This window comes from Hesperophylax consimilis, chromosome 1, assembly GCF_061612785.1.
Source record: "Hesperophylax consimilis isolate HC1 chromosome 1, BYU_Hcon_1.0, whole genome shotgun sequence".
NCBI lineage: Eukaryota > Metazoa > Arthropoda > Insecta > Trichoptera > Limnephilidae > Hesperophylax > Hesperophylax consimilis.
In genome coordinates, this window is record NC_142836.1 from 40,003,336 (window position 1) to 40,075,424 (window position 72,089).

Below are 72,089 nucleotides of genomic sequence, written 5' to 3' on the forward strand. Positions count from 1 at the left end.
GAACTCTTACTACAGGGTGTTAAGAATCAAATACATATTTATAAATTTATTTTAAAAACTACCAAATCTGTGAATATTTAAATAAGTGTTTTTGTCTATTTAAATGTGAGCACGTGTACCTACTGACAGAAACAGCGGCGTTCATGTAGAAAACTAACTGACATGAAATATTGTTCATTTACTAAAAATTAACTATTAACAATCTGGTCAAATCATTAGTTTTCCTGTTCAAAATGGAACTAGAGTCCTAAAACGATCGATTTCACAAATTTCATAACTATCAGTAAAGTACGAATATTTTATGAAAAAGTCGGAACACGTGTTGTTCAAAATACTAATATTTTCAAATCTAGTCCATTATATTTATTCTGACAAGGCCACCTGCCTTGAACACGTGTTATAAATGACTAATATTTTATTAGGAAATGGTCATGTAGTCCCATTTTTAACAGTATCTTAATAAAAAAACCTTACTCGTTTTTCTCCGTGTGCTTCAATGAGGAAAACTGACCCTACCAACCCTTAGAAAAATGAAACATTGAAAGAAAAAAAAATTGAATGTGGTAAATTTCAGATCATTTTTCATAAAAACGTTCAGGAATTTTTCGCTCATTTATTCAGTTGGCCACAGCAATTCAACGCACAATAGGTTACTTTAGTTGGGCAGGGATCTAACTTCACCTGACCTTGTTCTGAGATATGAGGTAAGGCCGATTCTCATAATCTATTTACCGATTTCGGATTGGTATTTTAGTTTGACATATTTTAAAGGAAAATATTTAAGACGATGCACTACGTCGTGTAGTATTTTAAATTAAGCCGCTATCAATAACAACCCTTACGTAGATGGCGATAAGGTTTAAATTCCCGATTAACACCATCCGCCTGTTTTGTTTTATGCAAGAAAAAAACATGGCCAAAAAGTGCCTTTTATTTTATTTTGTAGATGTTCAGACATAAATTTTTTTTTTCCAATCATTTTATAAATAACTTAATTTTCCACATTATGCAATAAAATTATAACCGAAAATGGGTTCGTTAGTAGGACATTTTGAACTTTAAAGCAGTTTTTATAGGCCTTATACATTATTTTTTTCTGGGCTTATAAAAATACTTATCTTAAAAATACTCGATAATTTTAAAGGCCAAGATGTATTCTACTCGCAGTATTTAATTAAAGCATCTGAAACATTTCTAGATGACCAAATTTTCAAACCAAAAACACATGATTTTGCATTACTACGTATGGCATTGCCTTAAATGGGACGTATGTTTACCATTTTAGAACATACCTAAACTTGCAGATAGAACTATATACAACCAGTTAGGTGACCGATAACAATTTATTGCATAAGGTTCCAACTATATTTCCCTTATACCATTCCAAGATAGAGACACGATGTAATTAAATATTTTACACCTCAAAATCTGAAATTGTTAAATAGATGATGAGAATTCGTCTTTGCAAACTTTGACATCTCAGAGGCGAAGTTAGAATCCTATTCAACTAAAGTGACTAACTAAACTGTGCCTCGTATAAACAATCAGACACAAATGTCAATTGCAAAAGATTCAAAGAGATGAGAACCTAACTAACCTCTTCCGTTCTCACTGCCTTCCCCGCAGGGGTAGGCAGAGAGAAAGGACCGCCAAACAACTCGGTCTTGGCACACACTCCTTGCCTCATTCACATTCATACATCGTCTCATACATACTCTTCTATTGTTCTTACTCTTGACATGGCCCGACTCAAGTATCTGATTCACTTGGTCGTGCCATGTCTTCCTCTGGCGTCCCCGACTTCTGCTACCATTCACATTTGCATCGTATATTCTCCTTACACTCCTTTCTTCGCTCATTCGCTCCACATGCCCAAACCATCTAAGCGTCCCTTTCTTGATCTTACTCATTACGCTTACATCAGCCTTGCACTCTTTGCGGATCTCCACATTCCTCACACGATCATACATGTTAGAACCTTGTAAAATAAATTGAAGCTTTTAAAATACAACACAGATTGTCATACAAGTATCTACAGAAATACAACACAGATGGCTCTGAAAATGTTTTGTTTGTCTGATTTTGATTTTAGAAATTAGCAAAAGAAATGATTTTGCATTCAGTGGTCCAGATTCTTGTCCAACCAAGGTAACGAATAAGTTATACCCGAATTTAAAAAAAAAACCACACACAGCTTTCCTTTTGTCATAGAGCATTGCACACCAATGTACAGAACTCTGTTTGTGCTTGCTAAAAGTAAATGGTTGACAAGTAGGAGTATTTAGGCGGAGTGCGTATTGATTTTGCTTTAGATATTCTAGTCCCGTTAGTGTGGCAAGCGTAGTAGTTGTTTTGTTGGGTACTTTAAACGGCCCGATTAAATATTCAGCGAGCGGCACTCATCAATTTGGATTTATTTTATGCCTCATTTGTGAGCTTTGTGAATAGTTAAATCAACGAATTTTATGTATTTTATATTTATACCAAATGAAAATATAAATACGCCTAAATGTTATAACTAACTAACTCACTAACATTCATACAGATTTAATATATTTTATATTTGTACAAAATGAAAACATATAAATACACCTAAATGTTATAACTAACTAACTCATTAAAATTCATATTGATTTTATGTATTTTATATTTGTACCAAATGAAAATATAAATACGCCTAAATGTTATAACTAACTAACATTCATACAGATTTAATGTATTTTATAAGTGTACCAAATGAAAACATATAAATATATCTAAATGTTATAACTAACTAACTCACTAACATTCATACAGATATTTGGAAAATGTTCATGTTTTTTCAATTTCTGCATTAGATATTAATTTGCGTTATTTTTCAATTTATTTGTTTAAAAAAAATGTATTTTTGCGCCACGTTCCAGAGTGGTAGATACTTTCAGTATCGCCTTGGTGAAAGGCCACCAAAATGTTGCTTGAAATTGCATTAGCCGTTTTTGGTGACCAGATCTGAATAGCCAGGTACTTTCCCGCCTTCGTCTCCCTCGCATCCTTTCCCTCTCTATATACCACGTTCAACCTCACAACATATTTCGGGGATGCCATAGTCTCACTTACTCCATACGGTTGGGAGCAGTTGTTTGATACTCACATACAAAAGATATGTTGTGAACAACAAGAAACTCAAATAATAAATGTAAATATGGTCATGCCGCTTACATCTCCTGTGTAATATATCTTTCTGTTAAATCGGGTTTTTTCACAGAATTTTAACAATCCGTCATGGGCCGGTTGTTTCACAGTATTTGGATAATAGAATTTCACAGAATTTGATATCAACTTTGAAATTTGATGAATTGTTCAAATTCAGTGAAACAACCCGTCCTTTGTTTATAAGGATCAGTGAAATGTTGTACTATTATACCATATTCTCTTTCTAAATTTAATAATCTTACTCTTCTTCTGGTACCCTCTGCTATCAGAGAATGACTATTGACTATCATTAGGACATTCTTCACCACGGAGGCTGTAGTCAGGAACAACTCAGTGGATCTGCACTTGCACCAGTTACGTAGGTTTCGAAGGCATGAAGTCTGGCGTCTTTCTCTGACACATCTAAAATAACTCACTTACGATGTATTTTACACTTAATAATAATGTTACAGTTGATTTTTTTAAGGCGAAGCTTAATGCTAAATCAATATTTTCGATTAACACTTATAATGAATTGGTTTATATAATGAATACCAAAAATATATGCTTTAAATAAATTGAAGCTTTTCTTATCGTTTCCTCGGCGTAGAAGTCAAATAAAAATTTTGGTTACTTAATATAAAACATAAATGTTAACTACTAAGAAATATATTTTTTGAATAAAAATATATGAACGCATAAATGATACAACTTTAAAAAATACAATTTTATGGCTAAAATTATCTGTGACAGTTTCCCTTGATTTACTTTTTTGCCTTCTTACAAAATAGTGTACAAAATAAATAATAACCGATTTTGTGTTTGAAATCAAGCATTTCCAGACTCCGTTTGCCAAGAGATTTTAATGCCTATTACCTATATTCGTGACGATATAAGGCATACCAAGAATTTAAACATTTTTGGCTTATAGCTTCCTCTTAAGTATATTTATTGTAATTTAAAACGGTTGTTGCGAATAACTTAATTGTTTCCAGTCAAAAGATTTCATTAATGCGCTACAAATTTTATCGCTCGGATTCAAAGTCTTTTGATTGACACGAAACCAATTTCCAGGTTAGAGCTTTGCCTGGCTGATCTTATTTACCCCGCGCTACTTTGGAAATCCATTATAAAGCGAGTAGCTAAATGCTTGTAAAGAAGATAAACCGGGGAGAGGGAGGTAAAAGGGGCCAACAGTCTCTAAGGTAAACCGATGCTACGCCTTAGGGAGGGGTGTCACTATATTGTTTTTGCATACATTTCAAACATTAGACATTATTGTTTTAGCATACATTTTCCCGGATCGCTCGGGGGATTTGGTTCGATAGGGGAAGGGACCCACATTAAAAGTTTGCTGCTAAATAGACGGGGATGCTCATTTGGGTTGTTTGAGTTTCCTTGTTTGAAAGCAGTTTGACATTTGGATTCGTTTTCCAACTCGCAATAATCAGAATTTTCAGACTCAGGAGTCAAAATTTCCTTAGTCAGTAGGACTAAGATATTGATAATTTATTAAGATTCTCTTCAAATTGTTGCTAATCCGGTTGAAAACCTGGTTACATAACGTTGCCTTAACGAATAAATTACTAGGTTTCCTGTTAAACTTTTAGTAAAATACGAATATATATAGGTATATCGGAACAAGTCTTAGTAAAAATTCAAATATTTTCTCATTTCGTCATTATAAATTATCAAGTCAGGTGCAGGAACAGGTGTTCGGATATATTAGAAATTTACTAAAAGTTTATCCTGTTTTTCTAATTGTAATTCTTCTTCTTCTCCTTGTAATTCTCATTTTCCTTTGTGTATTATTCCCGGTTTGGGGCAAGTTGTGAGGTTTGTGAAAATGCGGAGGGAATTTTCTGGAAAATAAAATTGTTCAGATTTGGTCATTAAACACAGCTAATGCTATTTCAAGAAACATTTAAATTCTTTATATACATTAACGTAATATTTAATTTTTATCGTTTCTCAAAATATTAATATTTTAAACATATGAAAACTGCATACTGCGGTTTAAAGCCAATGGATTCGCCTAGATTTCACCGCTTTTCCCATATTGTTAGGTTCTATAAATTTAGCACATTATGAAAAGCGATCGCTCAAAACGTTTTTTGCAAATGCCAAAAATCGTTCGAGTGGATAATTGATTTGAATTAACAATCATAAATTATGTAAAATATAAACTTTGATTTATTGAGAGGTCGGAAAAACTCTCCTCAATAAAACATAGCCACGACTAATATTTTTGATTAATTCGGTATTCACCAACATTAAGTAGTTCCAATTGTTTGATTTTGCGATTCATTATATTTTAATAAATTATGAATCAACGGCTAACAGAATTTTTTTGCACGCACCTGATTTCAAACCCACTACCTTTGGGTCTAAATATATTCAGATTTTTAAATTTAAAAAAAATCAAATTTATGAAGCGCGAGTTAAAAAAAACTGCCAATTTTCATAGAGCGCGGCCGCGTTAAAATATTTGCAAAGAGGCGCGGATAAAAACTAACGTACTCACACTTAATGTGTGAACAATTCCGCGAAAATCGAATCAACCCGAAAAAACCGGCCGCAAAATAAACCCAGGCTCCGCCGCAGGCTCCAACCCCGCTAACTGGTCCATAGGCCGCATCATTTGGGATACACTCTGCCTCTACACCGTTCCTCTACACTCTACACTCTTACCCGGAAAGTGATGAAAAAACCTCCACAACTTTCCCGGCCCGCACCCGCATACCGACCAGCCGACCCGGTATCCACTGCTGCTAGCGAGCTTCGCCCATTATATGGCCGGGACTCGCTCCCTCCCATCCCACTGGGTGCGGCGAACCGCCCGCCTGCGCCGGTTAAAACACAATGGTGATTTCCTGAAAAATGTTCATTAGAAAAAACAAAACTGTTACCAAACTATGATTCGTTTCAATGACAATATCAGTGTGAGGCATCGTTTTTTTGCAGTGAAATTAATTACCTAGGGCCCTAGTTGAATAATAAAAAAGGATTTTTGTGTTTTTTTTTTAAAACGTCTTTTATTTTTGCTTAGCTGCCTGTGTTTGATTTTTTTATCTGCCTGCTATATTTTTTAAATACGGCCTATTACACCATTACAATATGTTGTAACGTTGGAGGAAACGGGGAAATTGAGAGGAAGGTTAAGAAATTGGTACCGGGCTAACCAAATCTGGTCATCAAAGATAATTTAAGCAAAGTCCTGGAAAACCAAAAAAATGTCTTTCAGTAGGTCACTTTTATATCTGAAATAACTCATATATTATAATCTATATACTCGCTTACTTCGTGAGCTTTTAATGGGGTTGCCAGCAATTCAATGTTCCTTAACATTAATACCTAATAGCATATAATACCTGTGATGCGTTCTGTATACACAATAAATTTTTTCGCATTCCGCATCTTTTATCTTGATTTATTTCCTTTCCTTTAAACTGGATCTTGTCAACTAAAAATAACACCATTAAAATTATCCAGGTAGTAACTGACAGTCCAACATCTGTGCTTGGATATATGTACCTTATTTGTTAGCTTCTCATTTTTCTCGTGGTACGATCTACATATCTGTACTATGATTATAACAGGAAAATTAGGAAAATCTGTGTTATGGACATTAGGCAACTTTATGCCAAAAACATACTAACATACCTCTTCAAACACAAAACTACTTTTGACAATATCCAAACTGCTCGTGATACTAGAACCAAAGGACATAATTTCTTACAAATCCCTTTCGCTAAAACAACTTTTGGCCAGAGAAATTTTAGATATTTTGCAACAAGGCTATATAATGCTCTCCCACTAGCCATTAGACTGAACGAATTTTTTTTGAAATATAAAACAGACATCAAATCTTGGATCATCAGCCAAGACAGATCCATGATCAAAAATTTTATAAAAATCCCTACATAAGTATGTACTATGCTGATTAACAAATGTATCATTTATTATTATTATTATTATTTATTATTTTCTATCTTTTTCACAATGTCATTTAATGTAATGAAATATTTAATGTATCAAAAAATATGTAAACATTTTTAATGTATCAGATACGTCTGTCTCGACACAGGTTTATCCTAGTGAGACAGACATCGAAAAAAAACCTGTAAAAAAACTTTATATTGATAATAAAAAATAAAAATAAATAAAAAAAAACACATACGCTGAGAGCTGGGAGCAGTATCGGGGGAGCGGTGTAGCGGGGGAGCCGTCAGGCGAATCGTATCGGGCGAGCACATCTCTCATTGCTCATACGCTCTGAGCTAACGGCTCCCGTTCAATTGAGCCGTCGTACGAAAATATTGAGCTGGTATCGTGGCTCTTAGTAAAAAAAGTCGTGATCCATCGCTACTCTGTAAGACTACCAAGACTACAAGCAAGATGACTGTCAAAGTTCGACAAATAAATTAAAAAATATTATTATCTTTCTTAATCTGTGTACTGGCTCTGTTCGATCAGTATCATAAATGGCCTGTATAATACAATCACGTCCCCACTTTATATTAAATTAAAATCAGTTATGACGATAAAACGGTAAAACAGCAAAACAGCACGGATACAACTCATATTGCTATGAGTGAATACAAGAGCCGCCATTAGGCAACCGCACCGGCGTGCTAACCGCAGCGTCCGATGGATAAATAAATAAAACACATTTTCAAATAATATATGTTTGTAGAGGTAGATAAATTAAAATTTCAGTGCGCCTATGTAAAAGACAGGTTCCAAATAAATTCGTATATGCCTCATACAGGCGCGGCGCGCGGGTGTCGACAAACTTTAAAATACTTTGCTAATTCTACCAATTTTACTTTTCTTTTTGTGTTAATAAGTGTACTCTCGTGCCAATTATCTGAAGCCAGTGAGACTGTGGCATCCCCGGAATATGTTGTGAGGTGTAAGGTGTTATATAGGAGGTTGAGAAGAGGAAGGTAGAGAGAGGGGTACCTGGCTATTCAGATATGGTCATTTAAGGCACCGTATCAATTCTGAATGCTGGCCTTAGACCAGGACGATACTGGAAGTATCTTCCACTTTCTAACGTGCGGCAAAAATACTACAAATTATTTTGAATGAGTTAATTGTGAAATACCGCAAAATTGATCTCATGAAATTTAATTATTTTCAAACATAATAATTTTGACATAATCAATCAACATAATTGCATATATACCTTTTATCTACTCGCATGCTCCGGACCACCATAGTGGAATTGCGCGGAAAACCCTTAAGGCGATGCACAATGTCGTGTAATATTTTGAATCGAACCGCTATCAATAACACACCTTACGTAGATAGCGATAAGGCTTAAATTCCCGCTTCACACCATCCACCTGTTTTGATTTATGCAAGAATAAAACACGGCCAAAATGTGCCTTTTATTTTATTTTGTAATGTTCAGGCACAAATATTTAAATGTTTTTCGATCATTTTATATACAAATTAATTTGTCACATAATACAATAAAACCACAACCAAAAATGGGTTCGTAAGTAGGAGATTTCGAACTTTAAAGCAGTTTTCATAGGCCTTATAAATTATTTTTTTCTGGGCTTATAAAAAGACTTATAAAATACTCGATTGTTTCAAAGGCCAGGATGTATTCTACTCGCAGTATTTAATTAAAGCATCTGAAAAATTTTTAGGCCACCAAATTTTCAAACCAAAAACACATGATTTTAAATTACTACGTAGTGCATCGCCTTTCCACTTTTTTGGACTTTTTGGTTTTGAAGTTTGAAGTTGTTAAGTGTCAAAGTTTAGTGACGTTTCAGAGTTATGTTTTATGTTTTTGAACGATTTTTCAGTATAAATATGAATATATTTCTATAATCGTTATATGTTAAATTGTCACTTATTATTTTCTGATTCTATTAGCAGAAAAAATATTTAAATGTTTTGTATTTTGTGTAAAATATTCATGAATATTTTCAGACGTAACTGATTCCTGTTTCAACGCTTTGAGTAAACAACAGTATGTTAAAAATTATTTAAATGATAATATTAACTTTTTTAATTTGATTGTTTAAAAGTAGTCTCCTTATTAATTTGGTATCAAAAACATAAGAATTTATGCACTTTTGAAGTCACACGTCATATTACATCGATTGGTATAACCGTCAAAAACTATAATTCCATATAATTTGAACTAGTCATTTGTAATGTACCTTTCAGTTTTATGTTAATTTTATAACGTAAAACACCTCTGTTGTAAGAATTATTCATATTTTGATAATTTTTTAATTCAATTGATAACAAATTCTTCCTAATTCATAAATATTAAATTGTAATCCAAAACCAATGGTATTCGTTCACTGGTCCATACGGTTTGCAGGGATGAAGCATCACTGCGGTTTTGATAAAATAATGGACGCTGTCCAAAAACTAGTGATCCTTCCCGACTGCCTCCATTCCCCTCCCCCCACCACCCCAACATCCCACCATTTCCCCCCACCATTCCCACCTGATAGCGCGCGACTCCGGGGGGGAGGGTGGGAGGGGGTGGGCGATTGAAATGATGTTATTTTCATTGGAAGCTTTTTACGACTGGCATAAATCTATATTTTTACTTTCAATGAAATGTATACGTCAAACGATAACCAGAAACACACGGCCAATAATGAAGTTGGTAATAATGATTTTATTTGTGGAGTTATATTGATGACAGTATCAAATATGAATAGATTTATTTAAAAAAAACAGTTGTCGTTATTACCTGATTTCGCCGAAGTTTCAGCATTATATTTTTGTTGTGGTTCTTTGATGAACAAATGAAAAACTAACGAAACAATTGCGTCTTGTCTTATTTTTTTCAGTTAGTATTTAAATTTTCCATATTTATGATAAATATCTCGATTCCAACTTCAAGAGTTTTTGCAGCTTCTGCACAAAGTTTTTTTGCTCTTTAATACGCATAATAGTTTCAACTTCCCAAACGGAGTATGTTGTGAGGCTGCAGTGAGAAGGGAGGGGAAGGAGATAGGGACTTGTAAAGTACCTACCTATTCAGAACTAATTCAGTCACCAAAACAAGGCTAATGCCATTCAGGCAACGTTTCGAACCTGAATGGTTTTCTTTCACTAGAGCGACACTGGAAAGTACGAATTAGATTAGTACGAGTACACCACTCTTGATGTGTTTGACCAGTGGCGGCTCGTGACTCTTGGGTGTGATAGAGTGCTTACTTTGAAAATTTTAAATTTATTGATGTTTTTTAGTCCAAAACGGTTTTTTTTTTAAGATTTTCAGAAAATTTCAGTTCGGCAGCGAACTGAACCGATTTCCTGAAAAACTTCATACAAAAAAACGAATTTCCGAAAAAAAAAAGTTTTCGTCTACAATAACATCAATAATGCCATTGGCAGTCTAGTGTACTAAAAGTCACGAGCCGCCACTGTGTTTGACAGGTCTAATTATTTAGTTACAGCAGAATACCTTTCAAGAATTGTAAGAGAAACACACAGATATTCTAGTTTGTATTTTAAAACTATTTGTCGCAATCAACTAATTAACAATCAATCCACATATGTAGGCTTGGGATATGGTAGGTGATTCAATTAGTGTAAAAAAAAATTATTTCAGTGTGATATACATTTATTATATATGTACACAAATATTAATAAACATTCCATTTAATAATGTAATATGAACACAACAACGCGATAATGTCACTATACACTTTGAATAAACAAAGTGACATTATGTTTTATTTTTAACTTTTGTAATCTATATTATACAGTGTTTAAAACTATGTCCAACCATGCTAACATATAATAATTATATATTATAAAACAGAGGATTCATTTAAAGTGTTGGATGAATGAAAAAAAAAAATTGAAAAAGGGAAAAAAAAATAAATATCTCTTCACTTTCTACTTTAACTAGAGTCCAGGACGGAAAATTTCATTTCGGATTAACAGATCATAATTTAAAAAGATTTTTTTTCAGTAATAAAATCCAATCCATATTTTACTTTGATTTCGTTTATTTACAATGATTACTATAAGTACAGGGTGTACCAAAAATGTATACACACTATAATACCTCATTCTTTCTAAACTAAATTCCAGGTACACGATTAAAATAATGCCTTTTATTAATCAGACTAGACTTTGTGGTGGTGATGTCAGAGCCTATCTTCATGAAAATTTGCCGAACAGATGGATTGGGCGAAGAGGTGCCATCGAATAGACCCCGCGATCTTTCTACCTCATGCCACTGGATTTTTTTGTAGGGACTCGTGAAAGATAAGGGTTTTCTGTCAAAACCAGCAACAGTCGATCAATTGATGGTGAAAATTGATAGAAAATGCAACGATATTCCCAATTAAATGATTCGAAACGTTTGGGATTCCATTGCTTCGCGTTATCAGCAAAGTTTGTATAAAATTTCGAATCAATTCGAATATTTACGCTAATCAAAAAAATCTACATCTGTCTTCTTTAATATGTAATACATTTAAACATACACTGTTTTCTGTAATCACGCAAAGTGTGTATACATTTTTTGGGACAACCTGTATTTTACCCAATCATAATAAAATTGTACAACAACTAACTTAGCACTTTTACAAAGTGCAATATAATAATATTTAACTTGAACATTCATGTATTTATTATTTACAAATAGAATGTTATTTTCTAAACGATAAAAATATTTTTGCTTATCTCAAATAATATTATTCACAGAATAAAGAATCAAAATAAGTTTTCACCTTCGTTCATTATAAACAGTTATTTGTGTTATTTGAACAGTCCACAGACTGTTGACTTTGTCTTTGTCGGCGTAACACTTCACCGCATTTATCATAGATTGAAATAACTTCACTGCATTTATCATAGAAATTATATCATTTCTGATCACTTCGTCCTTCAATATGGTCTCCAAACGTCCGAATGTCTTGTCGTAGTATTTCTGTCACCAGATCTCATTCGTCCGCTGGCCGCCAGAGGACTTGATGATCTTTTACTCGAACTTACGCCCGAGGATTCAGTTTCCTTTTTATCAGAAGAACCTTTCTTTTTGCTCAGGTTAATCCCATTCACAGTTGATCCTTTATGAGCTGGAGGCATCTCAGTACGACTGCTGCTTGATTTTATAGTTTCAGTTGGAGTTTCCGTTGTAAGTTCTTCTCGCTTAGTGCTTTCTTGACTTGAATCTTCAACTCTGATAGTATCTGGAGATGCAGAGCTGATCCTAGGGTTTGAAGGCATCAGAGAAGGATGTCTCATCTGAAGCCATGGCCAGTCATACCCACCTTGATACAGCTGGGAGTAAAGCCATTGATTTGGTGGCTGAAGGAGAGGGGTGTTGAGAAATAGTTGAGCAGCTAAAGCATTGTTGAAGAGGTTTCCTTGAGCGTGCCCAGCGTGTTGACCAGAGTTATGAAAGAAGTTGTTTATATCTTGACCTTTATTGTGGAAGAAGTTTGTTAGCTCGTGGTTCTTTTGCATGAAGTCGTGTTTCTTGTTGAGGAAAAGGCTGAGGTCTTCGTTCTTTGATTTGGAGAGGACTGTGGTGAATGCCCCGGGCCTGTCGTCTGGCGGTGGAGTGCCCTTTGAGGAGGCGGTGACAGATATCTCATCGTCCTGGTGTGAAGACTGCTGAGACGAGGAGTTGAGGAGGTCGAGCTGGGGGGAGGCGCGGGGACTGGTGGTGCTATGAGGGTTGCAATTTAGCCCCACCGTATTTAGGGCGTCTGGATGATTCATGTCTGTAAAAAATGTAAAATCAATTAAAAAATGCTTTTAACGACAGCATATCTTCATCAAAATAAATTAACATGTCAAATCACATTATTATCTTTCTTCCTTTGAAAGATTGCAAACAAATATATTTGTATGAGATACTTCAAACCATCCATCAAGGTTGGCAGTACTCACATAATATGATAAAGAAACTGTTAAATATTTATTTTTGTTAATATATGTTTAATTTCTGTTTTTTTTTTGTTAATTTATGTTTAATGTTAATTTTTGTTTAATTTATGCAAATACGCAGAAATTGCTCAAATCATGGCGCAACGAATATCGCCTGGTTAGAAGAAAATCCAGTATTTCTAATAAACAGATAGAAAGGTGTTGTATCTGTATGCCCTTAGTAACGTCATTTTTATCTTACTTTTGATAAAATTGATCAAACTAATCAGATAAAAAAAAACGTCATTGACCTGTCTCGGGCAGGAGTTGAAAGCCCTTATGTGATCAGTTTTTTTTTTCAAATCAATATAAAAGAAACATCTAGGGATCATTCGTTCAGTGTAATACCCACATATCAAATAAAGGCACATAAATAAATTTAAAGCATTTATGTTTAAATACTAACCTCCATGGTGCCCCGCTCTGGGAGCCCCAGGATCCAGGGCGGCGAACACGTAGGGGCTGAAGTGTGACGGGGGCGGCAGGAAGGGGCCCGAGGGTCTGGGCAGCCCGCCCCACTCCCCGATAGGAACGCCCGCTAACTGTTGGGCAATACCTGAAACAATTCAATAAATAACACACATCATTAGTCACTATACAAATAATTCACATTTTTGTTTTATTACTAATAAGTGTTACATATAATTTTATTTTTCTGTACTAGTTCAGTTTACAGTTAAATAAATTGTTTAAAAATATGTGCAAGTAGTACCAAAAATATATCTAATATAATACATGGTAGTCCAGTATAAAGTAATCAGTAACTGTATGTAAATGGTTGTAGTTTTGGAGGAAATATTGGCCCTCCGTGTTGTAGCAATGTTTTGTGAACCTCACTAGGAGAACCTGTGCTGAGGTGTTCGCACTTTTTAGGTAAAGTGTTATTGTATATTATATTAGTAGCAGTTCAAGCACATGGTAATAGTATATAGAATATATAGTCAGAGTAACAATAGTAACAATGACATGTAGTAACATGCGGTGAAAAGAAAAGGAAACGATTCTACGTGAAGTTAAGGTTAAACACGACGCTTGTTATATTTTTCGAGGTCATAGATAGCGTTTATTAATTTATTTTATTGCAAGGTATTGCTTCACAATATTAAGATAAATTAGTTGTTTGCACCCGTACGTACGCATTATGAATATGAATAAATAGTTTTGGTCGTTTAAAAACTATGTGCTTTTGAGAAAGGCATACAAATACAATATTTTACTTATAATTCAATCCAATATTGTATTTGTATGACTTTCTTGAAAGAATTGAGTATTAAAACGGACAAAACTGTTTATTCATATTCATAATGCTTATGTACGGGCGCAAACAAATGTTTGAACACTTAGAATATAACGAGCGCCGCGTTTAACCTAAACTAAATATATTACTGCGAATAGGGTACGAAGTATATTGGCATGTAAGCGTATTGATCAAGAATTATAAACTTTTCGATGGTTTAGACATGTAGACGAAAATGAATTCGAAAATGTGTGTTAGTAGAACATATGGCGTAAAAGTTAAGTTGAAAAGTCGGTTGAAGTGGGATAGGTTAATTCCCTGTGCAGCAAAAACATGTGCGTGATATATGCGTATATTTTATTTTATTAAATAACTGATATCAACATATTTATTTTCAGTACACAACATAATTCCATAATCAGATTTAAAATAACAATTTACCTGTCAAAAAATAAGACAGGACGTTCTATATTTCTTAATTATTGTTGGTTTCACATTTTGGTAAAAGTGTAGCAATCTACTGGGGGACAAACTAATCTGATTGACAGGTTGATATTCAGTGAAATGCGAAGAATATAAAATATTCACAATAATCCCAATCCTTGTGGAAGCCCAGAAAATTACACTGAAATCGGAAAATGGTTCGGGACTGAGATGATTTACCTGCAACAGCCAGCTGCCATCACACATCACGTACGTGCACTTCCATCTAGCGGGGGATAGTCGAAGCTTTGTAACGAGGGTGCCAAATGTGAGGGCGAACTAAATAATACATAAATTAAATTTACTGTTTCAGAAAGGTAGCTGACGTACTTCTGAACCTTACCTACATTTTGCATTGTACTTTAGTTTTTCTTTAATGATAAACTAATGTTTATAAGACAAGGTTTTATGCATAGCATAAAGGAAATCAAATTATTATAAGCAATAATTAGTCCCCTGAAATATCAATACAAATTGATATTTCAGGCGACTATATCTATATCTGCATTTGTTGGTGAAATATTTTGACTTGTCAAATATTATTAAACTTGATGAAAAATAACGTAGTCTATCAAAAATTTAAACAAAAGAAAAACATATTTCAAATGTCCGATTATTATTAAAATAAAATCATGTTTGTGCCTACTTTATCGCTTGGTACCCACAATCAGTTCCAATTTTAAAAATAAAAAATCATTGAACGTTAATGAGTTTACTATAAGAGCGCCGGGAGACGAGATATTTTAGCCGCCTTGTTTTATTTGTCTGAATTATGGAATAGTTTCCAAATGTCTCTCATCTGCGGGTTCCTTAATATAATATTTACTAACATTGATTCTTACCCCTTTAACACTTGAAAATATCCTTAAAAAATGACAATGATTGGAAGTCGCGTTAAATGGAAGATGCTCTGAGGAACTAGCGTCATTGATCCCTTCGGCACCGGTGGGTAGTCGGGATACACGCCAAACGCGCGCCCAACATTTGTACACAGTTGACATTTGTCACATGAGAACGGGTCGCTTCTACGATTCATTCTTAAGTTCAACAGATCGGCTGTGGAACGAACTGCCGGCCTCTGTGTTTCCTCCCTCCTACAACATGGGACTCTTCAAGACCCATGTTCACTCCTTCCTCTCCACAAAAAGATCCTCCACACAGCATCCCCAAAGATGACATAGGCCCTGAGGGAAATTATTTTCTTCAAGGCCTCCTGTGTGGAGTTAATATAAAAAAAAATAACAATCTCTTAAAGTGTAGGTACGTATGTATTGCTAACCTCCTTCGATTATTGAAACTACTTTCATTTCATTAATGAAGCATATTGTCCCACCTTTTCTGAATCATTAAGCCTTTTATCTTACCCCTCTCTAATCTATTACCTTCCCCCCGCCCTTCGCCTGCCCCTCTCCAGGCAGCTGATAACGAGTAGGAAGCCATTCTTACCCTTTTACTTACCAGCTTTAGTACTTCAACCCCAACACTTGCCACTCTTTAAGGGCCCTGGTAACAATCGACAAAATCTCAAATAATGAAATACATTACCGACCCCCTTAATAACTTTTCGAGTTCATCGCTTTTCCTCTCTTCCTTAATATCACTTCGAAGTTCGTATTTGAGATTATTTGTTACTTTCAATGAAAACCTTAATGGGTCATACAAAATGTTTCCTTTGTAAATTCTTGTTTATAAAGTATTATTAAAAACATTCTTGATTGTATTAGAAATAACATAGAAGCCATGATAAAACCAAACAAATCAATGTTCTTCCTTTCTGTTCAGCATCCAATAAACTTTTTTATAATCTGTTTTTTAAATTATTTTTTCTTATTTTTATGTAACGTACCTAAACAATAGGGTATTTTCTAATGAGATTAATATGAGATTTTCTATATTTTTTAAAATGTGCCTTTTTCGATTTGCCTCGAAAACGACATGATGGTTTTTATTCGTGAAATCGGTGACGTTGATGTCACGGTGGACGAAGTGGGTGACGTCCGTTTTACCAGACATTCGCGTTTTCTATGTCATGATGACGTTGTAGCCACTTGGAACTAATAATAGTGATAAGTAATTTAATAGTGATTTTTAGACTCGCAGACGATCAATATCAGTTGTCAGTTTCTACATAGATCTACGACTTTGATGTGATTGACAATTGCGAATTGTTTGTTTACTAAGGCAATTAAAGCAAATGACAATATTTGAGACTTCACATTGACAGTGTATTTGATTGAGCGCATAGACGCCACAGACAATCGTTTGTGAATCACAAATGATTGTTTCGCTGTGCGATTGACAATCGGTCATCCAATTACTTTATCTTTACACGGATAAAAAATACTATTGCTAATTTATTAAGAATCTCTTCAAATTATTGGTAATTCAAATGGAAAGTAATTGGAATGTTTCATAATGTCCGTTGTAATGCGAAAACATTCGGATTTTCATGAACATGTTTTCCGACATCATGATTATGTATTCGTAATTTACGGAAAGTTTAACAGGAAACCTGTTAATTTATTGGTAAGGCCTGTAATCCCATTTTTAATTGCAATTACCAATAATTTAAAAGAGCTTTAAAAAAATTGCAATAATCATTTTCTCCGTGTAAAAGGAATTCAATTTCATTGCGGAACAAGATATGTTTTTATTTATTTATTAAGTGTCGGGAAATTGACAGCTTACATTTTTTCAGTTTTTTGATGTGTAGTTAATTATGGATTTCTTTTTCTACGAATCTTCATCTAATTATGTCCAGAGTTATGGCAGTAAAAATCTAAAGATTATCAATGTATTCGCACACTTTAGGTTATGTTTCCGCAGACGTCCATAAAGCAACAGGAATGAAAAAATTAACGGATCGATTGAAGTTCTGTCAATCGCACTTCAATATACATTGTCAATTATATGGTTTATTCAATGTGTATTCAATGCACATTTTCAAATAAATGATATTATCCAATGTGTACTCAATGCACATTGTCAATTAAATGATATTATCCAATGTGTATTTAATGCACATTGTCAAATATATGATATTATTCTTGTGTATTCAGTGCACTGCACATTACCAATTAAATGTGTATTTAATCCACATTGTCAATACATGATATTATTAAATATGTATTCAATGCACGTTGTCAATATATGATATTATTAAATGGACAATATCAATTATATGATATTATTCAATGTGTACTCGATGCACAAGGTTAATCATGATATTATTCAATGCACTATGTCAATACATGATATTATTATTATTCAATGTGTATTTAATGCACAATATCAATACTTGATATTATTCAATGTGTATTTAATGCACAATGTCAATATCTAGATACCAAAATTTGTTGTTCCTACTTATTCATAAAAATAAGTAGGAACTCATTTCAGATGTATGTAAAGGCAATGGGGCCCCGCTGGCGAGTACATGTCATATACCATGTTGGACGGTTTCGGCAGGAGAAACAAAAATTCTAATGTTAAAAATTAATTTTAGTATAATCTTGATATATATTAAAAAACATACCCTTAATTTAGTTAGACCGTTTATAGATTAAAAAATTGTACTGGAATTCCATAATGAAGAATAAAAATATTCTCCATACAAAATGCCCCGCTGAATATTGAAGGGTATCCTTCAGAGTACTTATTCAATGTGTATTTAATGCACAATGTCAATACATGATATTATTCAATGTGTATTTAATGCACAATGTCAATACATGATATTATTCAATGTGTATTTAATGCACAATGTCAATACATGATATTATTCAATGTGTATTTAATGCACAATGTCAATACATGATATTATTCAATGTGTATTTAATGCACAATGTCAATACATAATATTATTCAATGTGTATTTAATACACAATGTCAATACATGATATTATTTAATGTGTATTTAATGCACAATGTCAATACATGATATTATTCAATGTCAATTATATGATCGCTCAGGTCTACTTTGTGCAACATTTTTCTTTTCTTTCCTCTTTCTAAGCTGTACATCAATACATAAATAATCTTATAAAAAGGCAACGCATTTAACGTAAGATTTTGAAGGAAAACATTTCATCCACAGCTCGTTAAATTATTTCAGTGAGCATTTGGTACCTGGGTATTAATGCCTTGAACAAATTTAGAATTTCGGTGAGTAACTATTATAGGCGTACCGAGTCATTAATTTAACGGCAATATTAGGCGTAAGATTTATTTCTACAAATAAAGCCACGAGGAGAGAGAAGAGTATGTAGATGTAGGAAAGAGTAGGAACAGAGACGGAGACCTAGTTAACCCCTGGTTAACTTAATCCTAGAAATTATTTCAGTGCCCCGCGCCCGCGGCATTAATCATAGTCTGCTTTAAGACTGAGCATAATCACCTCTCACCCTTTTAACAACTAGAATTAAGCAAGATCCCGTTGTTGGGTGGTGGGTTGTGGGTGGTGCACCCCCCACCTACACTTTACCCCCGAGCAACCCTTTTAACCTATAGCCCCCGGCTTAAGCATGCTTATAGCCACCCCCAGCATCGCCACCTTCTGCTACCCGCGCTGTCGGTTGGAACAAATTATAATTTGTTGGTAAAGTGATAATTTCTGCTTAACACAAATTAATAAGTTGATTTTTATCAAAATTATGTAGAAATCGCTTATACTAGGCTAAATGAAAAAAAATGCAAGGGTTATATTGGATATAATGGAAAGGTGCAAAATTTGAAAGCTTTGTAACAACATAGTGATATGATATATTATTTATTATGAATTTAAAAAATGCTTTATATTTCACTAAAACTGTTAATTTTCTGCGTGATGTAATCATAAAAAGATTTTCATTTAATTTTCGCAATAAATATGAAATATGATTGTCTTTGATAAAACAAGGACAAAGCCAATAACAGCCCTGTTAGCGGACAGGGTGGTATCGGGAGATCGGGGAGATTGGGGGACTGTGGGGGGGTGGCGGCCGCCCGTTTCCGCTGCCCCTTGGTTGATTTCCTCTTCCGCCCCTGCCCCCTTTGCACCCGCCGCGCCAGGCGGGACACTATTTTTAAATGCCTCGAGATTCCCAGCGCGTCCCATTTCCCGCCAAGAAAAAGAGATTTTTTTTTATCCGGCGGGAGCTTCCGTCCCGAGTGTCAAGTGACGCGGATTTGGGGGATTTCTCCAAGTTACGCCAGATATTCGAATTTCGAACGGAGATGCCCCGAAAAAATAACAGTGGAGATTAAGCCGCTCGTCTTAGCGGGCTTTGTCTCAGTAAGGAGGATTGGTAATTTTCTAAATCTTTTTTCCCCCACTCTCCCGCCTTTTTTAATAGCGGAAGGGGTTGACTCTAAAAAATTGCGAGGGTTAAAGAAACATTGTAAAGCGCTCTAAGAAATTGTGTTCGGATCTCCGGTAAGTTCCGTGATAATCCTTTCATCGCTGGGGAAAAAAGGATTTAAAAAGGCGAATTGGACGAACATAATTTCGGGGAATTCAATTGAGCTGAAACTAAGAAGAGATTACAGGTTCGACAGGGGAATTAGTTTTTTTAAATACAGAAGATTTACTGCTATTAGGTACATGTATTCATATATTTTTGGTCCAACAAAAAAAAAATTTTATCAACTTCGCTCGTTGGGTGTAGATACAATGTACGTGTATCAATGTAAAAAAATATACGTTAAACCAACTTCTTCGTGAAAAAGCTTCATAAATCTATACTGAAAGCTTTATCGAATAGCATTTTGTATGAGATGAACCGAATTAAAAGATAAGGCGACAGTTCTGACCCATAAAACTTGCAAGACGATACACCCCCTCCCTTTTATCCCCCAACTCCCTCCCGCCCTTGACGGCCGCCGGCGCCACCAGTGTGAAAGACACCTAACTAATGACACCTTTCCTGCTACAAATTGTTACGCTCCAAAGGCCGGGCCACCTATACCTATACTCCGTGTTATTATATATGGAGTGAATAAGGGCGAACTAGAACACAAACACTGCCACACTCTGGGCTCGTGTGAGTGTGTGTGTTTGTATAGGGGAGGGGGGTCCCCGCTGAGGAACTAACGACTCATACGTACCAAGAACCTAACTAGACGTGCGTGTACGGTGTACAGTCGACAAACTTCAGTGAAATTAATGTATTTTCTAAGAGTGTAAAATTGCGAAAATAATCTTCAACTAATAACATCCAACAGGACATTACTTTCGGTATGTTTATCTGACGTGTTGTCAACTTCAAAAATGGTAAAACTTATAAATAAACACGTAATTATTTACATGGCCATACACGTAACGGTTAAACCAAAGATATTAGAAGAACGAGATGTGCTATGAGCAGTTCATACTGTGTGGAATTGTTTTGCCAAGTGTCGCCGGTTTTGTTCACCAATGCTACTGCACACCTTCGCTTACGCTAAGGTATCCGCACTAATACATAGAACAGATTTCTGTGCGTACACGTCCCGATAGTATTCAAAGTACCCTAATTAGGTAGTACTCCGCCTACGGTCCGGCGGCCAACATAGCATATCTCGTTCTTCTAATATCTTTGGGTTAAACGGTTAGTTTATTATTATTTATTTTTTAGTTTATTATCCTACTAAAAATATGTAATTTTAATACTTTCTTTCAAAATTATTGATTTGAAGGCGACAACGATTTACACGCTACAACGTCATTATGACATAGAAAACGTTACCGGCTGGTAAAACAGTCGTCACCAATGTTGCGCGGCATGACGTCAACACCGCCGAATTCACGAATAAAAACGAACATGTCGTTTTTGCGGCGTATCGAAAATGGCACCATTTAAATTATAATAGAAAATATCTTCGTCAACATAAAAATACCCTATTTTAAAAGAAAATAAAAATACTAATCTACACTATTTTTATGTTTTAATAAATGTCTCCATGATTGACAAGTAAGTGTTCATGGCACCATTAAAGATAAAAAATAATAATCAGGTATCATAAATCTCCAGAAAAATGTACATGATCTACAAGGACTAAAACAAACTAAATAAATGATAATAAAGTCTTCAATATTACAGCTAGTGCACATCAATATAATGTCCTATGTTTCAATAGTAAAGATATTTTTTACCAGCATGATAAAAAGAAAGCAAACAAAATGTAAGAAACGATGCTAGTATTTGCTTTCACTGTACCGACGCTTGCTAGACTTTGGCACAAAGTAAATTTGCCGCTAGCTACGTAAAAGACAAACGCTTTAAGATATATCATAGGCTTAATAAGAAGGCTTTGGCATTTAACAGTTTCACTTTGTCATGTCGAAAGTTTCGGGCCGTGAAAGGGTTAACTAATCCTATAGGGAAAGAGGTTCTTTGTTCCACAAACTGTGCCTACAGCCCTATAACCCTGCAGCCTTCAGAGGGCCTACGGTCATAGAAAGCTACAAGCTGCTTATGTGAATATCGTCTTAGCGCTTTGATCCGTCGTTCTTTCAATTTCAGCTTTCTTTCTGGATTCTATGGTAAAATTTAAACTAAGAATGTGAGTTTAACCTTTCGCGTTTTATTGAAGAAATTACCTGATTTAATTTATTGAAGAAGAAGATAATACTAATAAATCTTAAAGAGACATGTATGAAAGAAAAAAAAAATCCAAAATGGGAATCCAACCCAAGATCTCTATATTACCGGGACAACCGCATTTTTAACCGCACCGGGACAACTACATTTTTAACCTCACCTAATTATTATAAGTCATTTTTTTCAATCTAATAATTTCTAATTCAGAAATAAAATATTATCTTTTTGAATGATTACAAAAGTTCTAAAGATTTGTTTTGTAACCTAGATAGTGTATCGGATAGACACATCCGATTTTTATTTATAAGGCTAGATATTGTTTTGTTTCTAAAAGTCTTAATAAATGTTCAATTTTTGTTAGAAACACTTTTCTTTAATAACTAGTAAAGAAGTCGTTATTTACCTGCTTGATAAAAAAAAGTTCAAAACAAAAACATTATCAATTCACTGATAAACAATAATCGTTTTTTTGGAATTCAAGTAAATAAACTACTTGAAAGTTGCAGATTCATGAAAAAAATATATTTTTGTGTGTAAAACGGGTCTGTAATCTAAACAACGTTGAAAATAAATGGCAAGTTTTTCACAGATTTTAACAAAATAATGAGTTCGAACAAAGTTAGGCCACTCACACACCAAACCCTTTAAACATTTATTGATAAATATTATTTTATAACGTAGTTATAAACATATTTATATGAAAAATTGGTACTATTTCTAATAGGAAATTTTGGATTTAATTTTTCTAAATAATCCAGTTGACAAAAAAATTTTAAGTTGTAATGTTTAAAAGAAAAAATGATATTACCAATTTCAACTTAATCTCGGAGTCAAACCTCTATTATTTATTATGTAATCTTATTTTTAACATGTGGCCGAAAATTATTATCTAAATAGTATGAAGTTGTTTATGAATTTTAATACTACTAGCACCAATTTAAGATAGGTATATGAATTAACGAATTAGAGAAAGTACTTATGTGATATCCTTGATCTCGCCTATAGATGTCTATGGTAGTGGATTAGCCATAGATTAGATAGAATTAGGTTAGCTATAGATGGCGTTAATAATAAGATAATAAATAAGGTTGTAACCTCAAGGTCGGGGTCCATATTATTCCAACCGCCTGCTAGTTAAAATATCAGAACCCGATGTCAATCTATCACAAAAGTGTTTGGTTGAACCGAAGTGTTATTTGATAAGATAGTTTGTTAGAAAACCGAGGAGACACAACACTTACAGTAATAAATGTTAAAAAAAGTCAAATAACGTATTTCTTAAGTTCGAAATAATTTTATGAATTTTTAACACTTCCAACAAAATACATAAGTCTACGATAATGGTACGGAACATGGATACCTTAGCGTGTAGGAAAATTTATAAAGCGTATTACTGCGATTCCATGTTATCCTTCCCGGCTTGCAGAAGGACCACGGAAGAAGGACGATGCCCGTAGCATCTAGGTTTCCAGCTCCATCATACATGTCCTTATGAGTCCCGAACGTTGTTAAATTTAATTACCCATTAATTTTATGTTTCCACGAGATAACCCAGTTCCATGTAATTTCCACACGGCGAGATTAAAGTGTCATTAATTTTATGTTACATTTTATGAGTTCATCCTGATTAAATCTCAAATTTAGATTGCAATACTCAATCTCATTTGATTACCCGTGGCAAATGTTTGATAGAAGTTTGATTCAGACTAGCTAAATTTCAAGTTAATGCGAAAAGTCGTGCCAAGTACCCACCTATATAGACAAATCAGAACTATTTTAAATAATTACATTTAATAAGTAATCAACTCATTTAAAACTTTAATGCGAACGGGAATAAATAGGAAAATAAACGGGACAACAACTAAAAACGCAGTCTTTTTTGATAATTATTTTAGTATAGCGTATTGAATCTCCGGGATTATCTAATTCATAATAAAAAATCTCCGGCTTTATCAAAATACTGTGTTATCGATATCCTACTTAGCAGGCGGTTGGAATAATCTGGACCTCGACCTCGAAGTTGCCACCTTTTTTATTATCTTATTATCTCTATGGCTAACCTAATATACTAATCTGGTGCCATATATGGGCCAGCTTATTTACTAATATCAAGGATATTACAATTAAAACCTTTTGATCATAATTGTAGTATCTGGACACAATATCTTGGTATTTATTGATTTATTTGTTCATGTGGAAACCACACAAATGCCAAAAGCAAATGGCATTATATCATCCCAAATCGGGTCTTGTTGTGAGTTTTGAGGCTCAAGGCGGTGAGAAGGAGAAGAAGATGGGGAAGAGGTAGGTTGGGAAATGTTCAAGAATTCAGATATTGTTACCAAACATGGCATATGCCAATTTCAACAAAACTTTACTGATGTTATTTTAATAATTGATTACTACACATGGTCATTTAGATGAAGAAGATTTGAAGATATATTATAAGTTAAAAAGGAAGAATTCACCTCGTGGTTTCTGCAAACATTCTCTTATCCACGAGAAGATAAATTCTGATCAAAACCTTGTACTGTTGAACCGCCCAAAATAAATTTTACTTTTCCTCTCCTAAACACGCTCATTAAAGGACATAAATACCTATTATTAAAATAAATACCCGAATTAACAATGGCATTTCCAATTATGCCCTCTGCGTGCGAACCGTATCTAAATTTCTCTAATAAACAATAAACATTGTTAATCTCAAATGACCTCTCAGGTAAGTATGGTCCTGTATATTATCTGCCTGTACAAAATATAAATAAATAATAATCAAACATAAACGTTCATTCTAGCATCACGTTCATTACTCAAATGCGTTGTACAAATAGTTTTGTACATATTAGGACAAATAAGTGTATGCAATCTGTTGATAATAGTTTGATTATTCTATAGTTAGTAAAAAGACAGATCAGATGTAGAAATGTATTATATGTAGCGTCCTTGAGGTGATTTTGCATAAAAACAGCGCTATTCAAATAATCCAAATATGATTAGTATTATTATTACGAGTGCAGTTCCGTTTCGGGCTACAGTCTGTAAGATGAATGCTTGCCTGAAGATAATCAACTTCCGATAAGAGAACTCACTAGAGGCAGAAGAAGCAAATATAGAGAAAGGTGTCATGGAGTTACGTGAGGTAATCGTAAGCGTAAGCGTAAGCGTAAGCGTAAGCGTAAGCATTTTTCCATTCTGTAGCGCTTTGGGTCACATTGAAGCAGGTCGTGTGTACAGTGCATGCTTCACCTGCGCTTATTCCTGAATTCTGTAGCGCTTTGGGTCACATTGAAGCAGGTCGTTTGAACAGTGCATGCTTCACCTGCGCTTATTCTTCCATTCTGTAGCGCTTTGGGTCACATTGAAGCAGGTCGTTTGAACAGTGCATGCTTCACCTACGCTCATTCCTCCATTCTGTAGCGCTTTGGGTCGCATTGAAGCAGGTCGTGTGTACAGTGCATGCTTCATCTGCGCTCATTCCTTCATTTTGTGGGGCTTTGGGTGGCATTGAAGCAGGTCGTACAGTAATCCCTTAAGTAGAAATTATAAATTGACAAGTAGACTATTTTGTTGACGGTTTATTTGTTTCGCTCGGTGCAATACTATTACCAAAATTAGTATGTCAAAACGGAATTATATGATAATTTTTGTTATAATAATGTTAAGTTTCACGGGTGCAAAGTTTCCATTCTCATATAGAAAACCATTCACATGTTTTTAGATAACTTAAATTTTGCGTGATGAGGTATTTTTGCAGTAACTATTTTGAAGTATATACATATTTAATCCCTTGTTTAATTTTTACAGTAAAACATTCCGGGTTTATATCGTGTATGTAAGAAAGCATCAGGATAGGTATTACTGTGCACAAGAACAGAAGAGAAAGAAAAGTTTAAACAGTGGGTACACTTACACTATGGTAAACCATAGCCGGCCATGTGCAGGAGCAATTGGAGGAGTCCGCTCCGGGCGCTGACTTGCCAGTGCGCCAGGGAGCCAAGGAGCAAAGGCGCTGATAATACCTAACACGCCCTCTTGAGGTTTTTACAAGCGCCAGTCGCCGTTTGGCCGTTTGGGCTGGCCCTGTGTGTTGGTGTTACATCATGATTTCTTTATATTCATGTTTGTCGACCAAACTTCGTGTTTGTTGATTTCATCATCTTCATGTTTGTAGACCTCATTTTCATGTTTGTTGATTTCTTTATCTGAATGTTAGTTGACTGTAGGTTGTATTGATGTTATTTCATAATTTGTATTTTTTCCTCATCTTCATGTTTACTTACCCATATTTTGTGTTGATGCAACTTTGTATATGGTTTTTTCATTCCTTTTATTTATCATATTATCACTATAGTTACGTAGTTATCTGCCCAACCTAGAAGATAGAGGCTGACAAGTAGTAGATAATTAGGGTTGATAGTTGGTAGCTGGTAGCTCTACTGATAGCGTGTTACCTGCGAGGCGCGCATTCGGGACCGGGGATGGTGCCATAAGGCGTCTAATTGAGTTAGGGTCCCCCGTCTCCTCGCCCTTCACTGACTCCTGAAACTAGTCCCTTATATGGAAATACATACTGTATTCTTGAGAAATTGCGTATTTGGCTGCTATCGATATTGCATGTTGATACTAAGACGTACAGTTGGTGCTATTTAGTTCATTTTAAATAGTAATGATACAACAATTGTTGGAATGATCTACTTAAAAAATTAACCCGATTAGTTAAAAAAAAAATACTCCAAGGTAACAAAAAGTGATAACTACATAAATTAAGAAGCATGGGGGTTTGTTGTGACGCGGTGAGATAGTTACTTTTTTCAGTTTAAAAATGTGAATTAAATTATTATACAAACTTCAGACACATGTGAACTGTTAAAAATGGTAAATATGTATTACATGTCTTTTGTTTCGGTGACTTGATAAATCATCAAAATGATAATTCATCATATCTTTAAAAAGTTATATAAAGTCATGGAAAGTGATCAAACAAAAACTTTACTAACCAGGTTAAGTAGGTTTAGTTAGGTTAGGTTGGGTTAGTTTAAATTTTTTTTAGCATCGTTTTTAATGACTTTATATCACTTTTTAAAGGTGTGTTGAATAGTCACTGTGTCGAGTTAGCATGGAACTTTTTGTTTCATATATTTATCAATAGCCTGTTTATAATAAAAACATTTTAATAGTAAATTTATTTGAAAAGGCTATCGTTTTTTTGGTATCTTTATGAACAATTTACTACATACGGGCGTTTTAGGGTCGAAGTTGCTTATCTTACAATTATGGTAACCTCTGAAGATATACTATACTTCGTACTATATTAGTTTAAATTAAATATCAAAATATTACTTTATATATTTTTTATTTATTGTTATCATGTTTAGTTTGGAGAATTCTATTTTAATTTCCAGTTTTTTTTTTATATGTTCAATAATACAGGGTGTCAAGGGATAAAGTGCCCAAACTTCAGAAGATGATTCAACATGATGGTAGGAGGAAAAAAAGATAAATTACTTTGTTTTTTTTTTACAGAAAAATATTTTCCTAGAAGAATATTATTTTTTTCATACAAAAAATTAATTTTTTGTGCCTGAAAACTACCTTAAAACTTTGAAATGTCGAAAAAAGTTATTAATTTTTTTACATTAACTCATGTAGAATCACTTCCCGAAGTTTGTGCACTTCACCTTAAATACAAAATGAATTCACTATCCAAAACGCATTTTACAGAAGAGCACGTCTTAGAAACGCCGTTGAAAATATCGGTAGCCGAAGCAACGCAACAGTCGTGAGCTTCGAGCCACGAGGGTTGAGGGGTGAGTTAACTTTGGACTTAAGCTGTGAACTCGGGGGAGGTTGTAGGTGTATAGGCGTGTTGATATGTTTAAGGGGTGACAAAGGAGCTGCTCCCTGCTACCCTTTCTCATCATGACGCCGCGCCGTGAGCTGTAACAGAATTATCTCAAATATCGGGGGATATTTCATATAAGTCGGAAAATTACGGAGGCGCACGATTTTGATGAACGTATCATCTTCACGGGTTTATTCGTAAATAATTTACCATTACTAACGCTAACTAAGAAGTAAGAATAAAGTAACTGCGTACATGCTTCATACAAAGGGATTGTTCTTTCGGAAAACAAGTTTTTTTTTCAAAATAACAAAAAAATGTCGCTGTTTATTACGATTGTGGTAAAGTTTATTTATTTAATTGGTCTTTTTATCATGGCTGTGATTTTATATATAATAAGTCTAGTCAACAGCACTAGCTAGAGGCCGCCATTCCGAATATAAAATTTTATGCTTTTGATGTCGTTAACTATATTTAATGATAAGATCTGAACGGTCAGACGAATCCCAGCCCTCCTTTTCTCTATAAACTTCCACTACTCAATTCCTTCAGCCTCACAGTGTATCCCAACTTAAGGTTGCCACAATACCACTATCTCTGAGTATATTAGTTTGGGTTAGGTTCAACATCCACTCCTCGAATCCTTCAGCCTCTTAGCGTACCCCAATTTGTGTATGCCACAATAATACTACTTCTGATTAGGTTAGGTACAACTTCCATTCCTCAATTCCTTCAGCATCTCAACATAACTCAATCTGGGTGTGCTACAACATCATTACCTCTGAGAACGTTAGGTTAGGTTCAGCTTCACTGTTTAATTCCTCCAACCTTACAGTATACACCAATTTGGGGATACCATAATACTACTACCTTTGATTTGGTTAGGTTAGGTTAGGTTAGGTTAGGTTCGAATTCCACTCCACAATTCCTTCAGCCTTACTGTAAACCCCGATTTGGGGATGCCACAATACCACTACTTCTGAGTAGGTAGGTTTAGGTTAGGCTAGGTTAGATTAAGGTCAACGTACATACTCCTCAATTCCTCCAGTCTCACAGCATACCCCGTTTTGGGAATGCCACAGTACTACAACCTCTGTTCAGGTTAGGTTAGGTTAGGTTCAACTTCCACTCCTCAATTCCTTTAGCCTTACAGTGTACTCCAATTTGGGGATGACACAATATCATTAACTCTAAGTAGGTTAGATAGTTGAAATTCTTGTACAGTAATCAGTAACCAAGCAAAATAAATAAAATCACGTTTCTTTCCATCAAAAGTCTCCTGTTCGTCAATTCGAACCATTTAAAGCCGAGCTTAAATAACTTTAGAATGGTTCAGAATTCCAAACATTTTTAAAGGTCAAGTGAATAAAAGCAAGTCCTTAAATTATTAAATTAACTTATGGGACGTAAGTGAGTAGTGTCTAGAAGCACTCAGTCAATGGAAAATTCTCCACAATATCCATAATAGGAAAAGTAGTGTTGTGCAAATTTGTATTGTCGGCTTTACTCTCGTGGGGTCGAAGATGGGGTATCAAGTTGGCTTAAATTAAAACAATGTGCAGTGTGGGGAGTTAATACTATAAGAGGAATAGAGGCACCTGTACAAAACTATCACTGTCGAAAGCTTCTTTTACGTGATGACCACGCAAGCATCTCATCTGCTAGGAGCGAATCTGTGAATAACCAGAATCATTGACGTTATAAGGCCAAATGAATTTGCGAAGCAACAAAACAATGGATAGAAGAGCATTTGGAGAGACTGACTATCTCAATCTTGTTACTTAACATAACTTGAGCCGTACATTTCAATGTCGAAAGTTTCTTGTAATCTGCATAATATTATGCGAAAATTTGATTGCGGTTTTGAACATCATTCGATCAGTCGTTTTTGTGTGATTTTATAATAAGTTTAAAAGATATTTTACAATAATAATGTATTTTTTAATGTGTGCGTAATTATTAAGCACGATATCATTATTATATCCATGTAAGTTATAAGCTAGAAATTTTATCGAAATCAAAATCTCTGATTTTCACTCGGTGTGTTTTTATATATATATATTTTATTATCTACATAGTTATTTTATATTATGTTTATATAATTTTATGGTTTTGGAATGAAGAGCGAATGAATGAACAAATTAGGGTAAGGAATGTGAATGTGAATGGTAGACGAAGTCGGGGACGCCGAGAAAGATGTGGCACAATCAAGTGAGCCATATCAAGTGAGCCAGATATTTGAGTCTGGCCATATCAAGAGTCGAAATAACAGAAGATGATAACGAGGCAAGAAGTGTGTGCCGAGGCCGAGTTATACATTAAGCATTTTCTGTTACGTTTACTATTTAATATTATTGGATGCAATCGGCTTAAAAATTTAATTAAGAAGTTCTACACACACCTTCACGAAATTGTCACAATTATAATATGAAGTTCTGCAAATCAAACACAAATTACAAAACCAACAAAAACTACTGTAGGGTAAATTATATGGAGTTTAAATCTCCCGTAAATAATAACAACATTACTTTTACCCACAATCATCTGGGCTCCATATGAATTAACATACACTTTACGCATTGAAAGAGTAAATAAATTTTTTTAAAGGTTTTTATTTTCGCGGCTCTTTGGACGTTACCCTTGGCTTTACCCATCGATTTATATATTAGGCATGACCAATTACCACTCCCTAGAGACACGTAGAGGTATTGCTTTGCTTAAATATTTTTTTCAACTAATAAACGGTCACTTATCTAATAATGAGATACTGGCCCAATTATTTTTTTTTGTACCAGAGTCTCACTCTCGAGGACGTCATCACAATCTTCTATATTGTAGAGCAAGCCGCAATAATTTATATATGAACTCACCTGTGGAGAGAGCTACGTGCTTTTTGAATGCGGTAGATAAAAAAATAGATTTATTTTTTGTGTCCTATAGCGCATTTGCGAGATTTTTGGCATTGCATATACACTGCATAAATGGTACAATTATAACGTCTTAGTCTATATTACCTGTAATTGTTATAGATAAATGTACAAATTATATATAAATAAATAAATGTAAGACTGTTATCACCGTAAACCTGCGCGCGATACCTCGCGCGGCAAATATTACATTCTCTCTCCAGTGGTCTAGCCGCCTGTTTAGCCCTAAATCTCCTCTAACGCACGCGATCTGTTTTTTTCATAAAATTATTGTAACGTGAGTTATGTTAAAATAAAAACTAAATTGAAAAATATTCGAATTCTCATTTTTACACATCGATAGTAATCACGCAACCTTGGATTCTTCGGATTGGAGAACCACAGAATCATTTAGCCAACAAGCCATTAAAATTGGCGATATTTACAATCCTCCAAACTATGTTTATACAAAAATTAACAGTCTTAAAAAAACATAATGAAAATTTTCGAGATGGTTCGAAATGATAGTATATATAATCTTTATGGAACCAGCATGATCAGTGCAGTTCAGATTATCCTTCAAGAGTGAAACATCAATTCGTTGAATGTGTGAGAGCACACATTCACGTAGTTAATTCCAGCATTGCGAGGTTGTATCGGGGGTTCAGGGGGCGGTGGGGTAAATAATAAATAGAGGGAGGTTAACCAAGAAGGTAGTTGTTCGTTAGTTACCTGTGCGGTTGGCAACAATCTCGTGTTAACGTCGCGCCGAGTGATTGATCCGGGAGATGTTTGGATAGGATTTGGAAGCTGTTTGCCGAATACTTGCAAGTACACGTCAAGAGAAAACAAAACAACTGAGGATTTGCAAGTCACGTTATGTAAGCCGTGTTCGATTTCATCTGCCAGTGATGCTGGTGTAAATATTAGTCTGCGTACCTCACTTGGGGGGAGCGCAACTCAAAGTCATGTCAAAGTATTGAATTTAATAACTTGTAATGCACGGGAAAATATATCGTTTCGACGTGCACAAAACGTATAAATTTCAAATACATTTTTTCTGTTTAATATTATTTTATGACTTTCAAATACATATAGTTCAAGACTAATTACAAAAAGTGTTTGTTTTAGCAAAACTGCCCAACTCAATCGAGAAATGATTTTTTTTAGGTAAAAAATAAAAATATGTTTTGAAGTACCCAAAAAATAAAATTAATTCAAAATAATAATAATAAATTTACTTCACATAAAAATCATACAATAAAACAAGCGGAAACTTTGACTAGCCAACTAGGAATGGATCCTGTTTTAGGCCAGTCAAATTGACAAGTTTAGTTCGTATTATAATTTAGCACTTAATATAAAACAAAACCGGAAAAGTAAATAACAGCCAGATAGTAGTAATAAAAAGACAGATCACCACAGGTCAAGGTAGAAAAAATGGGAAGGGTAGTTTATAAGTTTATAATATAGTTGGATGATTAGAAAATAATCGATAGCATTGATAAATAAAGTACAGATTAATACAGAATTGACAATTGTGTTCAGAGGTGATAAATATGTGTTTTTGTATTGTATGGACTTTAAAAAATTGTGTATCAGTGTTTTGACAATAATGTACATATATATTTTTTATATTTTTTTATAATGAGATTATCTATCGAAAAAATAAACATAAATAACTTTAATTACTAAACTACACAAAACAGAAAACTAATAATAAACTTAATTAACGTAATAGTTACTAAACTTTACGAAACAAAAGAAATATAAATGTATTAGAAATAACTTCTTAATATTAAACAACTCAGCTGTTGAGCAACAACATAAATAAATGAAAACTTTGATGTATTGATTATGTAGAAAACGTGCGCCTAGAAAAGAGTGTCATGAGAATACATGACGAGCAAGTTGATGAAAAAAGATGTCGGAGATGCTACAGGAAGACACGACATGATCAAAATACTTAAGTTAGGACTTGGGAAGTGTCAAGAGTCAGATTCATCGATGTGTTTGTGATAGTTTATGAAACGATTTTGCATGAACTTGAAAAATGCAATGAGTGCATTCCAATCTTATTAGAAGGGTCGGTATTCCAGCTTATCTGCCTCATCCTTTGCGGAAATAGCGTGACTGGTAGGTAGTTAATTAGTTTATGAAAATAATACCTACATGATAGTTCTCAAACTTCGCCGTTGTGATTTGTTTTAACTGAATTTTAGTTTAATTACGTATGATTGTTAATTACTACTTAGGATATTGGATCAAGTTTTGTGTGCATGATGTAATACTATAAGGTATAATATGTATTACATACCCTGGCGCACTTCTTATAATTATAACAAATACCTAAAATATTTGTACCAGAAATGCGAAAATAATCGATCGGCCAAGAATTTATTGTTAAATTTCGGGACGGGAAATATGACGGAATGGGGATGAAGGCTTTGCGAAGGGATGTCGGGGCCGTGTGACACCTTATGCGGGACATTTCAAATGGAAGTGTCAACCCTTGTTCTGGCTGAAGGAGGAAATAACCGCCCTACCCGACTGCCGTGACAAAATGCAACAATCCTGAGGCTGTCATCTCGGTAAATAATGTAAGATGATAGATACCTAACGTGAGAAAATAATGCTCATATTTCAGTGTCGTGGGTGTTACGCAACGCTTTGACAGGAATTGAGAGGAGAGGAGGAAAATCACGAGGAAAAAATAGTGTTTAATACCCAATCAAAATATTTTTAACCCTAGCCAATCTAAGTCACACAACATTGTAAGTATTTGAAACATATAATTTTCTACTTGCCATGTAAAACAAAAGAATAAGAGAGTAATGGTGGTTAATATTTTAAAATACTGGTATCAGTTGTGTTCTTGTGCTTTATATTTAAGAGTGGTAGATATACTAGTTGGTCAGATGGTGAAAGACCACCCTTCAGAATTGAAATGTTGCTTGAAATAGCTTTGGCCGTGTTTTATGACCAGAACTAAATAGACATTTACTTTCCAACATTACTCTGATCCATCCATCTCTAAAAGGCTAAAGTACCCCAAATGGGATTTCCATAATGACATAGTCCTACTGGCTATATAGTTAAGTCTATGACACTATGGCATTCAAGTATTTAAACAAATATATTGCTAACTCTTGATTGTAAATGATAGTTTGAAGGAAAATTTAGCCTTCACGTGCAGCTATATTTATTCACATTAGCCAGAATGCTTGAAGGGCAAGCAAAGGAATGGAAATGCTAGTGACTAACCTTAGATATTGGCTCCATGGGTCAGCTTTCCTCTACTTTGATTACCTCGCTGTACATAGGTCTGTCCACTTATACTATAATTCCAACTCACGTAAATGCAGCTCAGCCACGTAATTGGGGTTCTCTGGATCCACTTGTCTCTACCGTGATACCCCTATGTGTACAATCAGAATGTCAACATAACAGATAGTTTGAAGTGCAGCCCAGCCATGAGGGAATCGTGAAAGCGTGGCCTTAAGCGGTAAGAATGGAAAGAAAAGCTCTCGTGGTCCATCTACCATCATCTTGATGAAGACACCATATATATCCACTAATACCAACTCACCGTAAACATTGAAAGGCATCCCAGTCGTGAGAAAGTTGTGAAAATCGGAAAGAGGAAAGTGTGAACCTACCAGTAACACATTTTGAACTCGTTGTGTTAGCGCTTACCTCTATCTTTATGACCTAGTTCTAGTCAATAGTGTCCACTAATATAATATTCCAAACGCACTAGAAAGTTTGAAGGGCAGTCCAGTCATGAGTGGGGTAATGGAGGCGTGGTCCGAAGTGAAAGGCATGGAAGCTGGAGCTTCTTAAAGCACAGCTTCCTGAGTCGGTTGCCCCTAATTTGATAACCTATATGTCTATCCACCACCTAATACAATAAGGCCAACTCACCAGAAAGCTTGAAGGGCAGCCCAGCCATAAGGGGGTCGTGGAAGCGTGGCCCGAAGTGGAATGGATGGAAGGACTGGTGGCGTGCCTTGGAGCGCGGTTCCCGGGGTCCGTCCACCGTCACCTTGATGGCCTTGCTGTACGTGGCCACTTGAGGAGGTGTCGTTGACAGGATTATCGTCAATGTGAAGGACTTCCCTGGAAACAATTTAATTAAATATGTATTTTAAATATTTAACCACTCAAGCGACGGGTGTTAGCCATTCGATTTATTTAATATCGTTCCTCAAAATATGAATATAGAATCATATGAAAACTGCTTACTTCGGTTGAAGATTTCACCGTTTATTTCATATTTTAAGGTTCTATAAATTTTGGCACATTGAGGCAAGCGATCATCAAGATATTTTTTTAAACTTGCCATAGTATGCCAAATTTTTTTTTTAAGTTTAATTTTGTTACAAATTTAACCACTTTGTGTCACTTGGGATTAGCAGAATCTGAGTATCTGTACATTTAAATTCCAGATATGGAAGTACTTATTAGTATTATTACTATCTTATAGCAGACGTTGGTAAATATCATAGTTACACACTAACATATTACCTACGAATTTTTAAAATTTAATGTGCGCTAAAACTATCACTTTTGACGGCCTCCTTGGTCAAGGGGTAAGGCACTCGACTAGCAAGCAGGGAGTTCGCGGGTTTTGTTAAATTGTGTTATTTCACAAATTACTCATTTTAAATAATATATAGTATGACGTTCCAGAGTGGAATACACTCTTGGTATCGCCCTGATGTAAAACCACCATTCAGAATTGAAAAGTTGCTTGAAAAGACTTTGGCCGTGTTAAGTGAAGAGATCTGAATAGCCAGGTACTTCTCCACTTCCTCTGCGCCATATTCTTCCTTTCTCCACTACCTTCAGCCCCACAACATACCCCAATTGGGGATGCCATAGTCTCAATGGCTCCATGCGGTTGGGAGCAGTTGGCACTCTTAAGCGGTTCACATTAAAGTAATTTTAAAAATAAAACGATTGTGAAAGAAGTTTGCGACGTCACACCCGACATTGTTAGCGACCAGTAAACTGCGTAGGCCTACGCAATGATATCGTTGACATGTGAACCTTTTCAGGAATCAACTGTTTTAAATAATTTATTGCTGTCGGAAATATTTAAGTAACAGTGCAACAAATAGAATCAGAAAAAACTTTTTTCACGTGATTCGAACAGCACCTATCCCTCATTTGTTGAAATAACCTTTTACTTAAAAAAATATTGTACCCTATGATGAAAAAATCACACTCCGCCCCGTCAAAAAGAAAGCCCCTTGTTTAAGGTGTTTATTAAAATTCTTCTCTCTTGGTGGTACGAGTGGCAGTAAATCTCTGAAGATTTTGAATAATTTTGCAGTTACAGATGTTCTAAAGGCAGAAGGGTCTCTTCTTATCACAAGTCAAACATTGATTTTTCACTGCGTATATTTTACTTCTTCTCCCTTGAGGTGCGTATAAAGGTAATTTTATTTACGGTTTGAGATTTCATGTCGTACTGAATAAATATTGTTTCATTTTTATTGGAAACTAACAGCAAGCAGAATAATATTTTATATATAATATTGTTAGCGCAATCGGTAGAGCACCTGACTGGTAGTTAGAAGGCTACGGGTTCAATTCCTGTCGGCGGCAGGTATTTTTTCTCGGAAGATTTTTTCAATTCATATAGGTGTTTAATACTAATAATTTTTGCTTAAAAATAACATAATATTACGTTTTTACATTTAATTAACATAAATCTGTTTACTACATAACAAAAATACTTGAGCGGTAATCTGTCACGTCATTAAATTTGTACAGCTTTGTAATGTTAACCTGGGTAAATATTGTGGTTTTAACTAACTTAATTGTGTCGGTGTATTAACTGGTGTGGTTAAAATTTGGATTAAAATTCATTAGTATCTCCTTCAGGAAGTTAAGTGCCCTAAAATGAGTCTCAAATTATATGTGCTTTTACACTACACAAGACACGTACTTGCTAGAACCGAAATTCTGTCGCACTCACATTGAACGCAGCGCAGAAGAAATAGGGGACAAAAAGCGAAACCCCCTAGAGAAAAGACACGATGTTATGCGTAGAACAACGATAAAATAACAATGAACACTTTTTACTAAACAAAAACCCTTTAAACAGCTTTGAAGCATTTAAATTTAAGTTAGATTTCAACCCTTTCAGTAGAAAATGTCATTCCTTCGCGTACCTAAACACCTTAACGTATTCTCGCGAGTGTTTGGTGGAAATGCCTTTGTATTTTAAGCTTTTTTGTTTCCCCTTTAATGATGCTCCGCGATCCATCACGTGCAGAGTTAAGGGTTTCTGTAATTGAATAAGCAAGGTACAAGGTATCGTTCTGCCGCTGAGAGCTCCATTCTTACATCTCTTTCTGATAAGTTCGTCGTTTATGTAAAAGAGGGAGGTGTTACAATGGAGCGGTATGCCTATAAATACAGGTCTGGAGACGGGGTGATAATACCAAAGGTAGACTTGCGGAATTCAGATATGCGTTAAAAAACAATCGTCGCTTTAAAGGTTAAACAAGCTAGGTTTATAAAACAAATCTGAAAATAATATTAATTTCCGCTAGAATTTGTCAGAAAGATTCTTGAAATAATACGAATAACTTAGCTATTTTGTTTTAAATGTTGTTCAAAATATCTTTAATCGTGTTCCGCCATATCATCCCCTTCCTACTATATTCGACCTCAAATCCCAACTTCATTGGTGAAGTCATGATCCCACTGGCTCCGAGCACTAGGGACCCTTGTGCTGTATTCACCTTTTAAAACTTTATCTCCATATACGTTTTTTATACGTTTACTTTTGTGTAAATTTCATGGTTGCATAGTTTACCGTTTTTCACATACGCTTTTGAAATCTCTGACAATGCTAAAATCTTTAAAAAAAACTTTAACCGTGTAGCCTAGCATACAACATACACTGTACAGTGATTACATCAACATTTTCCGGACTGTATAGATTACGAGTTATTAGTTTTTATGCTGTAAATATGCATAACTGATAAATGATATTGAGATTTTTTTTACGTCATATTTACGTTGAAGAAATGTTTAAGTTAAAGCAACCGAGTTAACCGTCGCAGCGCCTAATGGGCCAACACTTATTTATGAATACAGGGGGGGGCGTTTTGCATTTAAACAGACTTCCCCCGGGGGGTGTATTGGGGGGACATTGTTCAGCCAAATGTTGCGGGCTTCTGGCCGGGCCCGCGCCCAAAACCGTGACTTACGGCCCCGCACGGTCTTGCGTGCTATTAAGAAAGCTAATAAAACCATGAAAACGTATACGTAACGTAGTATTGTTTATTTTAAACGTCTCGGGTAGGGAGTCAGGGATGCATAATATCTACCATAATCATTTGCATGAGCATTTATAAAAAGACTCGAATACAATGACTCAGTAGATGGAAAAAAACATCTTCCGGCACGGGTTTTTTTTATACATGATCATTACCAGGACAACGCCACTTATGGTATATTGTAGATCTAGGAGTAGAAAGGATATGAGAAAGGGAATAGGTATGTTACGAATCACCTGGCTATTCAGATCTCATCACTAACTCCTAGATTCTGAATGGTAAGGAAAAAACCGAAGAGTATTTATCTACCAGTCTCGCAATTACACGATATACGTTACATGTGAAATATTTAAGAACGCCGGTTATCAAACCAGCAATGGAGTATGTGCACAGTCACAGTAAGTAATGTAATTATATGACCAAATTTGAATGATGGACGTTTACAGTATGTATATCGGACGTGATCTTTGCACATCTTTGATAAAATCCTTATATCTGGATACTGTATATATGATACTATCATATCATATCGCGCTATCAATCCATATGTCTATCTCTCCAAGCTGAGACCAATGCAATTTATTTTATTAAATTTTTAGCTTTATCAGGATTTTAAAATAATTTCCTTCGTTCAACTCTACTATCTCTTGCTTTACTGTGAGGAGATCACTATTAAAATAATTACAGCTGTTGAACACACAGAGGAATTGTAAAATTTTGCTTAATAAATAGAAAAGTGACAGGTACAAGCAAGTCATTCCTGTTTCATTAACTATCTTCCTACTGGTCCAACAAAGCTCTTGCTGCCATTACGAGCTGAACTCTACCTGAACATCTGGAATCAAGATGTCTATGAAATAATATAAGAATTTTATTTGAACCTGGGTTTAAAGGATAACATTTAGAAAATTGAAAATCTCTGAACTTTTATCATCAATGCAAATTCTAACATTAAATTTTCTCCATTGTGTTTTCTCAATTCTCATACAATCCCGCTGCTATCATAATGTGCCAAGTAAAAGTCATTTGGCTGGCCGAGTACTCCTCATTTAAGAGGTGGGTACACGCAGCACCCATTTCCATCCCAAGTCATGGCATATTTATTTAAATAAGACGAAATACTCGCACTTATCAGGAGCGGGAAGACTTCTTATTCGACGCCATTATATGGCGATATACTTAAGGGGCGCCGCGCGCCGGTAGAATTAAAAAATAAAATACATCGTGAAGAAGTGCGCTGTTGGGACAATACAGTTTAGATGGCTGAATTATAAATATTGGGGCCTTTATTTGCAGAATAACGATTGCAGTTTCTCGAGCATCCAAGTCTGGGATAATAAGAAAGACTTGAGATAATTACTGGAAAGTTGCGAATATTTTTGGTGGAGCTGATGAAATCTTTTGTTTATTATAATGTGCATTGATGTACAACAAGATTGCATTGAAGAAGGTATTGTGAAGAAGGTATTGTAGTGGTAGATACATCGGTGAAGGACTAATATTCAGAATCGAAACGATACCTGAAATAGCTTTAGTCGTGTTTAGTGACCAGAGATGAATCACCAGGTATTTCCTAATTTCCTTATTTTCCATCTTCTTCCCCTCTTCATACTCTTAAACCACACACTATATATCAGTTGGTGTACCATAGTTCCACTGGCTCTGGGCATTTGGGACTTGTATGTACCTACCATATACGTTTTTTACTTGTTCTTCGCTTTTAACTATTCCATTTCAGAAAACAATTTCCTAAGAAACATATCATCGCGGAACAACACAAAACCTTTTAGAGAGGGGAGGAAAAGTGTAACAGAAAACGTTTTGAGTTTAGAGAAACGAGAGTTTAGAGAAATGTAGAGTTTAGTTTAGAGTTTTTGTAAACCTGCTACAGAAATCATTTTGTTCACGACCGTATTGATCACATACGGAGAAGACACACTGATATAAAATACTATTAATTTATTAAAAATCTGGTTTAGGTACCTGTTAAAAATGGGACTGCAGGTCTATAACGAATGAATTCAAAGAGTTCCTAATAAAGTGTCAGTCAAAAGCGAATGTTTTATGAGAACGGCGGAATACGTATGATTTAAGATTTTCACGGCCAAAAGTATTTTTGTTATTTGTTTTTGGGGTATTATGCCGTGTTGCGCTAACTCCTTCTTTAGCCAACGTTTCGGACAGCATTGCAGTGTCCATCATCAGGGCAGATGTCCAATAAGACATCTGCCGATGATGGACATGGCTGATGATGGACACTGCAATGCTGTCCGAAACGTTGGCTAAAGAAGGAGTTAGCGCAACACGGCATAATACCCCAAAAACAAATAACAAAAAAAAAAAAGGCGGAATACGTGTTCATACAAATACTGATATTGATATTTACATACTGATATTGTCACAATTCCTAATAAATATTTATTTACTAGGAAAAAAACACGTGTTCTCGATATATTCTAAATAAAAAATATTTTATCAGGAAGTTGACATGCCATCTTTTTTAACTTTATTATTTTTCTCCGTATACCTACTTTTCAATTGATAAAAATATTAACTTTCTCAATCCTTTGTTTCTTCATACAAAATGTATTTTTCAAAATCTCACGAATCCCGGTATATTTTTCCGAAAGAAAATTTGTCTAGATCTCTTCGGTTGGTTGTACCAGTAATATTTTTTTCATAAGTCCTCCAGCAAACAGCAATAAGAAGATGAAGCAAACAGCGGCGCAATATGGTCCATATTTTATGAAGCACTTTTGGCTTTTGGTTTCTGGAGAAATAAGCCTTATTTATTCAGATATCTCTTTCTGTGTGCGGAATTTCTTATTTTTATTATCTCCCGTTGAATACACCTACCGGAGAGAATTTAATTGGCCATTTGAAGATGATGTTTGATGGCTCAGAGAATATGTGAATTTTCTTTATTACGGAGGAGTTCGCGTTTGTTGGTTATTTCTGAATGTATAAGTGATATTATTCGCTTTATGTAAACCTTTACCAATTTTTCAGAGGAAAAATTACACGAGTATTAATGACACGAATAACACTTACGATTGGTTTTCTTACTTATATCACTTATTAAAACCCATCGTTTTAAAAAAATTGTACTCGTATATATGTATTTTGATTGCTAATGTCATAATTTATGGATATAATTATAATTAGTGATAATTATCACTTCGATAATTTTTCATAATTTTCAATGTCATCTACAGAACTTTATTTTATTAAAAGTATACAATACAGAATATAGTATATTATATAAAGCATTGTACTCCCAGGAGTTAATAAACTCATTGCGCTTGTTTCTCGTATCTAAATAAATAATTTATTTATTATTATTTATCTAAAATCAGCACTATCAAACTCCATTTCTTGCGTGAATTGCGGGAGATTAAAAACATCCGTTTAACTGTTAAAAAATACAAGCAGATACCAATTTCGAAACCTCGGAAGGGACTTCTGAAATCCGATGTTTTGCTATTCCATAGTTTTAATGCATACATTGCTGTTGAAATTTTGTATGAAATCAATTCGTATAAGTGTAAACGCCTAAGGGCGAGGTTGAATAATAATGCAAAAAACGAATGTCGGCCATGTTTGAATATATATGTTTTTTGGCCGTCCTGCGTATTTTCTATTGAAACATTTACCAGGATTTGAAATTGAACGGTCGAATAGTGTTCATATCTAAGACGTATCCGGATAATAACTACAGGCTTTTCCAATAAGAGGTGTTATTTTGATATTCAATCAATGGTTTCGTTGCTTGTGTGGCACGTAGCGCCGTCTTCTTGAAAGTAAACGTTGTCCAGATTAATACCATCCAATTCCAGCTATAAAAAATCATTAATCATCTCTCGAAAGCGCAATCCATTTACCGTAACTGTTGCTCCAGCCTCATTATCAAAAAAGTAAGGTCCAATGACTCCGATGGACCATAAACCGCACCAAACAGTCACACGTTGAGGATAGTGAGGCTTTTCAACAATAACTCTTTGGTTTTCCGAGCCCCAGATGCGACAATTTTGATTGTTGACGAAGCCACCGAGGTGAAAATGGGCCTCATCACTCAAGATGATTTGCATTTGATTCACTCAAGTGAATTTTAATAATTTCAATGCGTTGTTGAAGCGTGTATCGTTCCATTTTCATTAATGGCGTAGTTACTACTTGTCAAATGTCAAAAAATGACAGCTTCAAAAGTAACATCTACCGAAATAGCGGGCTATTCAAAATAACACATCTTATTGGAAAACCCTGTACTATCCCAAATGTCTTAAAAAGATCAATGCGGTAAACTTGTATTACAAGAGAATTAGCAAATGGCAAATAGTATATCGCATGAATATTTCATAACAATATTTATTCACGAGTCAATAAAGATGTCGTAGATGCGTTCTAGATGAGCTCAGTCCCTCCGCGGTTCAGTTGGGACTCCGGGGCTCCGCAAGGGGTAAGTTTATCCCAAAACGGGGTTGCGTGTCAACATGTCGTTAAAACATTTGTCAAAACGTCAGCTGCAAGTGGCGACACAGGGTACGGAAGGGAAGGGTCGGGGGAGGAAAAATGGGGTGGAAAAATTCGCATCATATTGCCGTCCCGGGGGGAGGGGGGCTGACTGTATCAAAAAATAAACAGCTATTTACAACGGATGGGCGTGATTTATCCTCTCCGCGACCTTTATGCTTTGGTCGGAGCTTTTGGCGAATTCTTAGCTTACGTGATGAACATTTTGGAAAGAGAAATGAAAATTTTGTTTTTTTTTTTATTTTAAGGATGTTTCCGTATTGGATAAAAAAAACTACTGCTTCTTACAACATTTGTCATCTGGAATTTATAATACAACGAAATTATATCAGATCCAGAGTGGAAGATACTCTCAGTATCACCCTGGTGTATGACCACTATTCGGTTGCTTTAAATGGGTTTAGCCATGTTTGGTGACCAGATCTGAATAGCCAGGTACTCTCTCATCTTCTTTTCCTCATCATCTCCTCCTCTCTCATTCACCTTCAGCCTCACAACATCACCGAATTGGGGATGCCATAGTCTTACTGGCTCCACAAGGTTGGGAACAGTTGGGACTCTTGTGCAGTATTCACATAAAAAAGCTTTAAATGCCATTACCATAATAAATTAGTTTACTTTGAGTTACCTATCAAATACCAATATGGTTTATTACCTACATATTTTTCAATATGTTTTATAACAAAAATGAGAAATGTAATATCTGAGACCATTGTTAAGTTCTTCAAAGCGCTTTTTTGTTTTAACATTCTTTTATAAAATATGTATAAGGAATCTATAAATAAACAAAATCACGGGGGCCATGAAGTAAAAGTAGAATCCAAAAAAGGACTTTGTCTTTAGTGCGTGGAATCTAAATTAATATTTAATCCGTTAACAAAATATAAAAAAGCCAAACATACAATTTTAATTATCACTTAACCTCCTTAATTGGAAGTGAGCGCAGTCATGGCGGGAAGCTGCTAGAAAAGTGCGTAAAAACACTGACTTTTCAATTCTCCTCTTCGGCCAATTTGCTCGCGATTCCAATAATCCCGCTGTTATTCCACTCTCTCCCTTATAACAATAATTAGGAATGAGTGGTTCGATAATTAAAAACGGGCCGAGAAGTTTCCTTTGGGGGAAATTAAAAAAATGAGGGTCCACGGTTAGCGCTGATGAAGGCATCTTGAAATTTTCTGAATGCTTTCCAGACATTTTTCAGCGTAGATGAAATATTTTTGCCTTTTCGTAATCCGGAGTAGCATCAAATTTTGGCGGATAAGTGGTTTAACCTTCTACTATGGGAGGTTAAAAATTTATGATCTTCAGGATGGAATTTTTTATGTTAGAAGAATTGATGCAAATTAGTTATAAAATGTTTTTAAAGAATTAATTTTAATTAAGAGAGGATTAATTATAAACTAAATACAAGGCGTTCTCTCCACTTCATCCTTATCAGAATTAATAAATCAAAGCATCATATTTACATTAAAATGTGAATATTTTAAGGGGATTCATGATTTAAGATAGTTTAAGATTACATTGGAGTTATAAATAACACTTTGAAAATGGAAAAAATGACGTGCTCCTGAATATCTTAAGATTCGTTAAAATTAACGTTTTAAGAAGCTTAAAAAACAAATAATAAAAAAAATATTATTTTTAAGTTGACACCTTTGGGTCTAGCACAGTAAAATCGATAATGTTATAATATCGGATTGATAGGCCGATGATTTCATACCGATTTTCCAAGCTCGGTCGAATTATTCATACCTAGATCGTTCAAAGGATCAGAAATTGATGTACGCTGGCAACACTGGCGTATTTCTTTGTGAATTGACATACCTACGAGACGTACTCGTATTTACGTAGACGGCTACGTAAAAGTTAAAAATACTAATAAATTGAAAATTCCCAATTAAAATATTCACTATAGTCCACATGTACTTTATACACTTAAAAGGGAGTTCATTAGTTCGTCAGGTCATTAGCCATATCTAAGAACTTTTGTTTCTCTAAGCTAGAACGGAATCAATTGGTCGCGTCTTGCGTGAATTAATTAAGTATATGGATCGTGTATACGATTTCTTTCAGTTCTAAGAGCTTAGTTAGTTCACCTCCAGTTATTTTGCAAATCGAACGACATTAGCCATGAAGTCATCCATATTGACCGGTTATACGACACCTTAGAGGCCGCGCTAAAAGTAGCAAATTTTGTCAACCGACTTTCGGAATCATATTCTGAACGTAGACCCGCTGAACAATGAACAACTCGGTACAAATTTTCTTAGTGTGATATTCACGAGACAACAAGAAAACCAAATTCATTAATATAGTAATTCAATCATGTGTTAACTTCAAACGTCACTAGAATGCATAAAATTCGCTACTATTGTAGTTGTTATAGTGAGCAGCAATAATTACTTTGATATTAAGATTAATGTTGACACTATAATACATTGAAAAATTCGGAGCTTTTGTACTATTCAAAATTGCAGAGTTTGCCCTTTTCTGTATCAAAATGATGTTCCAAGAAAATTGCACTTAAACAAGTACTTATCAACAGTTCGTTATAAAGTGGCGACAGTGGTTCAAGTGTGAAGTGTGACTGTAGGTACCGCCTTCCCTAATATCCGTGTCGGGGGGATGAAAAATATAATTTCCTTGAACCTGGCAACGGAAAATCTTGGGGTGAAGCGCCGGCTGGTCAATGGCGTGCTGTTATTTGATTACGGCTTTCTAGAAAGCCGAAAGTTAATATTTTTATTCTGAAGATTTTTTTGAATTGTAGCAGCTTGTTCATGCAACTTTTGAATTTGGATTAGGAAATAAAATATAAAATTAAACATGTTTTGTGTAAAATCGCCGCAATTCCAATACCCATATTTTCTGTTATGCAATATATATTATGTACTATATTATAACTAAACGTTAACATACTGTACATAAATACGTCACGTGTGCTGGATATAATTCATTAGTGAAATTATTAAACTAGTAGTAGTATTAAATAGTATTATTAATCCGTTCATTCAACAGGCCGATTGCCATCTATAATGCACATACGCAATATAGGCATGCTGAGTCTGTTCTACAGGTATTTCAATGAAGGTTGTCCGAAGGAGCTAGCACCATGCGGAACATCCGTTGACAGTGGATGTCGGCTTCATTAGAAAGGGGTCATTTCTCCGACTCGTTGTGTAAGTCAGATCTAAACGACGTTTTTTTTCCTCTTTCATATAATCTGGGTCTCTTCAAGACCGGCATGAATAAATGTCTTCCTAAAACCCCTACATTAATCCACATCACAGGGGTGCTCTTGAGGTTTTATTCGGTTACAATATTCTGGTCAGTGTTTAACCGGCGTAGTGTGTTCAATTCCTCATCTGGCTCAGACCTCCATCACAACACAAGCAACATTTTCCGCTTACTGTGGTAACCCGGTAATGTTTTTGTCTTTATTAAAAAAAATGCAGGTGGAAACAAATTCAAGGTTAAACACTAACTTCAGAGTAAGTATATTTCTGTTCAGTTTATGTAATATATATATAAGAAATTAATGCATTACATGATATTGCCCATAATGAAATCAATTGTGAGAAATCCATTGGAAGTACACATATATCTAATTTTTTTTTCCATAATGTGAAATATTATTTTTGTAATAGAAAATATCACTCTTACAGCGGTAATCTAAGTATATTTCACCTTAAGTTTCCGGTTTCCATCGTTATTTAATGCAAGAACAACATATAAGAATATGTTGTTTTCTCAAGTCGATCGAAAGGAGCCGGGGAATCCCTTTTGCAGCAGGAGGCAGGAGCTAGTTAATGATGTGGTAGGTGTATTAAGTGGACTACACCTGATCCCAAAAGAAGAATTACCTGAGGAGGGCAGGGGAGGGTCTGGTTGGGGTTGGGGCTGGGAAGTCGCCGCCGGAGGGGAAATCACAAAGGGGCGCAAACTGGAAAAATTTTAAGATGAGCGATGCTGAACACAAACGACCACTGCGCCGATTATTTTATCTGTTGATTTTATTGCATTTTAGTCAGAACTTGTGGCAGATACAAAACTTATCTCAAAATCCTATTTCACTATAAATATGTTTAGTAATATCTTATAGTAAATTGGTAAAAAAAAAATTGTGGATTAGAGGAAAACGCCAATTGTTTTGACGGCTTTCGTTGTCAAGGGGTAAGGCTAACGACTAGAAATCCGGAGGTTGCGTGTTCAAATCACGGCGTGCGCAAGTTAACTTTATTTGATAAGTTTTTGTTGTTTCACTTTTTTTTTTTAATTTTAAACCATATATCGTATATTTGCGACCCTTTTTAAATTGAAAGATACTTTGAATGTATCGCTTTGGTGTACGACCACCACTCAGAATTGAAACATTACTTGAAATGGCTTTAGACCATTTCTGAATAGCCTTCTCTAGATCTATAGATTTCCCCTTCCTCTTCCTGGTCTCTTTTCCCTCCGCACTACCTTCAGCCTCACAAGATACCCCAGTTGGGACTCTTTTGCGGTATTCACATACAAAAACATCGCTTTTTGGTTTTATGTTTATAATTAGGGCTTGTTTTGTAGTCTACATCCATATTAGGTTAACTAGATTGAAATTTTACATGAAAAATGTTATTTTTTGGAACTTTTGAACTAAGGACTTTCTCTCTTGAAATGTAAAGAACAACTACGGAAAAATAAACTTGTTTTACGCTAAACTGATTATTAATTTCTCAATCACCAACAAATTTGTTTCAACTTAAAAAAAGCTTTGATTTCTTTTTCTTGACGAGAACATTGAACCAATATTAGTTAATCAGTTGTATAATTAACTATCTACCCATGACACCGTTTCCCCGAAGTGGCAGGCAAAGAGATGGACAACTAAACAACTCTTTGTTGGCACACTTCTTATTTAAATACCATGCCTACAAGCTCTTTTATTATTCGAAAGCTTGAGATAACCCCAATCAACTATGAATTTAATTCGCATACCTGCTTTTCTCGTGCGTTTTCGACTTCTTCTACAATCCACTTTCAACTCACATATTAGCGCTATTTCCCCCGTTCTACATCAATCAACAATCCATTAATATGATAAGTTTTTTAAAGATGGCAGAAAAATATATCGGCGCACATCTCCTGCAATATAAATCTAAATATTAGAATAATAATGAGAAGCATACAAAGTGAAAAGTCGTCGTTTTAACTGGCGAGAGGGACTGCAATTTGTAACGATCTTCCCCTCCTGGGTAGGTACAGTCAACAGTATGTACAGTCAAAGTAGTATATGTACACACTAGTATTATTTATTTACATATTTCTTACAGACACAATATATTTATGAAAGACTCAAACTGAGAGACACGAACATGACATTTTGTAAACACGCTCGTTTTTTTTTTTTTAAATCTCCTCCCGAAAACTCCTCCGAACCATCTGGAGCCAGTGAGACTGGAATCCCCGATTGGGGTATATTGTAAGGCTGAAGGTAGTGGGGAGGAGAAAGAGATGGTGAAGAGAAAGATGGGGGGAGTACTGTCTATTCAGATCTGGTCACCAAACACGGCCGAATTCATTTCAAGCAACGTTTTTAATTCTTAATGATGATCTTACACCAAGACGATACTGAAAGTTTCTTCCACTCTGGAACGTGTCTCAAATACACCATATCTTATTTTTAATTAATAAAGTTTTTAAATAACATAAATTCATCGGACCTTCGGATTGCTGGTCTAAAGCCTTACCCTTCGACTACAGAGGCCGTCATTCATATTCATATTAGGTTATATTAGATTATACACAGAAACATCTATAAAGTAAGTAAAGTATAAAGTTAATTAAACTTAATATTATAATTTTTGAAACAAATCAATTTGTATACATCACTATTTGATCCAATCGACATGTTTCGAAACCAATGACCAAACTAAACAACCACCAAATTGTTAGAAAAAGGTTTCTTCTTAACTACAAACATATAATTGAGAAGAACCCATTGGTATCGAAACCGGTTATTTATTTTGAATTAATAGCAATAATACAAAGTGATTTATTTTCATCCATCGATATAATTGGTCGTTGTTTTCAGTAAATTAAATTGACGCCACAAGTAAATTTTTTCTATTATTCAAGTGATTCATAGAATTTGAACAAAACATTTATATCCAAAATTAATTTTCATTTTCTGGGAATGTTCCATTCGAGCTCTGTTCATATTTCATACCTGTGAAACAACTGGCCTATAGTAAACTAATAACAGAACTGAAATTTGAACAATTCATCAAAATTTTAACTTTTATTTTCGGGTACTGTGAAAGTCCCATTCAAGTTCTGTTATTGTATCATTATAGGCTAGATGCTTGACAGAACTGAAATTATAATAGAAATTGAAAAAATCTTTCACAGAACTTAAAAATTTGCTATTTGAAGAATTGTTCAACTTCACTGAAACAACCCATCTTTTTACATATTATTTTTCAACATCTTCTAAAAAAACATAGATCTATTTTACCTACCTAATCTGCTACTATTTTTATTATGATTATTTGAATTAATTGAGCCCAATAAAAAATAAAATAAATGACTTAACTTGTTGAAAGAATAAAATATATAGATTAATCAACAAAAGAAAAAAAATGGAATTAAAACGTTAAAAAAATTGTAAAGTATATTAACTTATTTGGTAATGTGAGGCATTCTTTGAAATAGTTCGTTACCTTTAAATACAGAATTCTGAACATGGTATAAAGATTTTCAGTTTTCGATATCCTGGTATGAACGCTAAGAGAATTGAAATTGTGGAAGCAACACAAGAGAACTGTCGCTGGGAAAAAGCTGGATTCGTTCAAGATATTGTGCATTTTAGGTGTGATGAGTAACGGCTGTAATTTTTTTTTTGTTTTTTTCATCAAATCTTTTCTAGAAATATTTATATAAGAATTAATGCAATTAATTACGTGCCATGTATTTTAACATACTGAATTCATTAAAAAACATATAGAAATGTCAAAATTTTAAGAATTTTTTTAAACTTTTTTTTGCGCGCAGTGTCACAAAAAACTCTCTCCTTCCCCCACTAGGCACTTTTGTTTTAAGGATGTTTTTCTCCGGAGTACCAACATCCTAAATACTGTAAAAATAAGCTGCGAGTCGAGGGCGAGTGGGGGCGAGGGTCCTTGACGCTCCCGGGCCTGCAAGTGGCGTGTGGTGAATTTTTAATAATAACTGAAAAGCTTAATGATGAAGTTGCCCGACGAGGGAAAGAATTATTCGCCGCCAAATCCTTCAATAAGAGACCTACAAAATTATTCTTGACAGGTAAAAGATTTCCTTTCCTTTCCTACTTTTGTTTTAGAAAATGCACGTACTAGGTACCTAATAATTTGTAATTACATAATGTAGATTAAAGAAACACTTATTTTTTATTTCGTTTATTTATTTACTAACGCCCTTTTTGGGAAACAATCTTTTGAATTAATTTTCGGATAATTTGAAGACGTTCAATGACTCGGCATAATTATATCCCTCCTGGGCAGTGAGGAATCCATATGGTAGTTCGTCCCTGAATTACTGCACCGAAATAAATCCAGACGTCTGGAATTATGTAGTGAAAACCGAAATCTAATCAATGCAAGCAATTCTGGACTATCGAATGCATAATTTATAAATTTATAAAAAAATAGTTTAAATAAATTTATAAATAAGTCAGTTAAAATCTTTCTCTTCGACAATTTAAACATATTCATATCGTTTAAAAGTGTGTTGTAGTTGCTGCATGGTGAAAAATGAGTATGGCTATTTTATTTGAATCCTGTTAAACCGTGAGTGCAATCCATTTCCTAATAAAATATTAGTCTACTGAGAATATATCGGAACACGTTTTTATGCAGGTGTTATTTTCCCAATAAATATAATGATGAAATGTTGCAACTTTCTTAATAACATATTCATGTCTTACCGAAAGTTTTTTGGGAACCTATCAATTCATTCGTTGAAGGCCTGCAGTCCCGGTTTGAACATAATACGAATAAATTGTCCAGAATTTTAATAAGTGTGCAATATTTTAAATCTTTAAGTTTTCTCCGAGTGTGTGGGGGTTTTTTAATGAAACAAAGAAGAGGGAGATCTGGGAAGGAAAAGGTGAGGGTTGGGTAGGTGCTCGGGGTTCAGTGTGTCCAGGAGTGACAGACGTTTCAATTAATCCCTCCCACTGCGGTGCTAGGCGAGTCGAGAGAGTCCTGCTAGAAAGATAAAATGATTTCCCTCAACCAGTCTCTCCAAATCTGGCTGTCCACATAGCAGTCCACTAAGTCGCCAAACATAGCGAACTACTTGGGGTGACCTGGTGTTGGTTATCCAATTAATGATTCCCGGGGCTGCGGTACCCGTACCCGCTTGAGAGCTGGTTAGCGCATAAATATGATGTTATTCTATTTTTAGATGTGATTTTAGATTTCTCGAACATCTGCGCATGAACGCCTCTTGCTGAGTCCCACAGAACTTTAAGAAAATAAAAGTAAACAAGTTCTTATGGGTTTTCCTAGGACCTTAATAGAAGATTAGTTTTGAACTTGACACTTAAGACGGATCACCGGCTAACACAACGCTAACAGTCTGACCGGGGCTTAGGCTATTGCTTTGGGATTAACTTGCTGCTACTAGTAAATACTACACGCATCACATAGTGCCATTGATAGCTCCGTTGTTACTTCTCCCTCTTTCTCATAGGCAATGCATTTAACAGAAAGCCAGATTACAACGGAGCTCGCAGCGGTAGCATAATATTTGCGTACAGTGCCGGATTAAGCTCTGTAAAGGCCTCTAAGCAATAAAAATTTTATGACCCCTCCTCCCGAACCATCTTCTATTCTGACGATATTGTACAAGAATAAGCGCCGCTTGCGAATTTATTTGTTTATTCAGTGATAAATATGAAAGTTAAATGTTTCCAAACTATAAAGTGAAATCAAAATATGTATTGTAATAATGTGATGCTTAAGTTTTACTAGTTTTTTTAATGAATTGGGCGTCATATCTTGGGCGCACTTTGAGTGGGTACCATTAAATCCCCCCCAAAACTGACTTAGATTTATTTATGTATGTTTAATTTATAATTATTTACAAACAATAAAAAAAAAATTCGTTTGAGAACCCTGAGGGTAGAGCGATGATCGTTAAGTTGATTCATTATTCGAAAATTTATATATTTAAACTTGTATCGCATTTTTTAAGTCATCTGTTTAAATTTCACCTGAATAAATGCAAATCTTGGAAGCGGTAATTAACACACTTCTCTACATCCGATCGAGCTGAAGCTCGATAGATAGAATCTTTGTTGATGCATTTGCATTTGCACAACTCATTATATCGACTTTTCGTGGCAATCACGGACGCACGTTTATTTTTCTGAAATCGGACACCAGTTAATTTACGAAATAAATGTCAGTCTTACCCTATCGGCATTTGGCGAGGTTTTTAGAATTTTGACTCCAGTTCTTGGGTAGGAAGGTTGAACCAAAAAAAAAGTTTTTAAAGATGATTTAAAAAAGATATATTATAATGAAATACAGGTTGATATTTTTTTTTACTTTCTTGCTAGGCTCGCTTGCACGCGCCCATAGGCATTAGTCTACTATGCCGTATGGTAAATCCGGCACTGTATTCGTTCAATGGTTTAGCGTTCTGTTCGGTGTAGCCCCTCAAACAAAATGACAATAATGCTCGCCTGAATAATCGATGAGTTAGGGCAACTCTCTACTCGAAACTGGACCTTTCACCGGTGGATTCACCTTTGTTAAGATCCAACAATGAATCTGAGAGTATTGCGTTGTGAAAATGTAGCGAACAGGGAAATGACAAAAGATTTGTAAGGTGATTGAAAAAGATTTTGCAAGTGACTGGTTACTACGCCAACCTGTACTGTTCAAGGGTAAACTGATACTACCCATGTATATTATCGTCTCTCAACTTATCTCAATCTCTCGATTTAAATCTCAACATGATGATAATCAATAATTTCTCACAAATGCAATATGATTTGTTTTACAAAGTGTACGTGAAAAGATTTGATTTTCAAAAAAGTTGTAAATTTCTCGTTTTTATATTTGCCGAAAAGTTGTCCGCATCCGCGTGCATAATAGAACTACACGGAGAAAAATGTGTATTTTAAATTTATTAATAATCTCTTCAATCATTCGTAGTCCATTTAAAAACGGGATTGCAGCCCCTTAACAAATGAATTGATAGGTTTCCTTTTAATCTTTTAGTAAAATAGGAATGTATTATCACGATGTTGAAACACGTGTTCATAAATATCATAATATTTTCGCATTTCGTCATTAAATATTATCAAGGCAAATTCAGGTGCATGAGCACGTGTTCTGATATATTGTATACTGAAAGGAAATATACTAAAGGTTCATCAGTAAACTGCCTGCAATGCCGTTTATAAAAGGATAACGAATAATTTGAAGGGATTTTTAATAGATCATCAAATCTCATTTTTCTCCGTGTGGTGCCGAGAGTTTTAACATACTTTTTGATAATCTTTTCTAAGATTTATTTTCAGAATATTGATATCGTGAGGTAGGTTATTGTTACAACTGGGTAATTACGAATCTGCGTTTTCGAGGTCTATACAGAAAACACAGGTATTAAGTACCTTTATCGGATTAAAGTTCATTTACGCTGATGTTGACGTCGACGCTGATTAAGAGTTAGCTAGTAGTGATAATTACCCATCGATATAAACACACAATACGGCATCGGGTCTAATTTTATGACATTTCAAAACTCTATAGCCTATGATTGAATTGGCGTATTGAATAAAAAAGCCAACAAAACAGATTTCCGCTCCATTGCGTCGTTAGGATTTTCCAAGACTGTTTCACTGTAACCAATATAATGGTATCGAATTATCCTTTTTAGAAGAACAAATTGAATGAAAATTGACCCGAAGCCATAAAAGCAGAGGGCCAGGTATATTACTCCCTAGTTAGGGAGTAAGGACTAGTCTCAATTTTCCGCCGGTGTTGATTTCATTATGGAAGGACATCGGTTGACTAATTAAACGCATTACTACCCCTGTGGCTGTTTCTCAACTGGAAAATGTCAACAAACTATGGTGACTTTAATTATTACTAGACTTCGAATTATTATATATTATTTATTAACGGATTTACGTCTAATTTACAAAGTAGGTTCAAAATAAAAGAAGAATGTATATTATAATTAAACGATGGTATACCAACGGATTAAGCAAAGACAAATAAATACCCAAATAAACATTAAAAAAATAAAAGTGACAAGTCATGTCAAGATCTCGCTAGAAGTCATAAGATATATAATATTTTTTCACTTGCTTGGTGACAGACAAAAATCGTACCTATCATAGTATATCTTATGCATTATGATATTTTTTACTTTTCTGATGAAAAAAATTTCAAAAGCATTATAATGCAAAATATTGTATTTCATCAAAATCTTTTTCAAAAAACGACATAAACTAAAGAAGAAAACTAGGAGTGTCTTCCATTCAAATTTGTATGGAAACAAATGTTCCATTTAGCCCGAAAGAGCCAGTGCTCTGCCACACATGTATTTTGTAAGTTCTATGCGTTTTTCCTTGTTCTCAAAAACTTCATAAGTCGATAATTCAACTCAGTTTCTAACATCTCGGCTTTTATCATAAAACTCATATCTACATCAGAAAGCCTGGTGACAATGGAGCTCTCATCAACATGAATAAAAAGATAAATAAATTGGTATTTACCTCTGCCACTCCTGCCGACGAACCGCAGATCATTGAACTTAGCCACTTGGTTCTTCATGACAGCGGTAGAGTTCCTCAACTCAGCGCAGTAGTTCTCATCATTACCAGCGCGGACAGTCACAACCGTTCCGTCTCCAACGTCTCCCAGTGCCACCACCTTGAAGGCCACGGGCAGCGTCTTATTGGAGCGCCAGTGCGGTGGTAAGACCGTACACACCTGTACAAAAGATAGATCTATGATTCACGGAGCATTATTTAGCCAATAATATATAGAAGTTATCCAGAAGGTACCTAGATGATAATATCTGTAAAAATCAAGCAGGATACTATATTAGGTATACATAAAGAACCTACTCTTTTGTAGAATAACGTACATAATATTACATCACTAAAAGTGGAAAGCAAGGAGGGTCAATTGCATCCAATTTAAATTTTCAAGAAGCCAAGCTTAGGAGACGCTCGATCGATAATTGTTTTATCAATTCTTTTGATAACTTGTAATCATTCTCACGCACGACCGCAGATCCTTTACGTAAAAACAACAGTTCACGTCGAATAAATTGAGAACACTAAGGACGGGTTGTTTCGGAGAATCTGAACAATTCATCGAATTTCAACGTTCATTTTCAAGTTCTGTGAAAGATTTTTTCACGTTCTGTTCTTATTTCAGTTTTGTCAAGCAACTAGCCTACAATGATATAAAAACAGAACTTGGATAAGTCTTTCACAGAACCCGAAAATGAACGTTGAAATTTCACGAATTGTTCGAATTCTCCGAAACAACCCGTCGTAAGGATGGGTTGTTTCATAGAATTTGAATAATTCATCAAATTTCAAAGTTGATTTTCAAGTTCTGTGAAGGTTCTTTTCAAGTGCTGTCATTAAATCATTATTAGCTAGTTGTTTCACAAAGATGAAATAATAAAAGAACTTCACGAAACTTGAAAATCAACTTTGAAATTTGATGAATTGTTCAAATTCTGTGAAACAACCCGTTCTTAGTCGTTTTTAATTGTTGTTTATTCGTTGATGGTTTGCGGTCATGCTCGGAAACGGTGACAAGCTACCGACATTATCGATAAAACCTTTATTAAACAAACGAGCTACATACCCTGTTCGTTTCATAGACTTTGAATGAAATGGTCCAATCCGTGGTTCAAACCAAAGCATGATATTTTATTTTGGAAAAAACTTACGGTCAAGCCCACATACATTACGAGAGCTATACTCTCATAATGTATGTGGGCTTGACCGATTTCACCACTGCACCCTATATTTCCAATCTCTATATATCCCTTAAAACATTTCACCCACATCAGAAATACCAGACATTTCAAACAACATAAACATCACAGTTAAATTTAAAAAAATATATATATATATTTCAAGAGAAATGGAGGAACTTGACATAAATACAGGCTCGGGAAGTGATGATATTCCATTATACTTTATTTTTAATTGCGCTGAAGCAATTTTCTGCATTATATTCAATGAATCAAATAACTCAAATCCAAAAAAATTTCGAAAGGTAAAGATAAAAAGTATCTACCGATTTCTAAATTATCAATTTTTAGTAAATTGATGAAAAAATAGACTAACTTTTAAGTTCACAAATAAATCATATTATAACAAAAAAAACAATATGGCTTCATAAAAGACCAAAGTGTAAAAAGCAATCTTGTTTTATTTACCCATTTTTTTGTTAATCGCGTGGACGCTGTGTACCTATACTTACTTTTTCAAAGCATTTGATAAAATCAATAAAAAATATTAATATTAATAAAGATGCTTTGGTCTATTGGTATACGTGGTATCTTGTTTCGTTTTGAATTCATATATACTAAATACAAGCGGTAGCAATAAAGGGATTGAAATCTGATTTCAAATAAATCTTCTCGGGCTTCCAACAAGGGTCTCATCTCGCTAAGTTATTTTTTTTGTTTTATATATAAATAATTAATGAAATTATCTGCCAATGATGCCAAACTGTACAAACCCAAAAATAACAAAAATGATTGTAACAAATTACACGCGACTTAAATAGCATGGTTATCTATTATCAAAATAACCAGTTTTTTAAATGGTTCAAAATGTTACAAGAAAAGACAAAATTGTAAAATTGCACGTCAATGAATGAAAATAAAATTGGAATCAGCTTAAATACACGCAATCTTGGTATGATTCTCAATTGTAAGTTACAATATAAAGGTCGTACCAATCAAATCACAACAAACAAAGCAGCTAAAATGCTTGGTTTCAGAATAAGAAATACAAAATAATTCACAAAACATTGTCATTTTCGAACGACTATACTCTGCATGCGTATGAACCCAACTAAAATTTGCGTCAACAGTGTGGTCTCGATTTTATGCATTACATAAACTAAATTGAATCGATTCCGAAAACAAAATAATAAAATACGTTTCATAAAAAATACACAATCGATGTAATAGTTATCTGAATGCAGCTGTATTTTTTAAAAATTGATTCATTTAGTGTACGTAGACAATTTCCAGATGCGATGTTGCTATATAAAATCGTAATCAACATTACTGATTGTCTTGAATTAGTGATTTGAAAACACCTAATCATCTTTTTTTAAATTAAAAACACTGTGAAACTTCCCCTATATCTTAAAAATAGTATGATTACATTCTCTCTAGATATTATATTCAATTGTAATGAAAACAAATATAAAATCTCTATTATTATAAATGTATTCACATCCCAACTAAACAAAAATATATAAAATGTAATTACATATTAAATAATTACATATATTAAAGGAGTATCTCTTTTTATACTTATATATACAGCGTTTTGGGCGGTTACTCGGCTGAGTGATTACATGTGGAAATTTTTTGTTGTAGTTTTGTTTTAAAGAAAAAAAATGAAAGTCGCCGGAGACCTAAATTTCATTGACATTGTTTTCTCTAAAATACATAGGTAATAATGTTAGGATTCACTGGTTAAATAAAGTAAGTCGAGTACGTCTCTTAACACCCTGTATAAGTATAATCTATGATTGGTTTCTCATTTAAGTTAGTTGCATATGAATAAAACCACCAAATTGTAAACACATGGTTTCCCGAAAATAAAATAAAATAAAATTTAAATCGCTCGCTACTGGTTCATGCAACCATGTGACATACATTTTTTATAAAATACGTTTAACTGTTAACCTACTGTTAACCGAAAAAATTAATGTAAATTAAAATATATTCCCATTGGGCAAACTACCTTGTAGGACTAGGATAAAATAAAAACGATTTTGGAGTGAATTTGATATTTAAGGAATAAGTCGAATAAAATACAGAAAAAAGTTAAAAATAATTACTTTCAGGAATTATTCAATAAGCCTTATTTCACGACGAACCAATTACGATTCTAAATTTGATAATTGCATACGTTTAATTCGTTCAGAAGTACTACGGCGCTTTCTATTTTTTTCTTGAGCCTACGTTTTCGGACGTGGCAGTAAATCTTAAATCATAAAGATTTTATAATACATTATAATATATCGGTGTCTCTACTCACCACATGCGGACAGCCCGTCCTGACCAGCTCTCCAGGGTGCTCTGCCATCAACCCGTCCAGAGTTCTCTCAGCCAACATGTCTGCAGAGAGCCCGGCACCTTCCCCTGGCCCGCTGGTCGAGGTCACCTCCCCGGAGAGGTGCATTTTGCTAGATCAACCCTTCAACAAGTCTCCCGCACCCTGTGCTGATCACATACAACACAATCAGCTCCACATTGCCTTTGTAGAACTGACTGTTATGTGGACAAAATCCTAAACACTGCACTTAATGACTGTATGTTTTGAAGGCTTGATTATGATTTGCTTTGAACACTTTTGGGGATAATTTTCAAGTCAGAAATCTTGGATTGAACTGTTTTATATCGGTTATCACTTCACTTTACACAAAACTTTCAGTTACGTCCTGGAAAACAAAAACAAAAATCGTTAGTATAATTTTTTGTATTATTTGTTGCAAGAGCAATCCTGGTGAGTTATAAAACTCAGTTTAGGACGGGATGAACGTACAATACACAGATGGGATTTAATAGGTAGGTACTATTTCACTTTAGTATTTGATTTCAAAATTATAATTTTCATATACAATACAGTACAGAAATATAAAGAAAGGTTAAGCAGAGAATAATAACACGGTTTACTGACTACTACCGATAGATTAGTTGTAACCTCGCAATCTTTCTCACACAAGAAGTATGTTATAGAAAATAAGTAACAATGGAGCTCTCAGTGATAAGAACTATATTACAGAGTACTTAGTTACCTATAATCTAACAATTAATAATAAAAAGAGGTCACTTAAAGCTCTCAGCAGTAGGACCATGCTTTACTGATTGAGCGTAGTGAATTCAAATTTAGTATAAGTTTTGCTTTCGTTTGAAGATGGTGGCCATTTTAATGGTTTAGAAGAGATTTTTTTTTTTTAAATGTGAAAAAGACTTTCTCATTTGCATTTTTAATAACGAATTATTATAAGCAATAATTAGTCGCCTGAAATATCCACAAATTGAAAATAACTCCGAGTAAAAATAATTATTGCTTATAATAATTTGTTATGCTTATCCTTTGTGCAATGCATAAAAAACCTTGCCTTATGAATATTAGTTTATCATAAAATAAAAAAAATTTAAAAATAATGCATTTTTGATTGTTAAATTTATCTATTTGTAATTTATTTTTGAAACATTTTTTTTATATGAAATTTTTTTTGTTTAATATTTTAGTTAAAGAGAAAATTAAAAATATCGCGATACCTACTGTTCACAGAACTGCCAATATTATCCACATAGCAAAAAACGCACCGAATACTCATAGAAAAAATCTGTATTACCATAAAAGATCGACATATAAGCGTGTATTTTCTCGTATGAATTTGTAAAAAAATAAAGCACGTTTCGCGAAAGGCCTCCATGCAGATGAAAAAGCCACCCCTCAATTCAAAGCCAAGAGACTCATCCGCTTGTATCATATCAGATATAAAGTATTGTACTGATTTCTCTCTTTCCAGATATTCCTTTGATCTGTCTCGCTGAGCATTCACTTCTATCAATACGTTTGGAGCACCGAATTCCAATTTTGTTCATTCCCTACAAGCCGTAATAAGCTTTATCCCGCGAAAGTGGAAGACATACATTCGTTTGGTGCATGCCCCACCCTTGGGTCGTTTTGCACTGCGGTATGTTTTTAACAATGATTTGACATGACTTTTACGCAATGAATTGGTATATCTTGCGAAATATTTCTTCTATAATGGAAAACATACTACTAGAATAAGTTCTGCAAAATGCTACGGTCACATAGCTATCAAATCAGCAACCAATGCCATTTTTAAAAATGTGTTGAATGTTTTATTTCAAATTTTAAATTGGCTTGTCTGAACAGTCGTCAAACACAGTAGTCATCAAAATTTAATCAACTGGTGACGAGCCGAGAATCAGCGGTTTATGGTGACCTTTAATAGATGTAACAAAGGTTTCAAAATTCAAATTACCTATTTGGGAGGCAGGTGTGAATACTGCCGTCCTGGGAACAATTAATTGGATAACCAACACCCCTACATAAGTTAACCCCGAGTTTTTCGCTACGTTTGGTGACTTAGCAAGGGCGTCCAGGTTTTTGTGTAGGTCCTACCCACCTACTGCGTGGCGAGCCGAACTTGACCTCTCCAGCCTGACTCTCTCGACCCATCGCCTTGCACCGCAGTGAGAGTGACGGATTCATACGTCCGTCACTCCTGAACACATTCAAAGCCAGATTCCTACCCACCCCTCATACCTTTTTCTTCCCAGAATTTTCTCTCCTTCCTTTCCATAAAAATACCCTCCACATAGCATACCCAAAGATGACATAGGCTCTGAAAGATTTTTTTCCGGGCCTCCTGTATAGAGCTTATGTAATAAAATGGACTGAGGGTGTAATTCACCGTCCTCTTGATAACTGTCAAAAGCACTATTTTCAATTTAAGATTTATTTATTTTAAGTCCGAGTCCGAATTATAAAAAAATAAGTGACGGGTGTAAGATCAAAAGGCCCAAAAATATTAAATTGAATTTTAAAGATTACGACTACTTAACTTAATGCGGGTATGTGCCTAGTTCGTTAGTTGTCAGAGTCCGACAAAAACTGTGTAACTTATAAAAAAATAATATGAATAATGTTAATTTTCCTTCTAAAAAAAATCCGTCAGTGTTTTAGCGGACCATGATAATAATATTATCTATGTGTAGTATTGTGTGAATAGTGTTTGAAGGGTTCAATGTCAAGGGAAGTCCCCCTAGCCGGTTCTCTGCCTGACCCTCCCGTCCTTTAGTTCTGTCTTGTAACAGCTGATTTGGGAAATGAAAGCGGACATGCGTCTATGAACTTCGCTAAATAATGCATCTGTTCTAGTGCGTCAACGATTTTTAAACTTTTATGTAATTTATGCTTTTTTAATTCAATTTGTTAGGTTTAGAGCGATGTTTTTAAAATAATTATGTGTCTATGTGGTACGCCAATTATTAAAAAACTATCTCGTGACAATATCAAGGAATAGTCTAGTTATAGACAATATCTAATAAAAATAATTTTCTGTTAAAATTTCAATGGTTGGTACTTTATCCTTTTCCTTAAATCTTAACACAATCAGTTAAAAATTAGTTTTAAATTCAAATCAAATCCGAGTTCATTGAAAGGTATATACACAGACAGACAGACCCACAGCCAAAATTAATAGTTCTGATGATTTTTTTTATCTGGATTGCATTTTGAATATAGGAAAACGCATCTGATTGATTTAATCTTGAATAATTTTATGGCTTGGGTATGGTATTGAGAAACATAGCGGGGTGCTCTGCAGGGATGAAGCGAATTATGTATGATTCATTCCTTGTTCTCACTCCACCCTGCACCCTCCACCTTCACTCTTCTCAGCTAGGGTTAGGGTTCAACCTCGGGCAATGCATCCCCATGCAATTGGGTTTACATGCTAAATTGTTACCGACGATCTGGGAGTTCGAATCGGATTCCCGTAAGGGAGGCGTGAGACGTGTTGGAAAAAGTCACTTATTACAGTCAAATGTAATCTGTTGATACTGGAATGAATAAAGGGTGAATTAGAAAAACCTTTCGATCGTGTACATATTAGGAGCAACGTCCGTTTTTCTAATATTTATTTAACTGAAATTTTAATAAGAGATGAAGGATGAAAAAACTTGTAATAGTTTATACATTTTTAACGCTTGTTCATAATAATATGTGTTTTGCCAAAAATATGCCATAAGTTTTTTTTTATTCATAAAATTATATATTTTCCTTGAATCTACAATAATTTAAACAGCTTTTATAAAAAGACGAAAAAATACATGTACAAAAAGGTTTGTTATGGGGCACTAGTTAAACGATCTTATTATTAGGAATTTATAATGGAATCTTAATTATCAAAACTAGGAATTGCTAATAGAATACGGCTGAGGTCTTGGGTTCAATTTCTAGATGCGACCGAATCTTGTTAAATATTTTAATTTGAGGTTTTACTCATCAAGTTATTCCATAAAACAATTTATTTCAGTGATTTGATTGATTTATAAAGTGCCCTTGAGGGGATTTACCCCCTAAAATAGCGCATATATATAAACAATCGCTGTCTTATATTAAATGCATATATTTATTTAAAATTTAATTAATTAATTTGAGCACACCTATCGTAAAGGGTTGTTTCAGAGAATTTGAACAATTCTTCAAATTTAAAAGTTAATTTTCAAGTTCTGTGAAAGTTCTTATTAAGTTCTGTAATTATTTCAGTTCTGTCAAGTAGATGAGATATAATGATATAACAGAATTTGAATAGAACTTTCACAGCACCCAAAAATGAACGTTGAATTTGATGAATTGTTAAAACTCTATGAAACAACCCATCCTTAATCTTTTAACTATATGATTTTCATATTTCATTTGCACTCCCTTACTACATTTTTACGCCTTGGAAATTCATGCTTCCTTCAATTAGTAGGTGTTTATGTCCTACAAAATCTAGCACTGTATTTAAGTAACGAGGTAAGAAAGTTGACATAAATCGTGTTGTTCTATAATTTCATAATTTAATTTAAAAAGTTCGGTAGGTACTGAACAAAATGTATGTACGTGTTCAGCCTAAAAGCAGGTAAGTAAGTACTGCATACAGAAAATTCATTTAACTTGTGCCTACAGTGCTGCCTACTAACCGTTTGTTTGTTACAAATGATTTAATGCTCCTCGGCTGTCGGCTGTCGGTCGGGTGGGTGGCGGGCGGTTACCCAGAATGTGGGATTCTTGCTAACTTCTGGCAACTCGGCACCACCTACGTTATTGGAATGGCAAACTTAACTTGTTATATTACAGGCAACACTTTGCTAACAATATATTAAACAATGTGAACGATCATAGACATAGCACGAATTAATTTATTTTTAAAATTGCGAACGTTGACACACATTTTTTTTAAATTCAAAAAGTTACCTACCTGTCATAGAAAAATTTCTGTTTTTTCTTTGTTTTTGTTAAATCTAATAAATTGAAACATTCACAACACAAAAACCAGTGCATTGTGTTTTTATCACTTTTATAAAAAAAATCTTACCTTTTTTAATCCATTTTGTAAAGCAATGTTTGAAACAATAAAATAGTTTCTCAATCACCATACATATAAGTTTCACAAAAGTTTAACAAATTCAAATAAATTCAATTCGAAAACAAACGAACGTTTATCGCTTTCGAAAATTTTGGCGCGCAAAAGTGACGTTTGTCGGTTTTCGCGCGCGGTCGCCGTTCGCGGTCTTATTGCGTGAAGACTGGATAAAACTCCGCGCCGAAAGAAGTGAGCGCTCCCAAAGAAGCCCGAACATTCATTAGGTAGCAGATATGACATCGGGCGAGGGGTGATGCGGGGGGCAGGGGGGCTGGAAAAGTATGAAGGTATACTTTGGTGTGGAAGAAGAAGGCGATAAAACGACCGAAAGAACGTCGTTGGTTGGCCCCAAGACGAGAGGGGGCCGCAGGATACGGGGGGAGGGGGCGTCGGTTGCTTTCTTTCTTCAGGGGCGTGCATCAACTGCATTTTTTCAAGACTTTTCCACGATAAAAAAAAGTATTAAAACTTAATTCTCAACTAATCTTCAGTAGGCATTACATTACTTTTTCCATGATTGAACAGTGTTATTAATGGCGTATGGTTAACAAATAGGTACTTACTGCTTTCCCGGAAAGTGATGTTGTGTATTGTAAAAAACTAGCAGTTTCCTACACTTCTTGTAATTAAAATTGGATTGAAATTATTCATAAGGTTTTGATTAAAGTTTTATAACTAATATAGGATATCACTAATGACCAGAAACTATGCATGTTGATTCAAATATAGATTCAGATAGTTTGTTAAATAATATAGTTGTACTCATAGAATTAAGAAGAAAACTAGAAGTGCCTTCCATACTAATGTGAATAGAAAGAAATGTGTCACTGAATTAGTACCTTTTAGATCGAGACCATTTAGTATGCGATCTGTATCCCTAAACACTCACCTGAATTTGTGCATCGCTATCCCATTTAAATCATGTTAAAAACACAGTTTTAAATGGAAAAGGCCTAAATTGGGCGTACATTTGGATCACGAAACACGCCAACAAAGCAGTTCTTGTGTTATTCATTATTCAATACGTGTGTTGCAAAAAAGATAAGAAAGTACGAAATATTAGTTCTAAATTTTAAAATCTAAACAAGCATCTAGTTATCAGAATTATAATAAGTCAATGATCGATGTGTAAGTATTTATCTGTTTTCAACTCCACCCATGTCTTCATTGCTTAGGTTCTGATTATTTTTTATGATCTCGTATTTGTAACTGGCTAAGTTTAACTAACTTTTTTCATTCTCATTTGCTTTTATCTCCAAAAATATAACTTAAAAACTATTCTTAGCAGTTCTACATGTGATTAACATAACATATTACTTAAAACCAATTAAGCTAACCCAAAAAAAGATCCTTGTGGAACTCCTATTATTCTTGTTCTTGAAAATGTCTAGTAATTTTTACGGTTCTTATGTTGGAAATTTTGCAATAGATAATATGCCACCGCAGTTCATTTCTAGGTCATTTTAACCTTTAAAGTTTTTAAAATTTTAACCTTTATACATGCAACTGATTTAGTTATTTTTATTTGTCTTTATTTAGTTAAAAAAATAACAGTTTTATATCTAGTAAATACCTTTAAAACTGTTAACAACTTATTTCTATGACATTTAGGCACACTTTATACTACTTATAACTGTTGTCCTATATATTAAGCGCCTTCGTGTCAAAATAATAATATAAATCAGTTGCACGATTTTATCACCCGTACAAATTCTCGATAACGTGTCAAAAATAATAGAAAGGTTGTTTGGCAGGAGTGTCTGTTACTGAGCCCGAGTGCTTGCATTAAAATAATACATGGCTTTAGTACTCGTAAGAAACATTATCTCCACTTTCTAGTAAATAAATATAGCAGTTTAAAATATATTAATACTCTTTATTTCGTCTTATTAATTTAAAATTTTCACATATTTAGTATAAAAATTAACCCAAGGGCACTATAGGACGAATCGCAGCAACTTCATTTTCCGTGAATACAGAAAACTCCGTTAATGTTTTTTTTTATTTTTTTTTTATTATTATTGAGTTAGTTTATACAACATTTGAATATAAACTAATATAAACAAGATAATATTTCATTTTGGAAATTTAAATATTTTTACAATAAACGTATCATTTATTTTTAAATACATTCTTTTTTCCTTCATTCTTCAGACTTTCAGGGATTTCATCATACATCTTTAGTTATCGGCAGTTCAGTGATTTTGATTTCTTCATATGTGGCAATCTAATACTATTTACATTTCTCGTTTCGTAATTATGAACATCTCTATTAAAAAAAAATTCATCCTTAAAATGTTTTATAATTTGGTTGTTCATGACTTTATGCACAAAAATTAACACATTAAATAACAGTCTCTTTTTTATTGAAATCCAATTTAGCTGCTCTCTCATTTTATTAATGCTTGCGTATTTGCCTTTTTCCAGTATACGTCTCATAGATCTGTTTTGTATAACATCTAGTTTGTTCAAATTTCCTTCATTGGCCAAATATAACATAGTAGAGCAATAATCTAAATGTGGAGCAACTATAGTTAGAAATGAGCTCTGTAGTATTTTAAGGTGGCTACGATCATACAATTATGAATTATAAGAAATCTCTCAACAACCCTTATGTGTTGTATTTATATTACAACAGTACATAATAAAAAATACAAAACATTATGTAAACAGTACATTCAATCAAAACTATTTTTTTTTAAATCTCTCACAGGAGTCTCTGTATAATGAAAATGGTATGATCAGTGACATTTTGGGTTTATTACTACAATTTCTTTATTTTCTTCTTTGTAGTGTAGCATACCAAGTATAATGATTTATTTTTGTATCCATTACTAAATGCATAGTGAGAAAAGAAATGATTTGTAATTGAATTGATGATCTTATTTTTAACATGCGTTTGTTAATATTTATTGTCAATATATTCCTAATAAACTATTAAATATGACTAATCCTAGTATAAGCAAATCATTTAAAGAGCGTATTTTTATTGCATCTGTGCACACCGATAGTGGTTCGATATATTTAGAAGTAGTTTGGAACCTCGCCTATTTTTTACTGTCTTGAATTGTAATTTAAATCGTTTGATGTCCTACACGACGTGATAGTCATGCTGAACAACATATAAAAATATTGAACTGGATTTGTGAATAAAAAAATCTTTTGGTTAATGACCAAAACATTCTAACTAGAACCTGACCAGAACATAAAAACTTAATCTGAACACATAAAAGTTTCTGTCAATCATTGCAATTCTTACGTCATAGATAATGTAAAAAAATATATTTTTTAATGGAAGCTAACCGCCGCCCTGGAGACACACACCACCACCGCCACGACCACCACCACCACGGGGCGGTTGCCCCCTCCCCCTCCCACACCACCCCCGCCGGTTGGCGCCGCCCCGCCAAGACGCCGGCTCGCTCCGAGTGAAGGCAGTCTTTTTCTCTTTCTTACCCACTCCTTATAAACCTTTTCCACTTACGGAGGGTAAAGCTTGATTCAGACTTTGGCTTTCTTCAGATTCTACTAATATTCTTAAATTTTTCTTTAATTATAGCAACAACATGAAGTTTCCAACAACAAAGAGAAGATAAAATAGAGTAAAGTAAATAGTATTTTTTCTTAATTTCTATTTAATTAGTATTTGAAAAGCAGCCAAATAAATTCTTAATAAATAAACATAAAATACTTCTTCTAAGGATACCCTCTTCTTTCGGAGGCATCAAGGCGCTCTTTACAATAAAGGATGCAAACCCAAAACAAAACAAAATTTCCACCCCTTTAGATTTTATACCGTCGCGGCGTCGTTATACTATACGTAAGATTCTCATTAGAAATGGATTACATTGCGGTAATACCAGATCACAAGTTTCTTAATATCCTTGACCTGACATTTCCCTTTATTCCCGCAACGATCGAAAAACATCCGGAGTAAAATTCGCCCGACCGCGCGGACCAATTATCGCGACCGCAGCAGTGTGCGGCCGTCTTAAGGTTTAGCGGGTAGTAGGAGAGCGGGAGAGGTAGGGAAGCGGGGGCAAGGAGGAGGCGTGGCCTGCGGCCCGACATCGGCGCACCGAGACACACATTTCCCTTGCCGCAAACCCGCCGGAGGTTAGCCGCCACCGCGGTGCGGGCGGGACGCGGCTAGCGCGGCGCGGGCGAGGCCCGACTCTCCCCGCGTCTCGCTCCCCTCTCGCGCCCCTCTCGCGCGGCGGGACGGGGCGGACTCGCCCGTCGGGGTGTGTGCGTTACCTGACGCAGACACACGAAGCTTTTTCTCCAAGAAAGTGTCACCTGAAATATTGCGAGATGGGAATTTTAATGATTTTTTTTTGTTTATCGGAGCGGTGTCGTTATTTCGGGTTGGATCTATAAAATTGAACGGTGTTTGGTGGAAAAGCGTAGAACAACTTTATTTTACCATTTCAGTTCATTTTTAAATTGAAGGTTATTTTGCTAACATTTTAAATTGACCAAAACGCAAAAAAATCTGTTAGTCTTACTGTTTAAAGCAGCAAAATTATTGACGAACAGTGAGCTCTGGCGTCTTAAAATTGGTGCAGATTGTTGTTATTGTCTTAATTTCTCTCCCAATTCAATGCTTTTCAGCTCACATTATGACGGTAAAGAATACCCAAGCATTTACGTTTCATGGTACGTCTTTTCGGCAATTTTAAATAGATTACATTTAATTTGCGTGTATCTAACATTTCTCATGTCAAGGCACAAGCCATTTTTTGCAATTACTGACCAGATGAATTAGTATGTCAATTTATGAAATTTAAAAATTTGGAGAAATTCAAGAGTAAAGTACAAAAACAACTTTAAAAAAATATATATTTTTGTCTCGTTATACAACCTGGCTTTGCCAGTGATTTGAGTAAAGTATAAACATTTCTTCTCTTTTTTATAGTTTTTTCTAGCTATACGGTTTGCCGTAAAATAATTTTAATCTACTATATTTCACTGAAATGTACCTACATTCTGTATTGTCGACTTGTTTTTCAGAAAAGCTCGAAGGTTATTATACTAAGCAATTTCTAAAAAAGGTCTAAGGATTATTTACTAGGTAATTTCTGAAAAAGCTCTGAGGATCTTTTAATAGGCAATATCTAAAAAAGCTTTAAAGATCTTTTACTAGGCAATATCTAATAAAGCTCTCAGGATATTTTACAAGGCAATATCTAAAAAAACTCTAAGGATATTTTACTAGGTAATATCTAAAAAAGCTCTGCGGATCTTTTACTAGGCAATATCTAAAAAAAAGTATCAAGAATGAATAAATGAAACGCTGAATTTCAAAACCGTGACTTATCAAAAAGGTAGTCAGTCTCCTGAAAGAAAAAAATGACAGAAAAAAACAGACTTGAAAATAAACAGAAATTTTTCATAAAATTTAACCCTAATCAAATTTCTTTTTTTTTTTACTTGAGCTTTAGTTTTCGAGTAAATCGTCAAATTAATAATATTATAAGGTCAAATTTGAAAAATAATCGGTCTTCATTTTAAAATGCGTAGAAACATCGATTTGTTTCAATTTTTTGTAACACTTTAGTTGCCGAAAAAGTGAAAAAATAAAAAAATAAACTGCAGATGTGATTTAGATTCACCAGTTTCCCGCTTGTACTTCGAGTTTCCAGACACCATGTTTATGATATCGATCTGTGATAATGTATCAACTAACTAAACCCCAATTCAGGAAGCGCCGCCCCGAGAACTATTCGTTGGACAACCAACACCTCTGCCATAGGTCACCTCACGTGGTTCGCTGCGATTGGTGACTTAGCAGGGGTTCCTGGGTTCACGAGAGGAGGATTCTTTAGGTCTTAGCGGCAGGTGCGTCGTACGTCGAGAGACAGGTTGAGGGAGATCTTATTACCTCTCTGACAGGACTATTTCGACCCATCGCCTTGCACTGTAGTGGGATGAATTCAAACGTCCATCACTCCTGGACTCACTGACCTCTAGATTCCTACCCACCCCTTATACCTTTTCCCTTCCCAGATCTTCCCTTTATTAAAAAAAGCATCTCCAAAGACGACATAGGCCGTGATGGAAATTATTTTCCTCAGAGCCTCCTGCGCGGAGCTAACATAAAAATAAAAAAATAAAAATAGTGAACTCTGCCTTTATGAAATAAGCTCAATTTATTTTCATCTAGCAACGTCATTTCCATCAAGAGCTAAAGAGTTATTAAATATTCATTTCACTGGCAACAGATATACATAGTCAAATTATTTATTCAGTATTTTTTTTATTTGTTCAATAAGCAGAATAGTTGAAAGCATAATACTAACAGCTAGTAAAGAAAATATCACAAACTATGTTACAAAAGTGCATAAACGTATTACGGAGAAAAATCTATATCAGTTTCAATACATTCCTGATTGAACAAAACAACGTTCATACAAATAATGCTGTATTCAGAAAGTTTCAAACTTTCTAATGACACTTCGCACGGAAGATCCTTGCTTCATATTGATTTCGCCATCAATGGTAATTGTTAACTGGTAACACACGTAAGTCTCATTTCACCATGAGTTTAGGTAATGTGGAGACGGCGTCGTTAATGAACACGTTCCCTTCCGCCGTACGGAGGCTGTATTCTCTACAAAACAATATCCGTTTCCGTTTTTGGCTGAATTTCATTTAAAATCCACCTTAAGGCAGGTGAACGCGGAGACTGTAGCTCGATACCTTCATAGAGAGCATCATTTTAACAAGATTATGTGTATATTATATAACTAGCGTAAGCCCGTTAAAAATTACAGGATATTAAAATTGTAGGTTTGTTTGAAGCTGAAAGTACTTATTAAAAAAATCTTCCTAAATATTGTGTGTCCAAAAATATTCAGAAATATTGTATGTCCAAAAAAATATTCCGAAATATTGTATGTCCAAAAATAAAAACCTTTCGAATGTTAGTAATCTTGGAAAATTACGATATTTGAATTATAAATTAATAAAATAATTTTTACACATGTTTTATCGCTTCTCGGATATTATTTTGAAATTTTAAAGTTTATTGAAAATTAATAACACGCAGGAATATTATTACATCACTTACCCAAGCACCTACAACCGAAATTAAAATGTTCAATAACATTTCAAATACTTATTAAACTTTGTCATGTTGACGATAGAGCAGTATGACCGCCTTTGTGGTTCAGGAGTAAAGCTCTCTACTACGAAACCGGAGGTAGCGAGTTTAAATTGTGTCATGCGAAGGTAAATTATATTTAATGAATAAATTATATTTAAGTAAATTATATTTAATTCATTTGTGTTGCTTCATAATCAATAAATTGAAAATAATTTATTTATTTATTTATTGTAAGAAACAAACAGCATTTTTTTACAGGATTAGTTATACAAGAGGTTACATATGAGGTAAGCCAAAATAGTTTCTTATGCTAATGTTGGTTAATGTGATATAATACAAGATTGACTGAAAATGAAATTAACAAAAAAAATAAAAATCATTTAAATATATTAGAAGGAAGAAGGAATAGGAAAGGGCAAGAGGCAGAGGAAGATGGGATGGGGACAGGAGACGCTCATGTTGTACCTTTTCTATAACTGTGCATTTTTTTTTTTTTTAACATTATTTCTGGCTTTCACCCTTCAAGGGTGTTCTTGGCCATCATTTAAAATTATTGAGAAATGAAAGGTGAATTTAAATATTAATTTTATTTAAATGGGCAAATTTCAAAATTATAATGAAAATTGGAGTCGAGTTCAGACTTAGAAGAGATGAGATGTTGAATGGAGGGGAGGCAATTTTAGATAAGGCTTGATAGAAGAGAGGATATTTGTTTAGAGAGGGACAACCAAAAAATATGTGATCTAAAGTTCCCACTTCTAGACCACAGAATGTACAATCTGGGGAGTCAACAACGTGAATTTTAAAAAGATGGGAAGGAACGGAACAATGTCCGATCCTCATTCGAATGAGTGAAGAAATTTCTTTTTTGGAAAAATGAGGGAATTGCTGAAACCACGGTTTTGATGGAATAGTTCTTTGTATTGAGGCATAGCAGGCTCCCTTGGATTGACTAGCAATGTGCCAATACTCTGCCCAAACATTGCGGGATCTATCTTTGATGATGGAAAAAATGTCAGATAGGGGAATGTGGTTTACGAGGGTAACAACAGGGTTGGACGCTCCTTGTTTTGCCAAGGCATCCGCAATATCATTACCCATGATACCAACATGTCCAGGAATCCAAATCAGAGTTACAGTTTTACCAGAGCTTTGAATGGAGGCTATCATCTCTCGAATAAGGCATACAAAGTGATCATCAGGATGAAGAAGAGGACTGGATTTAAGTTTTTGGAGGGAACTGAGAGAGTCAGAGAGAACGAGGGAATGTTCGAAATTATTTTTGATTATATATTTGAGAGATTCTATTATTGCAATGCACTCGGCTGAAAATATTGAAAATTGATTTGAAATTGAATGAAATATTCTGTCATTAGAATTATTGTGGTAAACGTTAATACCTATACCACAGTTAGGAGAGTCGGGAGATTTGGATCCATCAGTAAATAAAAGAGAAAAGTTGGGCCATTTAGATGAAATAATGTCATTGAACATATTATTGACAGTTCGGGCCGGGAGATTGGAATGACTTTTAAGGATTCCGATCCCTTCAAATATTGTTGGGGATAGGGTGACGTGACT

The 72,089-nt window shown here is 34.5% G+C and overlaps 1 protein-coding gene across 1 annotated transcript; it reads right to left on the bottom strand.

Moving 5' to 3' along the window:
* Positions 1-12,060: 12,060 nt before the first annotated feature.
* RunxB (RUNX family transcription factor Runt related B) lies at positions 12,061-58,344 on the bottom strand. Its single transcript, XM_089631031.1, has 6 exons — positions 58,261-58,344; positions 54,724-54,940; positions 35,059-35,253; positions 13,514-13,663; positions 12,669-12,902; positions 12,061-12,557 (listed from the first exon to the last, which is right to left on the bottom strand). Exons 1-6 carry the CDS (start codon positions 58,336-58,338, stop codon positions 12,061-12,063), a joined length of 1,371 nt encoding a protein of 456 aa, XP_089487157.1. The 5' UTR covers positions 58,339-58,344.
* Positions 58,345-72,089: the final 13,745 nt, after the last annotated feature.

What these genes read in the sequence shown, in the direction of transcription:
- RunxB (XM_089631031.1), bottom strand. Translation starts at nt 58,338, where the DNA reads ATGTTGGCTGAGAGAACTCTGGACGGGTTGATGGCAGAGCACCCTGGA. An exon ending in GGACGGGCTGTCCGCATGTG is followed by an intron (nt 54,941 to 58,260) that starts GTGAGTAGAGAC and finishes TCTTTTGTACAG; the next exon opens with GTGTGTACGGTCTTACCACC. An exon ending in GCTGCCCTTCAAGCTTTCTG is followed by an intron (nt 13,664 to 35,058) that starts GTGAGTTGGCCT and finishes GAATTGTTTCAG; the next exon opens with GTATTGCCCAACAGTTAGCG.